This window comes from Pinus tabuliformis, chromosome 2_2 (genome assembly GCF_031772625.1).
Source record: "Pinus tabuliformis cultivar Carrire ecotype Pingquan chromosome 2_2, CPIR1, whole genome shotgun sequence".
NCBI classification, from domain to species: Eukaryota; Viridiplantae; Streptophyta; class Pinopsida; order Pinales; family Pinaceae; genus Pinus; species Pinus tabuliformis.
The window spans coordinates 488870391-488942479 of record NC_142300.1 but is presented as its reverse complement, the minus strand read 5'-3'; the positions used below and the strand labels follow the sequence as shown (position 1 = coordinate 488942479).

At 33.7% G+C, this 72089-nt stretch overlaps 1 protein-coding gene and 2 long non-coding RNA genes across 3 annotated transcripts; 1 reads left to right on the top strand and 2 right to left on the bottom strand.

Moving 5' to 3' along the window:
• Positions 1 to 26821: 26821 nt before the first annotated feature.
• On the top strand, positions 26822 to 27450 carry LOC149193494 (uncharacterized). The gene is made up of 3 exons (XR_016254957.1): positions 26822 to 26918; positions 27023 to 27098; positions 27199 to 27450. It is a non-coding gene; the product is annotated as an uncharacterized LOC149193494 (long non-coding RNA).
• Positions 27451 to 36365: 8915 nt separating this feature from the next.
• LOC149193493 (putative UPF0481 protein At3g02645) lies at positions 36366 to 38078 on the bottom strand. The gene has a single exon (XM_089407331.1). It carries the CDS (start codon positions 38076 to 38078, stop codon positions 36366 to 36368), a length of 1713 nt encoding a protein of 570 aa, XP_089263457.1.
• Positions 38079 to 67465: 29387 nt separating this feature from the next.
• Positions 67466 to 68333, bottom strand: LOC149193492 (uncharacterized). The gene is made up of 3 exons (XR_016254956.1): positions 68198 to 68333; positions 67895 to 68059; positions 67466 to 67498 (listed from the first exon to the last, which is right to left on the bottom strand). It is a non-coding gene; the product is annotated as an uncharacterized LOC149193492 (long non-coding RNA).
• Positions 68334 to 72089: the final 3756 nt, after the last annotated feature.

Sequence of the window (72089 nt, the reverse complement as noted above, 5' to 3'; positions counted from 1 at the left end):
GAAAAACTAAATATAAATTTTATAAATTTAGGAATCTTTTAATAAAATTAAATATTTAATAATATTATATTAAATAAAATTAAAGTTACTAAAATTTAGTATTTTTGGAATTTTCAAATAAAATTATTGAAGTATAATTATGTTTAAAATAATATAAATAAATTCGAACATCATATTTGGTCAAAAGAAAATAGTAACTATCTCTCTTTTTCAGGATGGGCTTTTAGTTCTTATAAGAAAAAATTACAAGGTAAAAATATTTTAAAACTTGTTCTTTTGATATTTTTAGAATGATGGTTTTTTAGTTTTCACAAGAAAAAGCTTCAACGTAAAACCTTTTAAAACTTGTTCTTTTGATATTTTTAGAAAAAAGTTCTTGAGAACTATTATATTTACAATTTTTGGATAAACTTCAATTTATTTTTACTCAAAATTTTGAAGAAGGCTAGTATGGATCTATCTTAATCATAGATTTATCAAGTGCCTAAAGGAATCAAATCTTTGTTATGATGGATTTGTAATGATATTTGTGTAGTCTTAATATCCTATGGAGGACAAGGTATGTGACTACATAACTTAAACATATAATTCCAATGAATCTTTGTATAATTTTGCACAAAAACAACTTAAAAATATACATGAAAATAAAATAAATAAATAATCTAGAGAATGTCTTACAATAAGATTTTTTTAACAAAACATTTTCTTTTCATTTTTTCTGGTCACTAGTTAATGTGAGTCTCTAGTTAATGTGAGTATATTGGCATGCTTAGCATATGGCTTGAGTAGCTTGGCCTCACCCAAGGATCATACCCATCTTGGGCTACATCAACCGCTCGGATTTTTTCCATGGGGCTTTGAACTTGTGTCCTTTTCACCACAAAGTGTCTTAACAAAACAAGATGTCACCATCTATTATAGCCTTCAGGCCTGGAATTTCAAATTCTTTTTGTCTGTCAAATTAAAATTTGATGACTTTTTTGTATTTTTTTTACCCTTCATTTTATGTTTTAACTAAATATGTGAGTGTCACGGAAAACTCTGTTTTAACAATTTTTGTAAATTTATTCCACAGCACACAATAAGTCATCAAATGGAGGTTGATAATCACTATTGTTTATAATGATTCTTGTTAGATTTAAATTGCTGATTTGCAGTCTATCAGATTTATAGCTCAGATTTATGGTGGGGCCATTTAAACAATAAAATCTTTGCAAAAAACTTACAATCCATGGACTATAAATAAATTATCTAGTGAGATTATAAATAAATCTTGGACTATAAATAAATCATCTAGAGAAAATACAAAAAAGTTTGGCAATAATAAACAGTTATTATACTTCATTAAAAGTCAAACTTTCTGGAGAAACTACAAATTTTTTTATCAATAGGAATACTTCAATACATAGATCCTCCATTAAACATAAACTAGAAGAATTTTCAAAGCTCAAGAATCCTTCTTGACTTTGTATCTATCCATATCTCATACTCTGCATGCCCATCAACATTAGATGATTCAGGTCCATTCAAAGATACTCTCATTAGAGCATCTAGTGTATCCAACCCAAGGCTCGATTTTCTAATGTCCTTGATGATGTTTTGCTTGGAAAATCCCCTTTCACAATCCACTGTACTTGCAGGAATAGTGAGGACAGCTTGCCATAATTTCATCATATTAGGATAGGTTTTGTGCCACTATTTTGTGTTACGAAAGACTTTCCATGCTTCTTTCATAGAAAACCCCTCACAAGCCAGATTTAATGAATCAACAAAAGGGTGCAACTCTCTTTTACAAGCTTTAACATCAAATAAAGCTACAAATCCAACATCACTTGATACGGTATGTTGCAAATGTTGAAAAAGCTTTAAAAACCAACGCTCTGAATTTTTCTCACGACTACGATGCTCTTCTGAATAGTAACAAGGGCTGAACAATTTCGCTGCATTAAAAAGATGAAGGTCTGGAAATCTTTCATTCAAAGAGTCTATGAGAGTCTCTATATAACCTTCAGTGAGTTGCTGACAACTCTCTTGTGTACCTTCAATACAAGGTTTCATAGATTGTTTCCGTGCTTCATTGGATTCAATATCCATGGCTGAGATAGAGATGTATTGTAACTCATGTCTATCTACAACTTTCCCTTCATCTTTAATATCAATGTATCCATTTTGAGAATCATTTAAAAACTTTGAAAGATAAGTTGTGCCTTTTGCAAATGTCTCTTTTCTCAAAAACCATCTAGATAATGTGCTTATAGTTGCTTCAAGAGCCAACCCAATAGTTGTAATGTCTACATTTTCTTCTTGAAAAGTCACATTCAACTTGTTCAATTCCCCTAGCACATCAGCAAGAATATGTAAACAAAACTGGACAAAATATATTCTCGTCTTATCATACCAAGATGCGTTTTTTTTTTCATTTTTCCACAAAGTTAAAATTGTTGGCATAAGCTTCACAAGCCTTATAATAACTTCCCCCCTGGATAACCATCTCACTGAATGTATTTGTAGAACATCAAGAACATCAATTTGCATGACTCTAAGCAAATCATTAAGTTCACTATTTCTCTTTGGAGAGTTTTGAACCCATGAATACACTTTGTTTGCAAATTTTTCAACAAATAATAACTCAGGGAATTTCTTAGGAGCATCTTCTGCTGCTAAAGACCCACGATGAGCCACACAATGAACTGTAATAAGGTTTGGATTGTTCTTTTTCAAAAATGAAACAAAGCCATTTTCATGTCCAATCATTGTTGAAGCTCCATATGTAGAAGCAACTATCAAATCTTTATATTGAAGGCCTCTAACATCTATTAATTGATTGACACTATCATATATTGTTTTTCCTTTTCCATCTACTACATCTTTGAGCTTCATAAACTGCGAGATAGGTGGCCCGAGACCCTTTGAGTCTAAATATGTTGCATAAATAACAAGGTGTTGCTCTAAGGTTCGATTAGTGCTTTCATCAACCATCAATGAGAAGAAAGGACTTTCCAACATATTTTTTATCTGAATCTGTTCAAGATGTTTTGATATGCAATATATAAAATCATTTGCAGACTTACGATTAGTGTATGAAGAGTACTCTTGAGACTTTGGCATATTTGGATTTTTTGCATCCATTAGAAATTTGCAAAGCTTCTCATACTTTGATAGAGATAAATCTTCTTGACAAGTGAAATATGATATTTTCATTGTAGAAATCACTCTTTCCTTATTGGCATCTCTCATCTGTCTAATATGATTTGGAATTAGTTTCATATTTCCTTCTAATGCATTAATCCATATTTCCTTAGCATCTTTATGCACCTGTGATTTTTCATGAGTAACAAGAGCATCATGTTGTAATATGGTGCAACCATTCCCTAAACCCCATGGTCCATTCATCATTTACTTCTCACAATAGTTACACTTCATAGTTATTTTATCATCAAACCTCACATAATTCAACCAAACAAACTTATTTAACCATTCCATGCGAAATTGTCTTTTTGTTTGCACTTTCATTTCTGAATTATCACCAACCTCTTCTTCAACTTCATTTGTTTCTTCATCTACATCATGTTCATAAGAACTTCCAAAAATTTCATGTAATTGTTGTTCCACATGAGCATTATGGGTTTCTTCAAGTGTTTCTGAATTCTGTTGAGTCTTAGAAGTTTTCCCTTTTGTCCATCCATACATTTCCCCAATTGTAACTTGTATCTTTCTCTTTTGAGACATTTGTAGGTTTATGACCACCTGTATAAAATATATATATATATATATATATATATATAATATATATAAACTAAAATTCATTAAATCAAAAATGAATATAACAATGGACAACATTCTAGAATAAATAAGCAGAACATAAATATATCTGAAAATAAACTTCAGCCTGCTAAAATTTGCATCCCAAATATGCAACACACCAAACAGAGACTCCAGCACTATCAATTTATATATTAAACAACATAAAATTTATATATTAAATAGAATAAAATTTATATATTAAACCGTATAAAGTTTAAACAGTAATTTAAAAAGATTCAGAAAGATCTTAGGGGGTAATATGTGTCAAAGGACCCCAAAGGGAGTAGTTTTTTTTGCTGGTGGTAATATTATATATTGGAGTGAAATAAATTAATTTTGTAAAAAGTTATATGAAAAACATGATGAAAGAAATTATTCCATTGTTTTATTTTTAAATTTATTTTATTTATTAATAAAATGTTATAAATTGAAATACACAAGTTTACCTGTAGATTGATTTTTTTTGTTACGAAAATAAATCACCTTAAATAATTCGAAAAGTAAACCAAATCTCACTAATGTAATTAATTTGAAAAATATTTTCGTTCACACAAAATCTAAGATCTAACGCACAAATTTATTCACAATTCAATAAATATAGAAGGATTTATAAATAAAATGTGGATCACGGACCAATGATACGTGACTGGGGGCACTCATAAATCTTAACCGCAAAATTTATTACGCTTGCAAATTTTATAGTTACCTCAGTGAAGATCACCAAATTCAATGTCACCAGAGACTCCTATCTCAGGTAAGAATTCGTCCTACGAATGGACGTTGGAAATCCCAACAAGGTGACCTTTTATTACAATACATTTTATGTACAAGTTTTAACAGACGACCTAGCTCTGTTCCTGGTTTCTTCCACAGGACGAAGAACATCACGAACCTGAAAGCCGATCTGAAGAGTGAAAACCTGGCACTTGACACCTGAAATTGGCACAATCAAAGGGGAAAATCATGTTCGATGTGGATTTGCAGACTCGCATGTGAGTGAAGATAGGGAATTGGAATTCCCATAAAGTCAGGATGGGTAAGCTAATTTATGCAGCCCCTGAGAAACTTTTAAAAGAAGCAAATTTATGCAACGCCTTCGAATAACTTTAGAAAAGGCAAATTTAATGAGAATTTACAACACAAATTTTAACTTTCTCCCTTGGGTTGACTGTTGAATTTGTTAATGCGGGGCTGCAATGCAACACCAAACTGCTGATTGAGGAAAAATACCATTTGTCGTGGCTCTGAGAGGGAACCTGCTTCAGATCAGAGATAGGAGGTGCAGATCTCTCTACTAATAACAGAAGGAGAAAGAGGCGAGTGACCATAATATTAGGAGATGATAGATCTGACGATAAAAATTTCAGATATCACAAAACAGGTGAAGCATCGAAACCGACAGCCTCAATGTTCTGGAATGCAATATGGAAAACGTTGACAATTTTACAGTGGCTAACAAGCAAAGAATCAAAAAATTATTCCATAACGCACAACGCACAACGCTTCCTACAAAACCTTACAGAAAAGCCATGTCGCAGAAGGTATTCAACCCAAGCCCAAACACACGCAAATTTGGCAAATCAAAACCAACGGTGATACATAGATTATGTGTTGTATAGCTTTACGTAGCAAATTTGGACTTGAGAAAACTTTCAAAGGATAGAGCCATTTTTATGGAACTTTAACTTGAATATAATGATAAATGGTCTCTTTCGTTTCTTAATTAATATTGTGTTTCGTTTTAGTTTAGTTAATATTGTATTTTCGCTGTGACTATCAGAGAATATGAAACGCGAACTCTCCAACATTACATAAGTATTTAGAACTGGTAGAAATAAATCTTAACCTCAAAATCTATTAAGCGTGAAGTGGATATATGAACTTTGTCAAGGGATCCTATGAACTTTTCTAAATACAACTAAAAGCACTACAAATACATCAATTCAAATTCTTGTTATTAAAAGAATATCAACCTGGATATATCCTTTTCACTATTTTAAAAACCAAGGGACATTACTTTTAGACCGTAGCTGTCGTTACATGTGATATTGTGAAAAAATGAAAAAATTGCTTTCCGTACTTACCCTGTTTGCTGGTTCTTTGTTTATAGCTTGACATCCATGATCCACGTCTGAACTCCAGTGAACCCTCCGAGATTAGAACCTGAGCTTCACCAGAGCCTGGAGGAATACGCACTACAGAGCCTGGAAGAATACGCACTGCAGTCTGCGGCAACGGCACTAGTGACTAGCAGTAGAAGATTGCAATTTGCAAGTCTCGTTTTAATTTTGAGCGGCTATGAGCGGCGTCGGGCAGATGGTAGTTGGATTATTCAATGGTAAGTACCCTGTAGTACGCAGTCGGATGGTGATGCAGTTAAAGCCTTTTATTTTAAATTGTGTGCAGATGCCAGCGTAACGCGTTGTGTACCAGGGCTACTGCAGCACTACTGGTTTGGTGGTGACGTGGTCCCAGACTCCCATACTCCCATTACAGATATTATAGATTTTTACGTTTTCTTTATGAAACTAGACGTCAAAATGACGGGTTGGAAAAGTATATCGCACGTCTAGCCTGACGTGGAAGATTTTTTCCCTACCGTCAAATACGTTCTGAAATAAAAAATACGTCCTATGGGACGTCAAATTCCAGGCCTGATAGCCTTTGTGTGCATGTATAGAGAAAGGGAAAACGTGCAATGTATACTAAAATATTATTATTAATAATAATATCTTTTAAATAAAATATAATTTTTTTTTCAACAATTGAATTAAGTGTACAACTTCCTTTTATGTAGCTCTTTTATTATAATAGTTGGTTTCATGGCCAAAACCATTTACATGCTTTTACACTTGTATTATAATGGTTGATTGGATGGCCCAAACCATTTACATGCTTTTTTGATTTCAAAGGCTTCAATATTCCAGTATATCTACATCATAATTTTCTTGCATGTGAAATATTTTTCGACTACAATTTTACATTGATATCCACCATTTATTCTTTGAAAAGATCCCCAGAATAATACATATTTACAATATATAAGGACATTCAAAAACCTTTGGAGAACCCAAATTTTACAGCAATTACCAAATTCCCTTCCATGGCACATAATGTATATTCTCCACACACATTATCTTCACGAGCCTCAGTCCACATTTTTATGCTTAACACCGAAATTACCAACTAATAGGATTAACAATTAAGCCTCCAAACGGAGCAACTTTTTATCTATTTTTATTGTAACCATTCACATCGTTTCTCTAGTAGTTGAAATATGAAATATAGCTTCCATTTTTTCTCTCCACCAAACTCTAACTTTTTTTGGATAGCTCAATTATTCCTTTTAATGCCTTGAACAAATTTTTCGTTAACTACTTCGAGTGATTCACATATTTCACCACAAAAACCTCCTCTAAGTAGCCATTCCTTCCCTTTCCATACTTCTCTTGCAGAACCACAAGACAACCAAAAAAAATGGTGATAATTGTGCTCAAATGGTTGGTGAAATGATCCAATTCACAACCTATTTATAACTAATCATGTTCCCCAACTTACTTTTAATTCGACACATAATTGTTAACCGTGGACAAAGAATGTTGTAAACACCCCTCCATGCAATGGACATGAGTACCACCTATGACATAAGTCAAAGTCTCCAGGATAATTTCTCCGCTTGTGACTAGTATTTCAAATAAATTAAATTCCCCACATTTCAAGGAATGGTCTACATGGACAACTAATTCATTTTCTAACAAATGAGTGAGTCTCTTGGAATAGGATAGATAATCCTCTCGACTTGATTTGTTTCCAATATTCCTAGCCTCAACATTGTCTTTTGATGGGAAATTTTATCATCATCTAGATGCCCATATGTGATGAAAAATGATTCTCTTAAATTTCTCTAGTTGCAAAGCAATTCTATTCAGTATAGGAAAATTAGAAGGGTCTTTTTCAGTCATTATTTTATAAACTTGTCTTAAGACAAGCATTGGCTCTTCTAAAATCGTCATTTTCCTTATTTCTTTTATTGATGGGAAGATTTAGTCTTTTCCAAAGAGTCAAATATTTGACCTAGTTATTAGATGAAATTCTCAATCTTTAAGCATAACCAATCTCTAATTGTTCATCTCGGAAAAAATTACCCCAACCACACCCGTTTCCCCTTATTAAGATCACTTTTATTAAAAAGCACTTGATTTTTTTTCAATTACTTCTTCTCTCTGAGCATTGGAATATTTTACTCTATTCAACAAAAAAATATTATTTTTTAATCCCTTTTTTTATAAATACATATACAGGAAGTATACATATTCTTCATACGTGATAGTAATAATATAAGATTTCTTTCACATTGAATTACTTTATCACTTTGAAGTTGAAATAAAATTATGTTAGTGAATATGGGTATCCAATTATTTTATTTATAGCTGAAAGTTATACTAAAATATTTTTCCCACTTTCCCTCCATACTAGTTGCAATGTAAATGATAAACCAAGTGAGGATAGTCAAAATAAGATTATTAATGTTTCAAAATTCAAACAAAATTTTTATATTCATTTTTTTAATGTAGCCTACATTGTTTGCTTTATTTAGAGAATATTTTATTTTTATTTTAAAGGAGACAAATGTCGACTTGGAATTGAGCATGGAAATAATTACACATAACTCTCATACTAAATTATAAAATAGTTCTCTTGATAGAATTAATAAATTGAAAATTTTTAACTAAATTTAAAATTATTAGTTTTTAATTTTATAATAAAATAACTAAAATTAAATTATATTCAAAACAATTGAAATAAACTTGGCCAATACAATTATTTTGGATACTTTTCAAATTAATTTGCAAATTTTATATATATCTACTTTACATATATTGTAATTTCCAAAAAAAACATTTTTTAACATTTTAACGTGCTAAGTAAAATCAAAACTCTAAAATTTGATATTTTTTGAGATTATTAGAATAAGATTAAAATGTTTTCGGAACATTTTGAGTAACTTTTTTTCTTGAGAAGAACAAGATAGTTGTATTAATGAAAATTTTAGTTGAGGTAAAAAATTACATTATAAGTGGGGCTATTTCTATTAATTAATTTACAATTTTATTTTTCTAACAAATGCATACTACGTAAAAAGATTTCGGTTCTTTAAGATCAAAGCTAATACTTTTATAAGTATATTTATGCCGACAAAAACATTTGAAATAACATGGAATTTACAAACTAAGTTCCTTAGTATCTGTACGAGGGATGGCATAACCAGGCCTAAATCACCTCATTTGAGGGGACAAACTTTTATTAAGATTGAGAAAATTTTGTGCTCCATTATTGGTGATATTTATTGAGGAAAAGGGTTTCAATCATTTCTTGTTGATAGTAGAATGACGATATTCTAATTATGGATGAAGACTAGAGAGCTCACACTTGTTTATGCACATCAAGGTTTGGTGTCCAACAAACAAATCCATAGTTGTGCTCATACTAGAGAACAATTTCTTATTTCATAGCTACATGGAGATAATTTATTCTTAAATATATATAATTTGCACCATTATCTACTTATATTCCTCATTCAATAACCTTTGCATGGTTCCATGTATCCACTTATTCACTCTATATCATCTAATTAGATTGAGTGTGAATATGAGAGATTATATACTCCAAATATAATCTCTAGCCAATATTTTAGTGTGTCCTTGTGTATTTTATGTTTCTAATCACTCAGAGCATTTCATGTTAGTGATTGTCCCAGGGTGATGGTCATTAATGGTAATAATTTCTTCAGTGTTGTAGTTCCTAAGCAAGATCGACAAAGTACACACCACTGTATTTATTCCTAGAGGATTGAAAGACATCAACATTAAACAAGGTTTTGTAGTTTGACTAATGAGGAGTCAAGGGTGGTCCTTGATTTTCTATGAGTCACCCCCCAATCAAAGCATCAAGGATGAGAGGTTGTGATGCTTGAGTAAATAACCATGAACACTCCCAATTCTCCTAGGCATGACTTATACTAACCAGATTTGACTACTGAATACATACCCATATGTGCAGAGAAGGAGAAAATTCCAAAAATAGATGTCTAACATAACATCGCTTACCCCACAAAGAGAAAATTAAGTTTCTCTTCTTTGCCTCAAACCCTATGAGATGTCAACTCTCCCTTCTTCCTATATTGTTTGTCATATTGATCAAGAATACATTGGTAAGATGGAAGTGACACTCCCTTATACTAACAATTTGGTTTACTGTATTGTAACAACTGAGATCTTTGTTTGTAACTTACATGTGCACAATAAATAGATATACAATTTTAAAAGTATATCTATATTAGGTTGTATTTTTACCATTCTATGCCATTTTTAAATTTTTTTGGCCCTTTGAGTCCAAAGCACTCTTGTCCATAGAGAGAAAAATGTAAAGCACAACATTAGACACCAAAAAAACTAACTCACAAAAAAATTGATCTATGCGCTCTATTTCATGAGGATTGAATTGGAAATGTGGCAAAGAGCTCATAATTATAGACAGTAGGATTTTTTAAACTAATGATATGCCCACTACAAGATTTCCACAATGCATCAAGTATCATATTTGATAAAGAAAATAAAATTAGATGTAAACTCCAAGTTGAATAATCCATGTAGAGTTTGAATGTAAATGTACATTAAGATAGATACATAATATTTAATAAGTTGTAACAAGGTATTTCATAGATAGTCTCATCAAATGAAATAGTCACATTTTCCAACAACATTTCAACTAAAGTGTTTGAATTGTTTAATCCTTGCAATGATAAAAGAGAGGCCAAGGCACAATATTGTCTAGTAGACAAGCAATGGGAAAAATTGCTAGTTCCCATTCTCCTTCCCCACATAAATTATGCTACACTCGTAATAAACATAAACATTTAAAATTTCTTAGAGATTCACAAATAAACCATCCATCAAGCATCATAACCATGATGATTTTTCAATGTTAGTTTCTAGTCAAAGAGGAAAGAACATAAGGGCTTCAACACCAATTTTATGTGTTTCCTGTGTTAGATGCATGGTGTTGCCATTGATGTCAGCCTAGGATGTCTTCCTAAGGAGTCAATCATGGAGTTAATTTTGTTTTCATTTATATAAAAAAATAGACAAAAAAATATAAATAAATAAAAGAAAAGAAAAAAAAAACAAAACAATAAAAGTTCCTCATTTACTAAAGGAGGTGATTGATTAAACTTGAAATTTTTTCTCATTTATTGTAGAAGGTGACTGATTAAGTTTGAAAACATCTTTCTCATTTATTGAAGAAGGTCATTTATTAATGTGGAAAAGGTATCGTATTTATTGAAGAAGGTGATTAGTTTAGTTTGAAAATATCTATCATTCAATCAAGATGATGGTGGATCGAGTTAAGGAGGAAATTTCTATGAGTTGGAGCAAATTATTTTAATCACTCCAAAGAATTATTTATAGGAGAAAGATATTTGAAAGTGAGTTGGCTCCTTTGATAAGGAGAGATATTGTGGAGCATTGAGAACCAATAGTTAAGGAGTGATATAGCCATGGTAGATTGCTGAAGGAAATTGATTTTATTTCAGAGTTTTGTGTGCACACTTCAAAAAATGTTTTATTAAGGAATTTGATTAAGGAGATTGTTCCTATAGTGGAGATTGTATATTAGCATGTTTTCTATGACACATTTGTATTTATAACATCATGTATGCAGGGAATCATAGTCAGGAATATTTTGTTTTCTTATTGCAAAAAATTTATATGGCTATAACATTGCAGTTTATATCTTGTATGTTTGTTATGGTTGAGACATGGATGATTTTTCTGATCATATTTTTTATGTTGATGATGGATTTTTGTTGAAAGTATATATGTTAGGGGTTTTATTGTCTTTGATTTATTCCATCATGTGTTTTTCTTATGCAAAATACATTTGTATTGCAAATGTCATTTTTGCCAAGATTCTTGAGTATTTGATTGTATCGCAGAGAGATATTGTGTTTGAAGAGATTGTATTTAGTTTTAGCACATGCATATTGTGAGTCTAGTATGAAAATGGATGAGATGTGGCTCACTAATGTTTGATGTCAGAGAATAATGGATCTAGTTTGAAAATTGTGAAATGTGGTTCATAGAGGAGTTTGAAGGTTGGGTCATTTAGTGAAGCAAGTAGAGGCTTGTTGTGATAGGGTGTATTGGCATCCTTCAGGTAGAGGAAATAGAACTTAGGAATGGTGGCTTCCATCCAATATTTCCTAGAAGGACTTGGGTGTTGGGGCATCTAGTAGGTGGTGTCCTACAATGTCATGGATGTGGTGGCTTTTAGTAGGTGATGGCAGACAGAGTTCATACATGTAGTGGCTAGAGCGATTTGTGGCTCACAGGATTGTCAAGTTTTGGACTAAACACTGGTGGTCGCCAGTAACTATATATAAACTTATATTTTTATGATATTAATATAACCAAAAGAAGGCATAATTAGTGGTGGTTTTTCCCAATTGGGTTTTATACATTAAATTTTGTGTCCCTTTTGTATGATGGATTTTATGTTTTCATCATTCATGATCGCATGGTTTATATGTTTATGTCTTTTTGATGTTTATATGCTCATTTGTATTGTTGCACATATGTTTCACATTCTTATGGTGTTTGTTGGCGTAATGTTATGTTAATCGATAAATGACGTATTAATGTGAAATGGAAGTAAAAAAGAGCTTAAAAGTGATTCATTTCTACACTATTCATTCACTACACCCCTCTCAATAGTGTCAACTTTCCAATGAGTGATATTAGAGTGAGGGACCTTGGTTGTAGCTAAATTCTAGAAATTCGATCAGGGGAGTGTTTGTAAAAGAATTTGAATTTTCTTTAGAATGAAGCCTCGACGAGTATTTTTGCTCACTACTGAAAGTTTCAAGGTATGGCATGAAAATGTTAAATCTCAATTGTTAGCTCATGGATATAAAACTTGGAAGCTAGTATGTAAAGGATGTGGCAAGGATCCATTTTCACCTAAAGTGATGTAGTAGAATGCTCAAGGGAGATTTATTATTTATGAGTGTCTCGATAATGAAAATTGGAGAAATTAGTAGATCTGAAATATGCTAAGGATATTTAGGAAAGACTGGAAGAGTTTTTTGGAGGTGATAGTAAAAGTAATGGATCACGAAAAGGTCAAAAAGAAAAGTAAGAAGAAAATAAAGAAGAAGGACCCCTAGAAGAAATATTCTCAAGTAGAAGAGTCTCATTCCTCTTTTGTGAATAGTTCAATAGATTATGAGAAGAGATCATAAAGGGAAGAACCGAGTGTGCTCCAATGCAATAGATCTAAAAGTATAATTTTAGATGAATTATTTTTGAGTTATGATGTAGATAGATTTGATGTTAGTTTTGTTGATTCAGACACTCATGTTGACGAATGTGATAAATTGATACTTCTTCAAGTTGAATATGACTCAACTATCAATGAAATAGAGAAATTATTTGTTGAAGTTAGTAGACTAACAATTGCATGTTGAGACCATGATAATTTGACATATGTTTTTGATGATAAATAAAATGAGCTTTAATGAGGGGTTCTTATCATGAAGATTCAACTTCAAGAAGCCAAAATGATTGTGGATGTTATGGCTAGTCAAAAAAAAGAGAGTCTCATTGAATAGCTTGAAGGTGAAATTATCAAGTTGAGAAAGAAACTTGAATAAAAGGACAACTAATTGAAGAAAGAAATGAGTACAAAGGCAATAGACAATTTTTTTGAGAGATAAGGCTCTACCATTATTAGATCTAGTATTGGTTTTTAAAAGGGAGAGTCCAACTCATATGCAGGTAGGAACAACAATACAGAACCAAAAAGGCATGTAGAAAACAGTAGCAAAAACAAGAGTAGAAAAGGAGGAATGAAGTAGAAGACCCAAAAATAGCCAAGAAGAAAACCTTAAGGAGCATATACCATTAGAATACTACTCGCTCCTGGGTTTAAATATTGTGACAAATCTGTTGAATTTCAAAGGAATCAAAACCACATTGTCCCTTTGACAGATGAGGTAGATTGTTTTTCTTGTCAAAATTATGGACATGTGGTAGTGCACTGTAGGCACATTGCAGAGGCATAAATTTTAGATCTAATCAATAGCTTGGTAAGCCAAGAAGATCACCCATCAAGTATACTTATACATTTAATTGTTTTTGTTTCTCATGTAACCTATTTGGGAACAAGGCGGTTGATTGCATATTTAGCCCATGTAGAAGAGGCATGTCTTATGTGAGGTGTAGAAATTCCTTGTAGATTCAAACTGCTAATTATAATTTATTAAAACAATAGACATGAAATACTCTACTCATCAACAGAAACAATTAAAAAATCATGAAATCCCAAAGCATACAAGAGAAAGAATTCAATCAACACATTACACAATGATTTCCTCAGGAAAGCCACAGCTAAAAACCCCTGTTATCTATACATTGCGTTAGTCAAAAAATATGAGAAGATTACAATGCTTTTCTCAATCCCGAGCAACCTCTGCACTATCTCTATCTATCTCATTGCTTCCTAGACAAGCCCAAGACAATAATTAACCAAATTTTGGCTTGCCCAAATCCCTCCTTCCTAGTGTTTTTTTGTTAGGAATTGGTCCCCTATTACTTAGAGAAATTCCTCAATATCAACAGCATAATGCTGATAGGCATTCCTCTAACAACATGCACCACCTGTATAATTCAGATGATTATACAATTTATAGTACATTGTCTTGGAACTCCAATCGAAACTGGGTAACTCTCATGTCTTTCATGCATGAGTTATTTATGAGTGCGTCATTCGTTAGCCGGTTAAACACATGAAGAAACACCCCACTGTCTGACCCCTACTAGTTCCTCCATCAGTTGGAACTAGTTTAACTAACTTTAACTCAATTGGACTAAATTAATTAATTACAAATCAAAATAAACTCAACTAGGGCTCCTATAATGTAGGAGACGCTCTACATGACACTAGTTAGACCCTCAACTCGAATTAACTGAACCAGCTAAGTCAATTTATTTGAGTTAACTCATACAATTTGTCCGGTGATGTGGAACTACACTTTTATTTATTTCAATCAGGCTTTCCTCCAACCCAAAAGTTTAACGGGTAATCGATATTCTAGTAGATGATATCATTGAATTCTATGGTTTAATTTTACGTAGGGATTGGTCTGAAAAGTTACAAGGATACTTTACAACTGATTGGTCTCATATGTGGTTTCCATATAATGGTAAGCCTAATCAAATCAGAGTAGATCGTGAGAAATTCATGAAGTACACAGTCACTGATCTGGAGGGGAGCAATGAGCCAGTAGCTTTCACCAATAATATCATCGGAAACTACTCAACTGAGTCATTCTTGGGATCCTTTAACGCACAAAGATATCCCTTTCTGGATAATTCTATAGTACCTCAGATAGAAATTTTTTCGCAAACAGACACTTCCAAATGTATAGATGTAATCGATAAACTTGTAGATAATTCATTATTCTGGACCCTTTATTTTGATGGTTTCAATTCTGAAGATGGTGCAGGTGCTAGATGTATCTTAATCAGCCCGCAAGGAGGAAAACCATGTTAGCATGCAAGCTTGAATTTCAATGCACTAACAATACTGTGGAATATGAGGCATTAATTCAAGGGCTATACAAAGCCATTGGCCTTGATGTCAAGTATTTGCAAGTATATGGAGACACTGAGATAGTTACTAAAGAGGTAAGAAACACAATCCATTGTGTGTCTAGGCATCTCAAACATTATCAATCCCTAGCCAGAATCTTACTTCTTACTTCACTGCTTTTAACATTTCTTTAGTCCCCAGATTACAAAATACAAGTGTTGATTTACTTGCCAATGTAGCATCTAAGATTATACCTTCAGAGGAATTTAGTCTAGATAGATTTTCTATAGAGTTAATTTTTAGACCATCCATCCCTGATAATGTAACAAATTGGAGAGTGTCTAATAATGATGTTGATATAATTGATTTCCTCACATGAGAAGGATCTTATGAGGAAAAAATCATAGATGAACATGAACATGACTTGCAAATCAGCCATAAAAAAGATCAAAATTCAATTCCCAAATATGTAGTCAAAATGGAAGATCTCTGTGATTTGAAAGACAAATTTAAAAAGATTACCAACTCCAAGACTCAGAGTTCTACTTTGAGATTTGAAGTGGTAAACCTAGGCACATCTGAAAAGCCTCAGAACATCAACCTCGTTCTTTTTTTGTCATCTGAAGAAATGACATCATTCATCAAACTATTGAAAACATATAAAGGTGTCTTTGCCTGGGATTATTCAAATCTCAAAACCTATGATACCTATGTAATTCAACATACTGTACCAATGACCTCTAATGAGAAGCCAATTATTATAAATATTCATCGAAACCTTGAAAGCCAAATCAAATCTGAATTAAACAAACTTTTGAAAGAAAAGATAATCTTTCCCGTTAGACACTCAAAATGGGTATGAAATATGGTTCCTGTTGGGAAAAGGAATGGAGATGTTAGGATTTGTATTGACTTTAGGAACTTAAATAGATCTTATCAAAAGGATAACTTTCCTTTGCCTACCATGGAGAAAATATTGCAATTAGTTGCAGGCTCTGAGTTAATGTCTTTTCTAGATGGATTTTCAGGATATAATCAGATTCTTGTACATCCAGATGACAAACTAAAGAAAACATTCAAGACCAAGTGGGGAACATACACTTATCAGAAGATTCCTTTTGGACTTATCAATGCAGGTGCTACATTTAAACGCACCATGGATATTTCTTTTAAAGGTTTGATTAACAAATCCATTGTTATTTACCTAGATGACATTACAGTCTACTCTAGGAACAAAAACAATCATTTGAATGACCTAAAGCATATTTTGGAAAGATGTAAGAATTATGGCATTTCTCTAAATCCCAAAAAATCATACTTTGCATTAGCAGAAGGAAAACTTCTCGGGTTCATAGTGTCCAAGAAAGGAATTTATATTGATCTTGATAGAATCCAATAAATTGAAAAGATTCCTCTCCCACATAACAAAAATACCATGCAATCATTCCTAGGCTAGATTAATTTTGTAAACATATTTGTCCCCAATTTTTCAAAGATTGTTTTACCCCTTCAATCAGTGATAAGAAAGAATATAGTATTCAAATGGGGTAAAAATTAAAGAGTCATTTGAGTTAATAAAAATTTTTATTATCAATGCTACTTCTTTAACAAGTCCAAACTTTCTTAAACCTTTTGTATTATACACATTTTCATCTGATACATCATATGCAACAATTTTGACATATCTAAACGATCAAAACATTGAGGCACCTATCTCCTTTTTTAGTTCCAATTTACAGGGTGCCGAGCTAAACTACTCAGTTGTTGAGAAACAAGATTTTGTTGTCTTTAAAACCTTCAAACAATTCAGACCTTTTCTCCTCAAAACACATAAACAAATAGTAGTACCTTACCCTGCAATAAGGAAATTATTGACTCAAAGAGAAGTACAGGAGAAAAGAGCAAATTGGGTCACTGCACTTCAAGAGTACAATGTAGAAATCTGACCAACTAAAATTTTTAGGGGCCAAGGTTTTTACAAAATGCTAAGTGGAGCTTCCCATTTATCAACAAAATAAGACCAAGGTAATGAAGTGAAAATATCAAAGGTAAGCCTCAATGATGCACAATCACAGTATGCTGATTTGAAGTTTCATTTAAAGAATGGATATGCTCCTATGCATCTCAGTTACCAAACAAAGTGTGCTTTAAGGTTGAAATCAAATCAATATGAATTAATTGATGATGCAGTATTTAGAAAAAAATATGATTCAGTATTATTAATATCCCTAGAAAAACCTAAAGCTGAAAAGGTTATGCAAGGGTTACATGATGGACGAGCTGGAGGTCCTTTCAGAGGAAATACCACACCTCAAAAAATCCTGCATGCAAGTTATTATTGGCCAACACTATTCAAGGATGCACATGACTATGCAAGAAGATGCAAAATTTTTCAAACTGCAGCTGGAAGAGAAAAGAAACCAGCATTCCCATTACAATCAATAAATATCCAACAACCATTTGAACAATGGGGATTATATATAATTCGTGAGATTGTTCCTAACTCTTCCAAGCAGCATAAGAACATCTTTAAAGCTACTGATTATTTCACGAAATGGGTAGAAGCTATCCCACTAAAGGTAGCTAACATAGAAAGTATTATAGACTTTATTGATTAGTACATAATCACTAGGTTTGGCTTATCTACAACTTTAATGTTTGATAATGCATCTTATTTTTCTGGAAATACTATGGTAGAATTTTCATTAAGAAGAGGTTTCAAATTGAAGTATTCAACCAACTATTATCCAAAAGGTAATGAATTAATCGAATAAACAAACAAAAACCTTATCATAATCATCAAGCAGACTATATGCCAAAATCATAGGAATTGGCACAAGGCATTGACATTTTCTCTTTGGGCAGATAGAATAACACAAAAGGCCTCAATCAATTCTTCTCCTTTTGATTTAGTTTATGGAAAAGAAGAAGTTCTCCCCACAAACATAAAATCTCATCTCTCGCCCTAGTGCACTTTATTAATGAAAATCCTTCATCTTCTCCTCAAGAAAGACAATTTCAAATCCTTAAGCTTGAAGAAGAAAGAGAAAAAGCTAAAGCCATCAATTTCCATAATCAATAGTTAGTCAAAGCCTCTTTTGATACAACCTCTGCCAGTGATAAAACCTTTGAAGTAGGTGATCTGGTTTGGAAATGGCACAAAGCACATGAGGAAAAGGGGAAACACACCAAATTCCGAAGATTGTGGCTTGGACCATTCCAAATAATTGAGAAAATTGGTCCATCAACATTTATTTTACAAGACTTGTCAGGTAGAATAGATTCTTTTCCCATTAATGGGAAAATTTTGAAAAAATATTTCTCCTAGAAAATAACCTCTTATAATTTTGTATCATATTGTCTTTAAGATTCTCAGGGGAAATAAAGGTTAAATAGTATCCACTTTTGGCTTCTCAAAATAAAGTCTCTTAAAGAAATAATTATAGCATTTCAGTATCAAAATGAACCCTATTTATTTGAAAAAACTTGACCTTGCTAAAAATACTTATTCTATGAACAAGCTCGTATGTTTATAAAGTATAGATGTTTTGTTATCAGTCAAGAAAAGAATCTTTAACCTAGTAAGGACTCTCTACAGATGATTATCTCAAAACTCTATTATTATCATCCAAAAACTCTTAAAAAGAGCTAATGATTCACCCCATCTGATAGAATTTTATTTTTTCAGAGTGTAATTCAAAAATATGCAAAACTTAAAAGATAATAAGTCTCATTACGAGCTTATTTACCATGATCATAGGGGAATAATTAAACTGATATTACCAATACTGCATATCAAAACAGGGTAATGGCCAATGATCTAATCAATCAAAGGACAAGGGGTCTCATCAAGAGACATATTCTTCAATATAATTACAACTAGTGAATGTCATTGTCATTATTGGGTTACCAAGCCTAGACAATGTCTTTTAAGAAACTTAAAAATAAAAATTACATAAAAGGAATAAACAAAATCCAAATGAGAAATAAAGCAAATGAATATCTTTTTGAATTCTAAAAATTTCTTCAGATGGGACAATGAATCATTGTTGGTTAAAAGATAACCCTGCTGAGGCTATGAACGCCTGCTCGCAACGGAGGCTATATCTATGATAAATGAGTAAACCATAAAAACTAATCCGTAGAAGACACCTACCATATATCTTTAAATCTTAGTATAGACTGATGCAAACATTTGTATTTTTATCATTACAAGAGTAAAGTAGTTGAATAATTAAATTAAGTGAGTGATTATGATTTCAAAGAAATGTTGTTTGGTTTGTAAATCATGTAATTATTATTCCTATAACTCTTCTAATTTTGAAAGTTTTAGATATTTCAAAAGAGCAATCAGAGATAGTTGGTTCTCCCAAGTGAATTGCCAATTGTTGTACTATGTAGCAACACCGCCATTTATAGGGATTAATAGTTAGTTTTGACATATAAATGGGGACCCTTTCAAATTTTTAGCTTTCGAAAATAAGTGCTAACTCTAAAATTTTCCTTAAACCTTTAGAATAGAACCCAGACTTAAAATTTTATCATCGCAAATCCCATCTCTCAGTTTTCCATGGGACAACTATTAACATCCTAAAGAAAATCCCGAAATGTGATATGCGAAGTATCCACTACCATTTTCTGATCACGACACTCTAAGAATATGCGATCGCATTTTGCAGATCGCAATTTACCAAGGCATGCCACTATGTTATCCCTTAAAAATTGTGAAATGCGATATTGTGATGTTTCGCAATCACCTTTCACATTATCTACAAACAACACTATGTTCAGCGTTTGAAAGTAGCGATGCGGAAAATTAGAAGTAAAGTGTGGGAAGTTATTGAGTTTTTAATGAAATATCAAGTAGGTTGACAGGGCAATTATTGCTTAGCAGCTCGAGGAGAGAAGTTAATATTTTCAAGTCATGGCTAGTTAATATAGGGATTATGTTAAAATCTTCCCATGATTCAAGTCATTTCAAAGAGCTCTTTAGCCTTAATTTCCCTCTACTATTTACTCTGACATATCTCTCTTTCATTTTAGGAAAGCTTTAAAAGATATGTCCTTACAGAAAGTAATGCAAAAACAGAAGAAACAAAGTGTTTCAGAATCTGAGGTTACAAAAATGCCACCCATATTTTCTGAACCGTTTTGTGGTGCTGATGGAGGAGCAATGACATGGGAAGTTATCTATAATAGACTTGAAAATGAGCAGCCTGAAGTTACATTTACCAAGGCAACAATAGGTTCAATACTACCATCGGCAGCTCAATTCAGAGATGCTGCTTTCTCTTTTCTTCATAGAATAGGAGCAAAAGCCAAGATACTACGATACACAGATATGGTTAGATGGGTAGTGGAGAATTTCAATATTGAAGATAAACAATTCAAGAATTCAAAGATGGATCTGATGGGATCATTTAAAACCGAAGATTTAAAACAAATGTATCATCTTCTTGACCCTTAGGATATATATGATAGATCATTTTTTTCCAAGTTCGTGAAAGAGAATGAAGAACCCTTTAAGATGATTCAGGGGTGGAGAGTCTTAGAAAACAAATTCAAATATGTCAAGATGGGTATGTACCCCATAGCTTCTTTAGAAAATCCCCATAACTATGCAGCCTCAATGTTATGTAGATTGTATGGAATGCCTAATAATACCAATTTCTCTATAGAATGGGTCCCTTTAATCGATGCATGTATCAATTCTCATATAATTAATTGGGCTACTATCCTATCCGACAACTTAGATACAACTATTTATGAATATCTTCAAAAGAGATCCACATCCATCGAAATCTTTCCTCCATTTTTACGAGTGCTTATATCATGGACACTATATGTTTCTGTACTAAGTTTCTAATTATGGTTTGGAAATGGACCTTGCAAGACCCATACCCCATCCATCTCAGTCACAAACAAATGTGGAAATATCGTTTTATACCCCACTTTTACAAGATATGCAATGGTGTTATGCTACCATTACATCAAATTATTTATGATAAAAAGGTCTCAATACTTTCTAAGGAAACCACTACAGACCTTCTTGTAGTAGGCAAGCACTTTGCTGAGCAATGGTTCACATATACTAGAGTTTATGGTAGTACAGCAGAACCACATGTACTTCCTTTGTATGTCCCCAACAAGCTATTAGCTAGAGAAATAGCTCACCAAACTGTTGGAAAAGGCTTAACCAAGACATTGAAAGATATGAAAAAATCACTATGGCCACCCTTTCCCATCCAGTGTGGTGTTTTTTCATTGGAAAAATTCAACCATGCAAACAAAGAATTACAGAACTTAGAGAGGCTCATGCTGGCTACTCTGCCAAAGAGGCAATTTGATTGAGAGAAAGTAGCACACAGTTTTACTATATTAGTAAAGGTCAAACCCTTTATCCATGAAGTTCATGAATTTGAATATTTATTACAATCAGCTAAGTCATTTGAACAAGCATTCAATTGGGCAAAGGTGAATTTGAATCCTAACAACTTCGAAAGGTTTTAGAAATTTAGAAGTCATAGGCTTGAAACAATCCCTTTGGATTTGTTAAGAACTGATGACAAACCTACACCTAGTGTGACCATTAACAATGAGCAACCAAATTCTCGAACAAAATCTCAGAAGAATGTAGCCCAGAACACAGGGAAGACATAGGAAATAGAGGCTACAATAGAATCTAACAAAAGATCAGCTGAGAAACAAGTCAAAACTGACCTAACTCAGGATATTGATCCCAAAGGCGAAAGCAATGATATGGAGCAGGAATGGGACCAGTTTAATAAAAAACTCCAAGATACTTCCAAAGGAACAGATGTCCAAGAAAATATATGATATCATACTCCACAGAAAACTCAGAAAGTTTCAGAGTCCGAGCCAATGAAGGAACAAGGGACAAATTCACAGAATGCAGAAATCATACCTACATTTCCGACATCTGAGATTATCCTAAAGGCTACAGAAATACCTCCTTTATATGTATTCTACAACCCACTGCATAAGGTTGTAGTAGGAAGACAGAGGAAGAGAAGGAGAGTTGAAAGACCTGAAATCCCACTAGGGAATGAACCAATGGATAAAGTTTGGAAGGATATTCCTTCAAATCCAACTGAAAATTTAACCAGGATATCACAATTTACAGGGGCATATGCTACTGCCACCATTGATAAGGCCACTGAAGTATGTGTTTTGTTAAAAGAAAGAGAAGAAAGGATAACACAACTTTAATAACAACTGGAAAGTGAGAAAACAAATGTGAACAATCAAGCCACCAAACAAATTGTCCAATTGCAGCAAAATATGGAAGTACTTAGGATAAGCCACGAAGAAGATATCTTAGCAAAGAATATGCAAATCCAAGAGATACAAGAGACTATGGCGAAATATAAATATGTCCCCACTATTGATGAGTTCATTAAAGAGGCATTGGAGCTAAACTCCGTTATGTCAAAACTACAAGATCTATTCTGCCAGAAAATGTCCAATATCACCCATTATTTGAATACCAATGGTCAATTAACAGTTAAGGCAATTGATCAGAGAACTGAGTTTAATGACTTAAATACTAAGATCTCTGACTATATTGAATGGGAAGAATCTGAAGAAGGAAGAAGCGCTAATATGCCAGAGATTAAAGAAACACACAAAGACATATTATTCACATATTGGGATGCACAGATTAAGTAGGCAGAATTAGCAGTAGCAAGAGAAACAGGAGTGGCGAAGAATATAATAAAGGCAATCAATCAGACTTTTCACACCACCAACTTAATAAAGGAAGGTGATCCAAAGTCACTGCCAGATATGAAAGACTTGGATAAAAACTGGAAAGCAAAGATGAAAACCCAAAGAGAGGCAATCAAAAAATTATCAAAGACCGACTGGGAGGCATATTGGCAATTTCTTGTCAAACCCCTCAGCCAAATTATGACACTGAATATTTCACTCAATTCAATGAAAAGAATGTTGCCACCTCTTACATATGCCATCTTTATAAGAAAGGTAAAAACATAATTCGGAGCACCTCCTCAAGTAAAACTCATGTCTGACATGCGATCTCAAGGAAAAGCTGGTAGAGAGCAAGACATTTTCGTAACCTTAAGTCATCAAATCGATTTTATTTTTAGAGTTAGTTACTAGTTAAGAGGAAGGTTGTTTTAAATCTCCTCAGATATTTTGTATAATATATTTTTAAACTTTAGTTGGATAGTATTTATACCCTTCTCATGCATTTAGAGAAAGGTCAACAATTTTATCAAAAAACATTTGTAAAGAATGAACTTTTGTAATTTTATAGATGCCTTGATGAAATTATGGAACATGGTCATTACTTTTGAATATCAAACTATTGTCTATTGTTGATGCAATTCTGTATGCTTGGAGAATAATTTGATTGAAAAAAGGAGTTGATCTATGTCACTAGTCAAATGAGCAGAACCTCACACATATGGTACTTTTATCTTGTATGATCAGTTTTGTTTTATTAAATTAGTGATAACATTTCGTTTTATGAATTATATATGGACTATGTTCCTTCTGTTATGTGTTAATGCAAAATTGTATAATACTTAGCTGAAAGCGTTTATTTTCGTATATGATCATTAAATATATGCGATATAATTTTCACATGTCTTTGACTAACTATTTAGTCAAAGAAATTATCTTTACATGTTATCATCTCTGTTTAACACGTGAATGATCTTTATTACCATGTACCAAATATATATCTTTTTCAGATCGCATATGACACAGAATACCCCGGGTTTATATTAGATTAAGTTAATTACAGATTTTCATACTAGAATAGATCATTTAGTTATCATTATTCTTATTGCAATCACTTGAAAACCACCCATCATCATTTTCAAACCTAGATTGGGAAACTAGTCCCATCATCCCCAGCCGAAGCCACCATACCAAACGGAAAAGGCACTGCTTTCTAAGGTTCGAACCAAGTGGTTATCCCCCATGTTGGAGCAGAAGAATTATGAGGCTTCAGCAGTGTCTAATGCATTATAATTTCTATTTTTTCAGTGCCTCTCAATATTTCCATTTTTTATGTTAAGTTTATATTAATATTTGTTTCAATTATATATATATATATATATATATATATATATATATATATATATATATATATATGCATACCACTTTTATTTATTTATAGTATAACATTTTTTTCCTTAACGATTTTAATAAAAATTTATATCAATCATTTGTACAATCATACCCACAATTTGATTAAAAATTTTGTTTGTGGATTTCAAGGATATAATTATTTTCATAATTTTAAAAGGATATAAACTTAAGATTCTAGTGATTTAAAAATAGTTGTGCATAAGAACAATTTCATCTCAACAATTTTAAAAAAATTCCTAGTGAAGTTCCCTCATTTACGTATTCAAACTAAGCAATAATGTAAAGATATGTCTTATATTTCATTTTCCTTCATTTCATCTTTTTATATCTATTCAAATTTATGGTGGAAGCACCTTGAACAATCTCTCTAAGTTAAAAAGTTATTAGTTTTCCATGGTTACTTTAGAACCCATATGTTATTAGTGACCATCATTAACTTCCACCCACGCATATTTTTTTTGTTACTAACAACTATGTTCCAATTTTAAAATCAACAAAAAAATTGTCCGCAAATCTTGTTTCAAAATATTTAGGCCCCACACACATTTTTTTTTGGTTATTAAAAAGTTATTTTCCAATTCTAGAATCAAAAAAATGGTCAGCAAATCTTGTTTCAAAATATTTAGGCCCCCATAATTTTTATTCATAAACATCCTATAATCATCAAACATTTTAGCCTTGTAATTCTATGATAATTGGTCTAGGACATTTGCATTACTTTTAAAACTAAGAATGGTATCCAATCATGTGGCTACTAAGATGCTTGAGTCATCTGTGGCATTTCTTAAAATATTATATGAGGGCCGAGGGTCTTTCGTACCTATATCCTCTAGGTCTAGTGAAATAGTTCTTCCATTTGCGCGATGAACATAAAAATGTAGAGCATTGAGATTGCAAATTCAAGAATATGTTCACATTTTTAATACGGTAAATATCACAAGGTTTGTAGAATTTTAATTTTTAAGCTTTTTATTTGAATTTTGGTTCATTAAAAAAAATTAAAGTTTGATTTTATAGTCATTGATAAAGTTGATAAATAAAATTCATAATTTTATATTGTAATTTAAACTTATAATTTATATTCATGATAATATATTTTTTATTATTTTAACTTATAATTCATTATATATAAATAAACATCATCCCAATTTCATTAAAAAAATTCAAACTCAAACTAAACCTAATTATTATTAACCCAACTTCAAATCCAAACCATATATAACGTTAAACCTAATTATTATTAACCCAAATTCAAATCCAAACCATATATAACGTTATTTATACTTAGTTATCATTTCCTCCCTCGTCAATTTTATATAAACATTCATTTATTTATTATATATAATTTAGGAAGAAATTTCCATTATTGCATAATACTTTTCATGTTTAATTAGATGATACTTTCAAAACTCGTTCGATAAAATTATAAAATTATGCTAAAGATCACGGCATACGATCTTCAATCGTTTCAATCGTTTGAGAACTGTCATAATATTTTCGCAAATTTTGAAATTCCTTTGGTTTCAATCGTTTCAGCTTTTTCCTTTATTTAAAAATTCTATTCAAATCATATCGGGCGACGTACTTTTTTATTTTTATTTTTAAGTACTCATGGTGAATTACATCACCAATATTATATAGTTTAGATCATTTTTAATTTTCTGAACAAATTATAATTAGAATTCGGTAACAATGAAATACATATTGTCACGATCTCCTTTTTATCCAAGAAATACAGTAAATAAAAAAAAAAATTATATATACATTTACAGTTGGAAACTCTCTATCATCAACCCCTAACCTACGGTACCCACCTATTAACCCTAAACACATGTAGACCAAACGCATAAAATGATTGTCATAAGGTTTTGGTTAATATAACTATCGGTTATATATATATCACTCCATATTTACTTAACCTTTATTGTATCGACATTTGATAAGTTATATGACAAGACATAAGTGTTGATTGCTGGTTATCCGTTTGAACGTTTGCTGCCAAATGGCAGAGCGAGTACGCCAGCTCACCAACCTCCGTAGCCATATGGCCCATCTTCACGTGCTGGCCATGTGATCTGAGAGAGTTTGACCTGCTCTGGGGTTCACGCTAGGCCTCCCGCCTAATCCAACGATGGTGATTACTTACCTTCATCGGACGGTCCAGCCTCACTTAGGGTTTGACCCTGCATAAATAAGTCTTATTGGATTCGTTTTTGGTTCATTTGCTCATCTCTCAGTAGCCGAGCTCCTTCGACGGTTTGGACTGCAAGTCCTCTGGTTCATTGCACTCTTCTGGTTCATCGCTCCTCTGCCTTACTCAGGTTTGGCCGCGCCTCTTACATTACTTCTCACAGCTAGTTTCATAACTTATTGTTTTTCGCTTCTGCTGTTTATGCTCTAATCATTTCCAGGGTTGGCTTGACAGTTTTGGAGGGTTCCGGTGCTGACCATAGCTTACCTTCACCGAACGCCGGAGGGATTAGCTGCTATGCCACTTCCAGGTAAGTCGGAATTCGTTATCATTCTTGTTGACTGTGTTTGATTGCATTACGAGGGTTTGATTTACAGCTGAGACGACCTGTACTCTACCTGTTGTCTCAGGTTAAATACCGGGTCCAAACCCTTGTGCGATTTATGTTTGGCGGCCTCACTTTGGCGGCCTGTCCAGCTGAACCCTAGATTATGGCCTCGGTGCCTTAGTTATCTATTCTATATTTGAACTTGGCTAAGGACTCTATCTTGTTTAACATTACCTGATTTAGGAAAAGCTCTTTTGAGTTTTCGGCGGTTATGTAAGGTCTGCATAGTTAAATAAACTGCTGTAATATTTGTCATCTGCGGATTATCGCTGTTTTGGTTCGGCCTGGATTTCCTTATGGTCAATGGTATACTATCAGCGTTTCATAATGATTTCTTTTCTTCCTTTCCTGTATATTAAATGCCGTCACCGGTTAATGGATATTTAAACCTTCGTTCTGATATATACAAAGTTTAATATACAGAGTTTTGTAGCTACTGCTTCTGTTTACGTTTGGTATCATACATAGTTACGGCAATGGTTATGCATTAGGGTTACTCCGTTTACCTTTGATATTTGGTGCATTTCTCCGTCGCTACTTCTAATTCTGGATAGCATCTATGGATATAACATTTCCAATGCCATAGAGTTTCTAAGATTAAATTTGATATTCAGTATATTTGCTGCCGTTTTCTATTATTCATTAGCATTACAGTTATGACATTCTATTGCTTTAGGGTTTCAATGCTATGAAATCGAAAAGTTTCTTCAACAATTGGTTCCCACAGCACGGCTCTCGTTCTTATATACTATTTGTACAGCGACAAGGGTAGACTTGCATTCGTTTCGTGAATGTAGTGTCTATCCTCCTGCGCACAGGCTTGACCCTAATGCAGCCAGCAGGTTTACGGCGGTCACTCGCCTGTAACAATACTTATTATCTAGTTCAAAGCTTATTCTTATTTCTGTACTGTGTTTCATTGCTTGATTTGTAGCCTATGAATGATATCGTTCCAACCCCTGAAGTTAGGGTTTGATGTACATCATTATTTATGTTAAAAAAACACTTCGCTTTCCGTCACTGTTGCCTTTCAATGTTTACTATACAGACGTTACTCGGAAAGATAATGTAAGTTCTGAGTTTTCAATTTCATGTGTTATTCCATATTTGCACAGTACCCGTTAAGACTGTATAAAACATGCACCAACCCCTTACACATTATCTCGTCTTTCAACTTACACTGTTTATTCTGTTGAGTGAATGCATGCAGAGTAAGTTTATATCTTCAGACTGACCTTTATAATGAATTCTTTATCAGTTTTCAGAGTCAATCTACGGTTAAATAGCCAGCTCGGCTTCTCTTATCTTCTCAGGTCTTTACGCTGTAGAATCGAGTACTATTATGGACTCGGTTTATCTCAGGAATCAGTCTCTCCTACTATTACTGGGTACTGATGCTTCCTATCTTTCAGCAGTTCCTAGTTGTTACTGGCTGTACACAAATTAGCTGTGTAAGCTTAGGTGAATACATTCTACCCATGTGACACAGTCACACCCCCATTCCATTTTTCTCTGGTAGAACCGTAATCTTATTCTAGTTATCTTACCACAACAACTTTTTAAAAAAAATGATACAACCGGGTACTTTTCAATACCTGAGCTTTCCTTAACTAATTTAGAAGAAGCGTACCTGGTATTCTGTCACTGAAGTTCTTACTTTCAGAAGTCACCTGTAGTGTTTTAGCTCTTAACCTCCCAACCTTGAGATCCACTGCACTGGATTCTCCCCCCGAGCCGTCTTGCAGGCCTGCAGCCCTCAACAAGACTCATGCACCACGGTGCTGGGTTATCTGATCACAACCAGACTTAACCCCCTTCTTTCACTCTGCTTCTCTCTTTTTGGAATCTCTCCTCTGCCTGTTCCTCAACAGCCCAGAGGTTTTTCCTCCCAAGCCTTTTCCTTGGGTGAGAGGCAGTTGTCTTTCTTTTCAGTTTCATAACTGATTAATTTCTTTTAATAGAAAATCCTCCTTTTGGAGGCTGCCAGCATTTCATTCAACACATGTGCAAAATAGTTCATTATATTTACTTTCAAAAATAATAATGTCTTTTAATAAAACAAGTTGTCACCCATATTGTTTTTACCACAGCAATTACCGGGAATTACAAGTTACCGAGGTTATTACACATATATATAATTTTAAATAAAAATGATTTATTAATGTATTTAATATAAATTAAATAGTTAACCAATATTAATAAATATGAAATTATTTTTTTATAATATATTTTAAATCAAAAAATTTAAATTTAATTTAATCTTAAATTAGAATTTTAATTTTAATTATTTTTATTTTTAATATTTATATAAAAGAGCATGTAACAATTTTTTTTACTCATAATGATTCAACCCATTTTATTATTAGACATTCTTAATCTATAAATGATTTATGTTGCAATACTATGGGTAAATATCATGACTTATTTTTATTTTATGTCTAGAAAACCATAGCCCATATTTTATCTAAAATTTTCATGTATTTTTTTTAATTAATCAATTTTATTAAAATAATAAAAATAACATAACTATTTTTGAAATAAATCTCAAATTTTAATATATAATTATTAAAAAAATCTAAAATATTCTCTAAAAATTATATATGTACTATTCACCTACTAATTACCAACTAGTACTTAGTAATTAAATTAAAATTTTAAAATGTCTATTAAAAATAGACATACCATTTTTAAAAATTATAAACAAATTTTACTTTTATGTCCATAATAATTTATACATTTTTATCAGTAAATAAATAACTTATGAAAATAAATTTTATAATAATTCATTTTGTTATTAACTTCATAATTTTATTTTAATTATAAATCATCTCTATTTACTCTTAGATTCATAATTTTATTTTAATTATAAATATCTCTATTAAAATAAGTATACACTTTGACTTGGAGATTTTAAGCTGTAAATCTTTTATATATGCTTACATTGATAAGTGTAGCGTATTTGGGTAATCAGTTTAGACCTAATAATTTGAAAATATTTATTTATTTATTAAAAATTATATATTTATTTATTTATTTTTCTTTTAAAAAATAATTATTTTTAATTATTTTTCCATTTTAAAAAAATTGATTATAAATATTTATTAACCATTTTATATTAAATGTAATACTGAATATTTTAAAATATATTAATGTGCGGCTAAATATAAAAATAAAATATAAAAAAACTATAATACCACACTTCAGAGATTGCAAGTTAAAAACTTATTTGATTACGGATTGTTACATCTCCTTTAAACTGAACGAATTACAGATGGGATGTTTCTGACACGCTACAGTGCAGCGATGCCCAAATCAATCCACAATCACACATAGAACAGACCTAACAGAAATATTAGAAACAACACTCTTCCATATCGCTGCTGCGAGGTTCGTTCTCAACAGCGGGCAAGATTCTGGTGCGTAACTCTATTGCTTTACCCAGCTTTTGCAGTTATAGACAGAGCAGTACGCTTGCAAACAAGTAGTGATCAAAAGTATCGCTGCAGCTGCCAGAGAGGAATTTCCACGAGCTGAAAATATGATTATTCACAAACTTTCACCCACTAACGGGACTAACAATTAAACCTCTAAACATCAACTTTCACCAACTAACGGGATTAACAATTAAATCTCTAAACATACCAACTTTTTATCCATTTTTATTGCAACCATTCACATCGTTTCTCTAGTAGTTGAAACGCTTGGACAAACCAACTTTTGCAGAAATTGCCAAATTCGTTTCAATGCCACACCATGTATATTCTCCACACGCATTATCTTCACGAGCCTCAGTCTACACTTTTATGCTTAACACCGAAATTACCAACTAACAGGATTAACAATTAAGCCTCCAAACGGAGCAACTTTTTATCTATTTTTATTGTAACCATTCACATCGTTTCTCTAGTAGTTGAAATCTAGCTTCCATGTTTTCTCTCCACCAAACTCTAATTTTTTTTTGGATAACTCAATTATTACTTTCAATGCCCGAACAAATTTTTCGTCAATTGCTTCGAGTGATTCACATATTTCACCACAAGAAACTCCACAAAAATCTCCTCATAGGTAGCCATTCCTTCCCTTTCCATACTTCTCTCGCAGAACCACAACGATAACCAAAAAAAAAAAAAATGGTGATAATTGTGCTCAAATGGTTGGTAAATGATCCAATTCACAACCTATTTATAACTAATCATGTTCCCCAACTTACTTTTAATTCGACACATACTTGTTAACCTTGGACAAAGAATGTTGTAAACCCTCCTCCATGCAATGGACATGAGTACCACCTATGACATAAGTCAAGGTCTCCAGGATAATTTCTCCGCCTGGGACTAGTATTTCAAACAAATTAAATTCCCCACATTTCAAGGAATGGTCTACATGGACAACTAATTCATTTTTTAACAAATGAATGAGTCTCTTGGAATAGGAGAGATAATCCTCTCGACTTGATTTGTTTCCAGTATTCCCAGCCTTAACATTGTCTTTTGATGGGAAATTTTATCATCTAGATGCCCATATGTGATGAAAAATGATTCTCTTAAATTTCTCCAGTTGCAAAGCAATTCGATTCGGTATTCAGTATTGGAGAATTAGAAGGGTCTTTTTCGGTCTTTATTTTATAAATTTGTCTTGAGACCAGCCTTGGCTCTTCTAAAATCATCATTTTCCTTATTTATTTTTATTGATAGGAAGATTTAGTCTTTTCCAAAGAGTCAAATATTCAACCTAGTTATTAGATGAAATTCTCAATCCTTAAGCATAACCGATCTCTAATTGTTCATCTGGGAAAAAATTACCCTAACCACACCTGTTTCTCATTATTAAGATCGCTTTTATTAAGAAGCACTTGATTTTTTTGTCAATTACTTCTTCTCTCTAAGCATTGGAATATTTTACTCCATTCAACAAAAAAATATTATTTTTTAATACCTTTTTTTATAAATACATATACAAGAATTATACATATTCTTCATATGTGAAAGTAATAATATAAAATTTCTTTCACATTGAATTACTTTATCACTTTGAAGATGATATAAAATTATGTTAGTGAATATGGATATCCAATTATTTTATTTAAAGCTGAAAGTCATACTAAAATATTTTTCCCACTTTCCCTCCATACTAGTTGCAATGTAAATGATAAACCAAATGAGGATAGTCAAAATAAGATTATTAATGTTTTAAAATTCAAACAAAATTTGTATATTCATTTTTTTAACGTAGCCTACATTGTTTTCTTTATTTAGAGGATATTTTATTTTTATTTTAAAGGAGACAAATGTCAACTTCGAATTGAGCATAGAAAGAATTACACATAACTCTCATACTGAATTATAAAATAGATCTCTTGATAGAATTAATAAATTTTGAAAAATTTTAACTAAATTCAAAATTATTAGTTTTTATCTTTTTATTTTTAATAAAATAAGTAAAATTAAATTATATTCAAAACCATTGAAATAAACTCGGCCAATACAATTATTTTGGATACTTTTCAAATTAATTTGAAAATTTTATATATATATATATATATATATATATATATATATATATATATATATGTCTACTTTACATATATTGTAATTTCCAAAAAAACATTTTTTAACATTTTAACGTGCTAAGTAAAACCAAAACTCTTAAAATTTGTTATTTTTTGAGATTATTAGAATAAGATTAAAATGTTTTCAGAACATTTTGAGATAGAGTTGAGTTTTCCAATTATGACCTAATCTAATAATCCTATCCATAAGACCATTAGATTAAGTTAATTAGAGATTTTCATAGTAGAATAGATCATTTATTTATCATTATTCTTATTGCAATCACTTGAAAACCACCCAACATCATTTTCAAATCCAGATTGGGAAATTTGTCCTATCGTCCCCAGTCGAAGCCACCATACCAAATGGAAAAGGAATTGCTTTCTAAGTTTCAAACCGGGTGGTTATCCTCCATGTTGGAGCAGCAGAATTCTAAGGCTTCAATAGTGTCTAATGCATTATAATTTCTTTTTCTTTTTCAGTGCCTCTCAATATTTCCATTTCTTATGTTAGGTTTATATTAATATTTGTTTCAATTATATATATATATGCATGCCACTTTTATTTATTTATAGTATAATATTTTTTTTCCTTAACGATTTTAATAAAAATTCATATCAATCATTTGTAAAATCATACCCACAATTCGATTAAAAAAATTGTTTGTGGATTTCAAGGATATAATTATTTTCATAATTTTAAAAGGATATAAACTTAAGATTCTAGTGATTTAAAAATAGTTATGCATAAGAACAATTTCATCTCAACAATTTTAAAAAAATTCCTAGTGAAGTTCCCAAAAAAATTCCTAGTGAAGTTCCCTCACTTTCATATTCAAACTAAGCAATAATGTAAAGATGTGTCTTATATTTCATTTTCCTTCATTTCATCCTTTTATATTATATTCAAATTTATGGTGGAAGCACCTTGAACAACCTCTCTAAATTAACAAATTATTAGTTTTCCATGTTTACTTTAGAACCAATGTGTCATTAGTGACCATCATTAACTTCACCCACCCATATTTTTTTGTTACTAAAAACTATGTTCCAATTTTAAAATCAACAAAAATTGTCTGCAAATCTTGTTTCAAAATATTTAGGTCCCACAAATCTTTTTTGTTATTAAAAAGTGATTTTCCAATTCTAGAGTTAAAAATGGTCAGCAAATCTTGTTTCAAAATATTTAGGCCCCCCTTAATTTTTATTCATAAACATCCCATAATCATCAAATATTTTAGCCTTGTAATTCTGGTCTCGGACATCTGCACTACTTTTAAAACTAAGAATGGTATCCAATCATGTGGCTACTAAGAGGCTTGAGTCATCTATGGCATTTCTTAAAATATTATACGAGGGCCGAAGGTCTTTCGAACATACATCCTCTGGGTCTAGTGAAATAGTTTTTCCATTTGCGCGATGAACATAAAAATGTATCGCTTAGTATGTTCGGCTAAAATAGAATATTTTTCTAATAAAGCATTATAAGAACAGGTTTCATAGAGCATTGAGATTGCGAATTCAAAAATATGTTCACATTTTTAATATGGTAAATATCGCAAGGTTTGTAGAATTTTAATTTTTAAGTTTTTTTATTTTGGTCAATTTAAAAAAAAATAAAAAATTGAGGTTTGATTTTATAACAATTGATAAAGTTGATAAATAAAATTCATAATTTTATGTTGTAATTTAATCTTATAATTTATATTCAAGATAACATTTTTATGTTTATTAATATTGAATTTTTATTATTTTAACTTTTAATTTATTATATATATAAATAAAGATCATCTCAATCTGATTAAAAAATTCAAACTCAAACCAAACCAAATTATTATTAACCCAATTTCAAATCCAACCCATATATAACGTTATTTATACTTAGTTATCATTTCCTCATCATCAATTTTATATAAACATACATTTATTTATTATAAATTTTATATATAATTTAAGAACAAATTTCCATTATTGCGTAATACTTCTCATGTTTAATGAGATGATACTTTCAAAACCCATTCGATAAAATTATAAAATTATGCTAAAGATCACGGCATACTTTCAAACGTTTCAATCGTTTGAGAACTGTCATAATATTTTCGAAAATTTTGAATGGTCCAACCTATTTTATTCAGCTTTTTCCTTTGGTTAAAAATTCTATTCAAATCATATCGGGCAACGTACCTTTTTTTATTTTTAAGTACTCATGGTGAATTACATCACCAATATTATATGGTTTAAATCATTTTTAATTTTCTGAATAAATTATAATTAGAATTAGGTAACAATGAAATACATATATATAATTTTAAATAAAAATGATTTATTAATGTAGTAATATAAATTAAATAGTTAACAAATATTAATAAATATGAAATTATTTTTTTATAATATATTTTAAGTCGAAAAATTTAAATTTAATTTAATTTTAAATTAGAATTTTAATTTTAATTACTTTTATATATATATATATATATCAGAGCATGAAACAAATTTTTTAATCATAAAGATTCAACCTATTTTATTACCAGAGATTCTTAATCTATAAATGATTTATGTTGCAATATCATTGGTCAATATCATGATTTATTTTTATTTTATGTCTAGAAAACCATAATCCATATTTTATCTAAAATTTTCATGTATTTTTTTAATTAATCAATTTTATTAAAATAATAAAAATAACATAACTATTTTTGAAATAAATCTCAAATTTTAATATATAATTATTAAAAAAATATAAAATATTCTCTAAAAATTATATATCTACCATTCACCTACTAATTACCAACTAGTAATTAGTAATTAAATTAAAATTTTAAAATGTCTATTAAAAATAGACATACCATTTTTAAAAATTATAAACAAATTTTACTTTTATCTCCATAATAATTTATACATTTTTATCAATAAATAAATAACTTATGAAAATAAATTTTATAATGATTTATTTTCTTATTAAATTTATAATTTTATTTTAATTATAAATCATCTCTATTTGTTATTAAATTCATAATTTTATTTTAATTATAAATATCTCTATTAAAATAAGTATACACTTTGAATTAGAGATTTTAAGCTGTAAATCTTTTATATATATGCTTACATTGATAAGCGTAGCGTATTTGGGAATCGGGATTTAAAATTTTCTTTTTAAAAAATAACAATATATAAGCAGTTTACACATAATAATTTGAGAATATTTATTTATTTATTAATTTTTTTTTTCCATAAAAAATATTTTTTTAAATTATTTTTCCATTTTAAAAAATTTGATTATAAATATTTATTAACCATTTTATATTAAATGTAATACTGAATATTTTAAAATATATTAATGTGCGGCTAAATATAAAAATAAAATATAAAAAAACTATAATACCACACTTCAGAGATTGCAAGTTAAAAACTTATTTAATTGCGGATTGTTACATCTCCTTTAAACTGAACGAATTACAGATGGGATGTTTCTGACACGCTACATGATAAAAACACCTGCCCTTCTCAGGATTGCAGCGATGCCAAAATCAATCCACAATCACACATAGAAGAGACCAACAGAAATATTAGAAACAAAACTCTTCCATATCGCTGCTGCGAGGTTTCATTCTCAACAGCGGGCAAGATTCTGGTGCGTAACTCTATTGCTTTACCCAGTTTTTGCAGTTATAGACAGAGCAGTACGCTTGCAAACAAGTAGTGATCAAAAGTATCGCTGCAGCTGCCAGAGAGAGGAATTTCCACGAGCTGAAAATATGATTATTCACAAACTTTACCGCCAGAACCTTCCATTTTCTGCTATAATATCCATTTAAATCTTTGATTACTTTGTCCAAATATCCAGCTTCTTTTGGACGAACGCACTTACCCATGCTATTCCATAGGCTGGCAACTTCTCCGTCACTTTGGAGGTGGTTACAAATAATCCCGCTCTCTCTCAGCAATTTCACATCTTTTACTCCGTCGATCATACCATTCATGAAATCAGTATATCGCCGCAAAACAAGCGCACCAGGCGCAGCAGAAGCTTCGAATGCCACCAGATTTCTCAGGATTACCTCTGTGTTACTGTCTAACTTTACTCTGGGGAGGTAAAGCGTGGCCATTTTCTCGTCAAATTGTATTGTGCCGAGATCGCCATCAGTAGGAGAGAATTTGACTCCCGCAAAATGTAAATCAGCCACAGAAGGAATATTCAGTTCTTGTGGAGAGGGCTGTATGAGCTTAACAGACGATTCTTCCCCGGTTGTGACTGCATCTTTTTCGAGCCTTTTAATCGTACTCAGAATAAGAAGAAAGGGCAACTTCATCACAAATTGCGAAGGCTTCGAGTTCAGCGCTCGCCGAAGTAACATCGTGAGAAATCGAGCGACGCCAACGTTCATAGAAGAGAGAGTTTGCCAGAGCATACTGAAGGCTCCTTTAACGGTTGAACTGTCAGCTAGATCAGGCGAATCATCTTTTTCCTCAATTAGAGTTGGATTAACGGCTGACATGTCCGCTGGATAAGGAGCATCCTTTCCTTCATCAAATCCAATTGGAATTTGATTGTCGGAAGGCACAATACAGTAGTACAGCACCTCCAACAAGTGCCGCCTTTCTTTGATACGGAGATTTCCACTCTCTGGCAACTTGTAACTGAACGGCGATAGTTCTTGGACCATTAGACACAACAGTCTGGAGAGCCTCTGCTCTGCCTTGGCTTCACAACCCAACTCCAACTCCAAAAGCTTTAACATTAGGAAAAGTGGCATCTGATTTTCGAGCATCATCAAATCTCTGAGAATAGAGTTGTAGAAGGCACTGGTGCCAGTCAGATCTAAGACACGCCCCAGCGATTTTACTTCCAAGTGGAAGCTTTGGTCGGCGTGTCTAACATAAAACTGCAAACACTGAAAAAGGAAGACGGCGTCCAGAGCCATGATCCACGCCAAGGTCTCTTCCTTATAGTCGATGAACTTGTGGTAGCAGCTCCGAACATGCCAATCATATTTTTTAAATTCCTCCACAATGACCGACTGAAACTTCTCTAGACCCTTCATTTTTTTCTGAAATCTGCAAGCAGTTGCCAATTTGTAGTGGTCCATATCATGGAGCTCAGATCTCCAGTGGTGAGAGGGACCGATGGAAACCATTTGAGGAATGTAGGCTTCTGGCTTGTCTGCCAATAACTCTTTTGGCACATTAAACACCGAGACACAGAACCCCTTCACATTCTCCTCCTCTTCTTCTTGTAGAGCGTCGAGAGATTCCTTAATTTGAATCACCCAACTATCCTCATCGATCTTCGTTTTCTGAATAACCCAACTATCCTCATCTATCTTCATTTGAGCAGCATCAGTGTTGGATTCCATTTTTTCGGGTCGGAGAAAAGGAGCCACAGGCAAAATAGTGGAGCAAAATCTCGAAATGTATCTGCCAGAGTTGAGAGACTTTGCAGCCTTATATCGAATTCAGTGGGCTGATGTCGTGGGTCCTAAGCCATTCCTATCCACAGGTTTTTGAATTTCGTACATTACAATCCGTTGTTTCATTCAGACAAATAAACGCCAGCGTTGTGTTATTTCACATTTGTTTCTCCAGCTTACCATTCTGGTAAAGAATTCACTTAAAACAAATAAAATTCACTTAAATTTGTTAGGATTTTCTGAAGGTTGGATTCACTTACTAAAAAAATGACCTTTTTTAAATAACAAAACTGAAACAAACTGTCACTATAAATTATTTTTCCAAATTCCATCCAAAATCACCGAAAGTAGATTTTGTAATAAGTTTATGTACTAAATTTCCCCTCTCATGGACACGTAGTAGATTTGACTGTTTTCGTCTAATGGACACGTAGTAAATTTGACTGTTTTTGCGCGTTCACTACAGTGGATAAACGGTACGTTGGAGACCGTGACTCTACGTTGTGGTCAAAGTCATATGGTGCGTTAGTGTGTCGTCTACGGCAATATGTGCACGCAGAAACTAACAAATTTGTTGTGCTTATTTGCGTACCTAATTACCGTGTAGTTGTCTTCGTTATCTCATTACGTTGGCTCAACATTAGCAACGTAGAATTTGTGCACCTTCCGTGACGAGCCATGTGATTATTGTGTTTTATTAAACATTATAAATATGACATTGACTTTTGGATTTTCTCATTTATTTGATACATCAAATAACACCCTTTCTATTTGCCAATCAGCATAATCGGTATTTAATCATTAATTATTAATTAGATTATATCAATTAACTAAATTAAAACGTTATATAATGTGACGAATTTAAATAAAATATCTTAGGATATTATCTAAATTATTAAATTAAAATTATTATATTTAATCATATTATTATTATTATTTTATTTAATTGCTAAATTTATGAAGGCATACATGTTCTAATCTTTTTTTATTTTGAACATGTGACTTTTTAGGAGGAAACACATGCTCTTAATGATCAGGCCCACTCAAGGTGTGTCATTATCCAATTGCGTAATTTTTTCTTTTGTCGGTCAAAAACACTCATTATATTATCATAGCATAAGTGTCAACAAAATACATCATCACTGCAACAAAATATAGTGTCATAGACTTAAGATTTGGCACAAGCCTTGCTCTAAACAGTAGGAAACCTAAAGAGAAGCCAAGACCGCTGGTGTCTTTGGTTATTGCCGACACAAAAATAGCAAAATTACATGTCTCAGAATTACAGATTAAGGGGGGAATTGGGAAGAAATATGGGAGGTGCAACAAAAAGAGCAGTACGTTCAAGTATATGGTAATCAATGTGTTCCACCTGATTCTCCAGGGCGCAAAGATGGTCATTTGTGCATCAAAGCTAATGCTGGAGAGCTTCCACGAAGTCCAAGGTCTAATTCTGCATATGTTGGAGGTCATTGATATAAGCAATCAATTCATTCCTGTCCTTGTACCTTTGCTCCCTCATTGTATCAATGTTGAGTTGTATGTTATTCAATTGGGCCGCGGTGGACTCCAAGGTTACCAGAACTTCTACGTGATATGGGGAGCGGGCTAGAGATAGGGTCATATCCACAACAGAATAACAGCTCTTAATCGACTCAGATTCTGAGCTAGGCTTTCCATGTTGTTGTTGTTCATCCATAGATGGGCTCACACCCCCCTGCAAGCATGCCCTCGCTATTGAGGCATGCTACCAACACCACCACCACTGGTCGTAACACCACGGGAAGCATACTATCTAACCAGAGAAACACACCACGAAATACAAAATTCACAATACTGAAATAAAACTCCATTGGACAATGTTATCCAATTAGGAAAGAGCCCAAAGCCCTGAGCACGAGCATCGTAACCACAGGTAGCCAAGAAGTATGAAGGAACACCACGAGTCCCAGAGTCAGCAGAGTTCATACAGTCGCAGAGTCAGTAGAGTTCATACAGCCCCAAAGATGGCACATGAAGTCGCTCTCCTCAACAAATTGACAATCCAGTGAAGCTTCCTCGAACCAAAGATAGAGTCGGACTAAGGAAAAATTAGTGTTTGCTCCCAACCCACGCAATCTAGGCCTGAAACCAAATAAATCATCACGCCAGACAAAGAAATCTTCCCCCATATCCCATGGTTGTACTTGATGCAGGTGCCAATTCCCCTCCCAACTGCATTTAACGGTCTCGTCCTGTTTTGCTGCCCCAAGCCACACCCTGAGCCGGGACGCAAACAAGCCACACCTCGTTCTCTCTCGGCACTCTCTCGTCATCGCCCAATGTCTTCGAATGACCTCCTGCATGTCCCTTTGCGGTATTAAACTCATCTCGCAGGGAGCGGGGTATGAGTTCAAAAGGCTATTCATTGCATATATGTGGCGCATGTAAGCCGCTTTGGCTCCATGATCCAAGGCACTGCCAACTGACCCCCTAAATGATCATCCCCAAAGATATCCAATTACATAATTATACATGTAAAAGACTTTAAATTAAATCTCTTTCTAATCAATCTAATAATAATTTTACCATTGAATTTAAATTCTAAAACAATACTACTTAATTTATAAAAAAAATAATTAACTTTATAAAAGAAGATATCGATAAATAATTTTGAAAATTATTAATATATTTAAAATTATAATTTTAAAACAATTATAATTTACAAACTGTAATTAAAAACACAATTTTTTAAATAATAATATTATAACATTATAATATAATAAATAAAATTATATCATAAATATTTAATAAATTATTATATATCTTTAAAATTAAATAAAATAATATTAATTTATATTTAAATATTTATATAATGTGCTATCTGAAAATTTATTTGATTTAGATAAACAAAAATATATAACATGTAAAGAATTCCTTCGACCTTTATTCTATTCCCAAATGCAATAGCATTATACCTTCATTTGGACTCTTTTACCCAAATGCATATATAATAGTACAGCGACATGCAATAACATTATACTTCAATTTAAATTTCCCTGCACAAATGAATATTATCCGTGGGTATTTATTTTTTTTCAAACAATTATATATATGAACAAATATTTCTTTAGTTAATTAAGATTTAAAAATATAATATATTATTAAAATTTTAAATACAAATTAATTTTGTTTGTGCAAAGATGCCATTTGATCAACCATGGCCTCTTTCCAAAGTTTTCCATCCTCTCAATCTACTGCTTCCTTCATAGTTCTAGGATTATCATCAATAATAGATAAAGAAAAATTTGAACAGAAAGCATATGGACTATACCTTTCTCATTGCTTTCTTTCTCGAACTGATCTTCTCACACCCGGAGTTTGTGGCTCTTCATCTTCTGATTCTTCCTCCTTTAGCTCAAACTCTATCTTCTCAGGTTCCTTTGGTTAGACTTCATGTTTAATAACATATTTCACCTCTCTGAACACCACATCTCGGTTGTACACAACCTTCCTTGTTACTAGGTTCCAAAGCTTATAACCCTTTAAACCATCCTTATACCCAATAAAGATACACCTTTCAGATTTACTATCCAACTTGGTTCGTTTCTCCTTTGTAACATGTACATATGCATCGCATCCCAATACCCTAAGATGTGAAAGAGAGGGTTTCTTACTAGTCCATACCACTTATGGAGTCTTATCCTCCAACGCTGATGAAGGTGATCTAATGACCAGGTAACATGCTATCTCAACTACCTCTGCCCATAATTCTTGTCCTAACCCGACACCACTGAACATGCTTCTTGCCCTTTCCATCAACGTCTTGTTCATTCTTTCTTCAACTCCATTTTGTTGAGGTGTATATGGAGTAGTCTTATCTCATGCTATTCCACACTTCTTACAGAATTCTTCAAATTCCTTACTGCAAAAATCTCCACAGTTATCTGTCCTCAGCACCTCTATCTTCTTCTCTGTCTGGTTTTCCGTCAGAGCCTTAAATTCTTTTAACCTGTCAAAGACTTCAAATTTATTCTTAAGGAAATATATCCATGTATTCCTTGAGAAGTCATCTATAAATGATACATAGTACATAGACTTACCTAGTGATGGAACCTTCACAGGTCTAAACACATCATTGTGCACAAGCTCTAATATTTGTTTCGCCCTCTTACCACCACATTGGAAACTCACCCCATTCTGCTTTGCATATACATAATTTTAACAGAAATCAAAATCCAGAGAGCTATTACTCATACCTTCTACCATACCTTTACCATGAAGTATTCGAAGGCTCTTCTCTCCAATATGTCCAAGCCTTTGATGCCACAGCATGGTCTTCTCTCCAGAGACCACTAGATTTTCTGCTCCACTTTCAAGAACCATGGGACTGTTGCACCCATCAGCAACAGTGCTACCTTGCAGCTTGTACAGAGTTCCAATTCGAACTCCCCACATCAATACTAGTTCCCCCCGAACCATCTTGAAGGTATCCTTCTCGAACACTATTTTTACACCTGCATCATCAAGCTTGCTTACAGAAATCATGTTTCTGGCTAATGTTGGAATATGGAGAACACTCGGAAGTGTTCTAACCCTTCCACCTTGCAACTTCAACTTTACTTTTCCACAACCAATGATTCTAGCCTTCCTGTCATCCCCCAGGAAGACATCACCACCATCATATTTCTCATACTCGCAGAACCACTCTCTATGGGAAGTGAAGTGAAAGGATGCACCTGAGTCAATCAACCATGCCTCATGATCTACATGTGTACTTAAAGAAGCCAAGTACACCCACCTTCATTCAAGGTGGTTTTCACCTCTGTAGAAGGAGCATCATCACATCCCTTTACTTTATCAGGAGATTTAGATTTACAATCCCTTTTGTAGTGCCCTTCCTTTCCGTATTTCCAGCACACCACCTTTATAGGTTTTCCTAGAGATTTAGATCTACCTCTAGATTTAGATCTCCCACTCGATGACTTATTTTTGTTTCTATTCTGGGACCGTCCTCGTACAGACAAGGCATCACCATTTTGGCTCTCCATAATTTTCCGTCTCATCTCCTCCATCAGCAAGGATGAGACTATTTCATCAAACTGTGACGCAGTTGCATTGCTACCTATTGCAATAACTAGACTATACCACGAATCTGGTAGAGAACACAACATGATGCACTTATCTTCATTTGAAATTTTAATATTTGACTTACCACAGTATTAAATGCGTTTAGATGTTCTGTCACCGAGTCTCCATCTTTCATCCTTAGGTTATACAGTTTTTTCCATAGGAACAATTTATTCACCAGAGACATAGATTGGTACAAAGTCCCTAACTTGTCTCATAAAGCCTTCGTCGTAGCTTTCCTTGATACATTCAGCAATACTGAATCTAAGACACACAATCCTATTGTGCTCTTAGCCTTCCGATCCAACTTCTTCCATTCTTCATCGGACACTCATATTGGTTTAGTACCCGGATCTACCACGATCCACTAATCTTTATCAACCAACAAATCATCCATCTTGAGTTTCCATAACTCAAAACTCTGACCATTAAATTTCTCGTTCTCTATCTTTCCACTGCTCGCCATCTTCTTTCACCACCAGAATCGATCCCGCAGATCTCCCACTGAATAGGGTCTACCACAGGCCCAAGCAAAAACCCTCAGCAATAAAGGCATCCCCTTGAAGCCAAAACAACTCTCATACCAAATGTAGGTTTTAACCCCATACAGAAATTACCTGCATACGAATTCTAAAACACAAAAAATAAAGAATGCGAGAGCATAACACATATACACAGACACCTTCCCCTAGATCCCAAAGCCGGGACTACCAGCTTGGTTTTTCATTATGTTCCTTTCAATGCTACAATATATATTTATACATGCCAAAGCATCCAATACCATGGACTGAAAACCATCGCATCCAAAACCATGGACCGAAAACCATCGCATCCAAAACCATGTGTGAAAAATCATGCACAAAACCATAGGTAGGTCCACCCAACCTAATATAGGGTCCAAAAACAAACTTTTCTGGGGCACTGCCCCATACGCCATAGGGTGGGGTTACCTGCACCCCTCAAACCCCCTGTGACTCACCCCACTACACAATTGGTGCAACAAAGGGGGTGCTCCACCCCCCTTCTAACCCCCCAGTTAACTACACGAGTTAGTTGTGGAAAGAATATAACACAACCCAACATAATATTTGTTAGAGTTTCCCTCGTCTTCAGTTCATAAGGTTCTTCATGTATATTGTTTAAAATGGATTTAAAAAAAAAAAAAACTAGGCCAACAAATAAAACTTCTAGAATTAAATGAGAATGGAAGTTGATTCTTGAATTACAAAAGATATAGATCAACATTATCTATATATTTGGATTAGAATGAGAACAAAATACCTTATAAAGTGGAATAATATGCCTCTAGAGTAAGCTTCATCAGGAAATGAGATGCTTTGAAGAAACATCCTGAATTCAAAGCTTTGAGGAAAATATTTTTTAAAAGATAGAGGTTATGTTAAGGCCCTATTAGCATTCATTATAAATTTATTTGTTATATTAGTAGGGCACCCAGAACATTTTATTTTACCATTTCATTATAGTTATACCCTTTATCTCTTATATATACCATGGAGCCTCGGTCTTTGGATGAGCATATCTTCTCTTCTAGACTGCATTAATATATATTAATTGAATTTATCATTTTCAAGGTGCTTTGATGAGAGAGTGTGAAAGAGAGAACAAGTGAGTGAGTGTGATATGGGTGGGAAGAAATGGGATAAGAAGGTATGGAGAAATAAAGAAAGGGAGGAAGGTAGGGAGAGAGAGGGAGTTGCATGATGGGGAGAAAGAGAAGGGATGAGGGTGGTATAGAGAGGGGGTGGTGAGGGAGTGGTGCATATATGAAAATACATAAAGGGAGAGATATAGAGGAAGATAAAAGGTGTGGAAAGAGAAGGACACAATGGGAGAGAGAGTGGTCAAGTGTAAAGAGGGAGAGGGTGGGAGAGAGACAAGGTGAGAGAGAGAGAGAGTGAGAGTGAAGGGGGGGGGGGGGAATTAGGTAGAAGGGAAGAGATAAAGGGAGTGAAGAAGGGAGGGAGAGTGGTAGAGTGTGAGAGAGGGAAGTAGGAAAAATGGGAGAATGTGAGACAAAATATAGTTAGGATATAGAGAGTGATGGGGGTTTGAGTGATAAATGGAGTGATAGGGAGAGAAAGGGGGAGAAAAATAGAGAGAGGTTAAGGGCGTTGTGGGATATAGTGGGTGATAAGGAGAGAGAGAGAGAACAAAGGGAGAGGGGGGTGAGGGGTATAAAGAGAGACATAAATTGAAGGAAGGAGAGATAAAGGGAGGTAGAGATAGTGTGACATTTGGGTATGGAGTGAGGAAGATATTGAGGGAGGGAGAGAGAGGGAGAAAGAAACAAAGGGAGGGGGAGTAATAATTATGGAAAGAGTGAATGGGATTGAGAGATACAAATATGGACAGAGAGGGAGAGGTAAATAGAAATAGAAGGGGAGATAACATGGGAGTGAGGTAAAGAGAGATAGAAGGCTTGAGAGATGGAAAGTGTGGAGATGGAAAGCAAGTGAGAAAGCACACACCAGGGAGAGAGGAGGGGTAGAAGGAAAGAGGGGAGAGAGAGTTAGGGTTTTCCCACTAGGAATGTTTATGCATTCCTATATGGAAAAATATTTTTTTCACAATAGGAACACGCACATGTTCTTATTGGGTAAATGTTTTTCTCAATAGGAACATGAAAAAGTGATTTTTTACCTAGAAAAAAATGCACACATTACTAAAGCACAAAAATTATTATAATTTTTTTTTTTGGGGGCATAAGTGAAAAACTTAATATACATATTTGTTGAGTTAGTTTCTTCAAATACAGAATCAATATGACAAAATTGGTGATTTAGACAACAAATGCATTAGAATTTTTATTTTCCATTTTTATGTTATCTTTATATTAATATTGTTTATATATATAAACATATGAGGAAGCTTAAATTGCATACCTCTTTTATTAATAGAATAAAAAAAAATCCCTTAAAAGCATACCCACAATCTGATTAAAAATATGTTTGATAATTTCAAGGATATCATTTTTTCTCAGTTCTAAAACGATATAAAATTAAGATTCTAATGATTTAAAAATAATTGTGCACAAGAACCATTTTACATTTACAATTTTATAAGTTTTTCTGGTAAAGTTTTGTCATTTACATATTGGAAGTTCTATCATTTACATATTGGGAGTAAGCAATAATGTAATATATGCCTTCTATTCTTTTTTTCTTCATTTCATATTTTTATATTTATATTATAATATATGCATTCTTTTCATTTTTTCTTCATTTAATATTTTTATATTATATTCAAATTTATCATAGAAACCCCTTGAATCATCTCTCTGATTTTTCAAATTGTTGGTTTTCCATGTTTGCTGGGATTAATGTGTCCTTAGAGACCATTATTAACTTCCATTTACCCATGTGTTTATTTTTTGTGACTAGTGGCTACGTTCCATTTCTAAACTCAATAAACGCTTTCAGCAAATCTTGTTTCAAAATGTTGAGGCCTCCCAAGTGGTTTTCTATTTTCAAAAATCCTATAATCATGAAATAGTTTAATTTTATAGTCATGTGGTAATTAGTCTTAGACATTTTCAATAGAACTAAGAATGGTATCTAATGATGTGGCTACTAAAAGGCTTGAGTGGTCTGTCGTATTTCATAAATAATATATGAGGACCAAGGTTTTTTTCTACTTATATCCTCAAGTTCTTGGGAAATAGTTCCTCCCTTTGCTCAATGAACATCAGAATGTATCACTTAGTTTGTTGGTTAACAATAGAATATTTTCCTAATAAAGCACGTTCCATACATCATTGAGATTGCAAATTCAAGAAACATCTTCATATTTCTAATATTATAAACGCATTATTATATATACATTCCTTTGTACCTATTTATCATTTCTTCAATTTTATAAATATTTTATTTATATTTCAAGGATCAATTTCCAGTATTACTCAACACTTGTAATGTTTATTTAGATAATACTTTCAAAACTCGTTCCATAAAATTATAAAGTTATACTGAATACTGCGGCATACGATCTTCATTTGTTTTACTAGCTTTGAGAAACGGTGATTGTAATCATATTCTCACAAATTTTGAATTTTCCAATTCATTTCGTTTAGTTTCGATCATAAATTCCATCCAAATACTTGCTTTTTATTTTTATGTACTCCTGGTGAATTACATAACCAATACAATGGCTAAATCATATTTAATTTTTATTTTATTTAAATTTTTATGAATAAATTATAATTATAATTTGAGAATAATTATAATTAAAATTATACATATTATTTATTAATTCAATTATATTAATTAAATGGTTAATAGATATTAAGAGATATGAAATCACTTGTTTTATAATACATTTTTTATAATACAAAATTAAAGATTAAATAAATTAATTTTTATTTTAAAATATTATGATCAGTTATCTATATATAAAACTAAGTAACAAAAGTTTTAATTATAGAAATTTATTTTCATTTTATTATAGATATTTTTAATGTATAAATAATGTTTGTTGCAAAATATCATGGGTCAATTATTATATCTCTAAAAATATATAACCATTATTTATATTTAACATTTTTATATAATTTTTTTAAATAATAAATTTTATTAAAATAACAAAAAAGCATAATTATTTTTAAAATAAATCTCAATTTTTAATATATAAATATTATAAAAAATATTCTATATAAATTATATATGTCCTATTCAATTAACAATTATTAATAATTAAATTAAAATTTTAAAATATTTATTTCAAAATATAAATGCTTATCTTGAAAAATTATAAATAACTTTAATCTAATAACTTTAATATATAAATAAATAAAATTTATAATTATTTATTTTGCTATGGAATCATAATTTTATTTTAATTATAAATTGTCTCTAATAAAAATAAGTATACGCTTTGAATTAAAAGTATAATTCTTGAATTCTATATATGTTTATATCAAAATGGTTTTCAGAATATCTATTTAAAAAAATATATAGATAATTTAGATTTAATAATTAAAAATCATTTTTAAAATCATTTTACACTATATTTACCCATGAATCTAATTTCACTTTACAATTTCAAGTTTATATAAATAACATATAAACATTATATATGTTTATATCAAAATGGTTTTGAAAATTTCTATTTAAAAAAATATATAGATAATTTAGATTTAATAATTAAAAATATTTTTTAAAAATCATTATGATGATGATGATGGTTAAGGTCCGTTGAAACCAAACATTGGTCTATCGGACCTAAAGAAACAAATTATTTATTTTGATTTAAGATTTTATTCCTATGCTCAAAAAGCTTGGAGAGAAGCCTTCCCAGCTCACTATAATTTTGACATTGTAAAAGGCTAGGAAGGTCAGTATTGTAACAAAGATTGTGACACTGAGATCTAATGTGGTTGTACGCCGAGCAGTGTAAAAGTAAGTGGTTTTCATCCTCCTCGATGTTCCTATTCTCACATATATAGCAGATCCTTTCCTATTATACACTATGTTTACCCATGAATCTAATTTCACTTTACAATTTCACCCTTATAAAAATAACATATAAGCATTATTAATCATTTAATTTATATAAATAACATATAATCATTATTTATCAATTTAATTTATATAAATATATATAAACATGTATTAATCATTTAATTCATATAAATATAATACTGAATGTTTACTACTAAATTAAAAATATATAAATAAACGATAAAACGACACTTGAGGGATTGCAAATTAAAAACTTATTTAATTACGGATTTTTACATTTTCTCTAAACTGAACGAATTACAAATGGGATGTTTCTCACACGGTACATAATAAAAACACCTGCCCTTCTCAGGGTTGCAGCGATGCCGAAATCAATCCACAATCACACATAGAAGAGACCAACAGAAATATTAGAAACGCCACTCTTCCATTTCGCTGCTGCGGGGTTTCATTCTCAAGTACAGCGGCCAAGATTCGTTTGTAACTCTATTGTTTTACCCAGTTTTTGCAGTTATAGACAGAGCAGTACGCTTGCAAACAAGTAGTGATCAAAAGTATCGCTGCAGCTACAAGAGAGAGGAATTTCCACGAGCTGAAAATATGATTATTCACAAACTCTACCGCCAGAACCTTCCATTTTCTACTATAATATTCATTTAAATCTTTTATTACTTATCTGTCTTCGTTATCTCATTATCTGTCTTCGTTATCTCATTATGTTGGCTCAACACTAGCAATGTACAATTTGTACACCTTCCGTGACGAGCCACGTGATTACTGTTTTTTATTAAACATTATAAATATGAGATAGACTTTTGGATTTGCTCATTTTTTTATACATAAAATAACACCCTTTCTATTTGCCAATCAGAATACTGGGTCTTTAATCATTAATTAGATTATCTCAATTAACTAAATTAAAATTAAAACGTTATATAAAGGGAGGAATTTAAATAAAATATCTTATGATATTATTTAAATTATTAAATTAAAATTATTATATTTAATTATATTATTATTATTATTTTATTTAATTGCTAAATTTATGAAGGCATACATGTTCTAACCCCTTTTCATTTTGAACATGTGACTTCTTAGGAGGAAACACATGCTCTTAATCATTAGGCCCACTCAAGGTGTATCCTTATCCAATTGCATAATTTTTCCTTTTGTTGGTAAAAAACACTCATTATATTATCATAGCATAAGTGTCAACAAAATACATCATCACTGCAACAAAATATAGCGTCACAGACTTAAGAGTTGGCACAAGCCTTGCTCTAAACAGTAGGAAGCCTGAAGAGAAGCCAAGACAGCTGGTGTCTTTGGTTATTGCCGACACAAAAATAACAAAATTACATTTCTCAGAATTACAGATTAAGGAAGGGGATTGGGAAGAAATGTAGGAGGTGCAACAAAGAGAGCAACACGTTCAAGTATATGGTAATCAATGTGTTCCACCTGTTTCTCCAGGGTGCAGAGATGGTCATTTGTGCATCAGAGCCGATGTCGGAGAGCTTCCACGGAGTCCAAGGTCTAATTCTACATATGTTGGAGGTCATTGATATAAGCAACCAATTTGTTCATGTCCTCATACCTTTGCTCCCTCATTGTATCAATGTTGAGTTGTATGTTATTCAGTTGGGCCGTGATGGACTCCAAGGTTACCAAAGCTTCTACGTGATACAAGGAGCAGGCTAGAGACAGGGCCATATCCGCAGCAGAGTGGCGGCTCTCAGTCGACTCAGAGTTTGAGCTAGGCTCTCCATGTTGTTGGCGTTCATCCATACATGGGCCAACACCCCCTAGCAAGCATGCCCTCGCTGTTGAGGCATGCTACCAACACCACCACCACTGATCGTACCGCCACGGGAAGCGTACTACCTGACCAGAGAAACACACCGCGAAATACTGAATTGAAAATACTGAAATAAAACTCCGTTGGACAATGTTATCCAATTAGGAAAGAGCCCGTAGTCCTGAGCACCAACAACGTAACCACAGGTAGCCAAGAAGTATGAAGAAACGCCACGAGTCCTAGAGTCAGTAGAGTTCATACAACCCCAAAGATGGCACATGAAGTCACTCTCCTCAACATATTGACGATCTAGTGAAGCTTCCTTGAACCAAAGATAGAGTCGGACTAAGGGAAAATCGGTGTCCGCTCCCAACCCACGCAATCCAGGCCCGAAACCAAATAACTCATCACACCGGACAATGAAATCTTCCCCCAAATCCCATGGCCATACTTGATGCAGGTGCCAATTCCCCTCCCAACTGCATTTAATGGTCTCGTCCTGTTCTGCTACCCCAAGCCACACCCTGAGCCACGACGCAAACAAACCACACCTCGTTCTCTCTCGGCACTCTCTCCTCATCGCCCAACGTCTTGAAATGACCTCCTGCATGTCCCTCTGTGGTATTAAACTCATCTCGCGGGGAGCGGGGTATGAGTTCCAAAGGCTATTCATTGCATATGTGTGGCGCATGTAGGCCACTCTGGCTCCATGATCCAAGGCACCGCCAACTGACCCTAAATGATCATCCCCAAAGATATGCAATTACGTAATTATACATGTAAAAGACTTTAAATTAAATCTTTTTCTAATCAATATAATAATAATTTTCCCATTAAATTTAAATTCTAAAAAAATACTACTTGATTTATAAAAAAAAAATATTCAAGATATTAATAAATAATTTTGAAAATTATTAATATATTTAAAATTATAATTTTAAAACAATTATAATTTACACACTGTAATTAAAAACACAATTTTTTAAATAATAATATTATAACATTATAATATAATAAATAAAATTATATCAAAAAATATTTAATAAATTATTATATATCTTTAAAATTAAATTAAATTAAATTAAATAATATTAATTTAAATTTAAATATCTATATATAATGTGCTATCTTAAAATTTATTTGATTTAGATAAACAAAAATATATAACATGTAAAGAATTCCTTCGACCCTTTCAATGAATAAATAATTTTATTCCCGAATGCAGTGGCATTATACCTTCATTTGAACTCTTTTACCCAAATGCATCTATAATAGTATAGCGACATGCAATAACATTATACTTCAATTTAAATTTCCCTGCACAAATGAATATTATTTTCTTTCGAACAATTATATATATGAACAAATATTTCTTTAGTTAATTAAGATTTAAAAAATCTAATATATTATTAAAATTTTAAATACAAATTAATTTTGAAAAAGCGTATTCATATTGAGAAAGTTCAGGACTTTTTCTCTACTAAACACGGCTAAACCCAGAACGACTCGAGAGAAAAACTCTGAACGTGCCATGGATTTCAAATACTCTAATGAACTTGGTATTCAGATTCGATATTATTGATGGCTTCACTCTCGTTAACAATGTAGCGGAAGCAAATAAGACCAAATAATGGCTATGCTTGGGAGAGAAAGACCCCAAACGCTCCATGTATTTCAAATTCGCTAGTAAACTTGGTATTAAGACTAAGTTTCATTGACAATGTTGGGGAGGAAATATTTTAAGGTAAGTGGCATTAGTATTCTGGTTTTTCTTTTTCCTCAAATAATTACCCTTGTGAAAGTTTATTTATATTTTTTTTAACATGTTATGGTAATGATAATAAATTAATGGTTAACCTTACAAATTAATAAAATTTTATATTTTTAGTTTATGAAAATTAAACATAAATTTTAATATAATTATGAAAATTTCTAACTCAATGGAATATAAAAAATTATTTTAATTTTAATATAATTATGAAAATTTCTAACTCAATGGAATATAAAAAATTATTTTAAAGATAGTAATTTTGGTGAATTTAATTAGTTTATTATAAAATATTTTTATTTTTATTTTTTTAATATTTATATTTTCAGAGATTTTGCATTCTTTTTATAAATATTTGGCCTTTTATAAAGTGAAATAATTTTAAGTTATAAAATTTTAGTAAATTATTTTTAGAAAATTAGAAACTGATTTTTTTTTTTTTGGAAAAATACACGAAAAGTAAGTCTATTTGCTAAATTTAACCCTTGCAATTTTCTCTACCCTAAAGAAATACCTCAACATCTATGAATCAAAATAATAAACCGTAATACTACGGATTCGGAAAGAGAACCCTTCTCCTTCCCCTTCTTTGCTTTGGCAGCCAAAACGCAATTTTCTTCATCAGATGCCTTTGATGAAGATCCGTCCCTGGTATTCTGCCTGATCTCGTCTTGCACAAGATCCGACCAAAGTCTCTCCCATCCTGGCAATTTCTCCCGACCATTGACAGAGTCCTGATAGGAATGCCAACTCTTCGAAGGACCAAGGAGAGCCAAGCTCACCAAGTCCTCATCATCGACAGTCACCCCCACACTTCCCAGCTCATCCTGGCATTGGGTGAACTTCATGAGATACTTTGGCATACTATCTCCGTTCTCAGACTTAATGTTTCTGAGTTTATCCTTGAGTGCCAACTTCCTCTGGTCGCTCTTGCTTTGGAATAGATCTGTCAACGCTTTCCACATCAAGTATGGAGAAGCCTTTCCATGCAGGCTGGATACAATGTGATCCTTCACGCCCTCCAACAGAATCCTTCGACACTTTGTTGTCTTCTTTTGACAAACCTCAATGTGAGCAACATCAGTAGGCTTTGGGACATCAGCCTCTATGAACTCCTTCAACCCATTGTCATCTAAAACCGCCTCCATCCTGTCTCTCCATGCAATATAATTCGAGCTGCCCTCAAGAGCATACTCCAATCGCAATCTGTTGAAAGACATTTCAACTTTGACACCAAGAAAACACTGCTGCAAATTCGAATTCCGCCAGCTCAAAACTCAACCGCTTCTGATCTAAAATTCGTGAGAACAAAGTATTTCTCATACAGAGATTGACTGTATGGGCTTTTACTCGATATCTCACCTTCCAAAAGAAGGATGAATCCAGAGGCTACCTGGCCCAATTACAAACTCTGCCTGAAGAAATAAAATGTAATCCCTTTCTGAATAATAGATCTGATGATCAACTTTGCTCTGATACCATGTAGAAATTTTGAATAATATGACACTTATTCACAGAGATTATCTTGATTGCACACTATTGCGGAATGCATGCATAATACATAACCTCCTCTACGTTGATCATCAATTTTGCAGAATTAAAAACAATAAAACATCAATCGCATGCGCACATTAACACAGTATGTAGCCGGGGAAATCATACAGGTGAAAACCCCCAACTATCTGTATATTATATTGATTCAGAACATGTAACAATACATAGTACAATACTCCTCGCAAGTACTCAGTACTATCTCCACCTGTTACACACAAAACTAGCTCAGATCTGAATCAATCACAGGTTCAAATCTCCTCCGCTGCTTGCCTGCCTCCACTGTGCAATCCTGCATGCTAATGGATGAGAATGGCTGATCCAAACTCGTATTTCCCTTGGCTGAACCACGCAATCCTCATTGGCAATACTCAATCCATTGATTGTGCAAATCTCATGCACAACTATAGTCACAACTGACAACTGTCTTGCCCTTTCACTCACCTCTAACACTTGTCTCCACTGAATTGTCCATGCACTGAGTTAACTGATGTATTCTTTAGTTGATTTATGAGTTAATAATTAGTGAATTAATTAATAATTAATTCACATCACTCATCACTAGTGTATTCTGCTGTTAGACTAAATACAACTAGTTCAACTAAGTCAAACTGAACACAACTCCATCAACTCCACAATCAACTCCAACAAACTCAATCACTTGAGTTCTAACTTAAGTCCATCATGCAATAGCTCAACTGACCCATAAGAAAAGTGTATTTCCTTCTGGCAGTTGCATGTGCCACATCCGTAGCTTGAACTGAAGTGCTCCAAGAGGATAAGTTAATGTTTATAGTCCAAATATTATTAAGAGCTAATAATATTCGACTGTTCTATTTTTAGCCTCGTAGTCTAAAAATAGACTCCGCCCATATGTCTAAAAATAGAAGTCCATCTATTTTTACCAACATGACCAATCATCCATAAACAACATCCTACAACTCATAGACCATGATCCCTATGTATAAAAATAGACATAGTCTAAAAATAGACTTTGCGCAAAATATAGCCTATGGGCCCACTTAGTGAAGATGACTCCTTTCCATTAAGCTCCATCATCTTGTTGCATTTTCAACACCCTTCTCTCCAATATGTCCAAGCCTTTGATGCCACAACATCGTCTTCTCTCCAGAGACCACTAGATTTTTTGCTCCACTTTCAAGAACCATGGAACTGTTGCACCCATCAACAACAGTGCTACCTTGCAGCTTGTACAGAGTTCCAATTCGAACTCCCCACATCAATACCAGTTCCCCCCGAACCATCTTGAAGGTATCCTTCTCGAACACTGTTTTTACACCTGCATCATCAAGCTTGCTTACAGAAATCAGGTTTCTGGCTAATGTTAGAATATGGAGAACACTCGGAAGTGTTCTAACCCTTCCACCTTGCAACTTCAACTTTACTTTTCCGCAACCAATGATTCTAGCCTTCCTGTCATCCCCCAAGAAGACATCACCACCTTCATATTTCTCATACTCGCAGAACCACTCTCTATGGGAAGTGAAGTGAAAGGATGCACCTAAGTCAATCAACCATGCCTCATGATCTACATGTGTACTTGAAGAAGCCAAGTACACATGCCCACCTTCATTTGAGGTGGTTTTCGCCTCTGTAGAAGCAACATTATCAGATCCCTTTCCTTTATCAGGAGATTTAGATTTACAATCCCTTTTGTAGTTCCCTTCCTTTCCGTATTTCCAGAACACCACCTTTATAGCTTTTCCTAGAGATTTAGATCTACCTCTAGATTTAGATCTCCCACTCGATGACTTATTTTTGTTTCTATTCTGGGACCGTCTTTGTACAGACAATGAATCACCATTTTGGCTCTCCATATTTTTCCGTCTCATCTCCTTCGTCAGCAAGGATGACACTATTTCATCAAACTGCGACACAGTTGCATTGCTACCTATTGCAATAACTAGACTATACCACGAATCTGGTAGAGAACACAACATGATGCACTTATCTTCATCTGAAATTTTAATATCAACAAATAATAATTGACTTACCACAGTATTAAATGTGTTCAGATGTTCTGTCACCGAGTCTCCATATTTCATCCTTAGGTTATACAACTTTTTCCATAGGAACAATTTATTCACCAGAGACATAGATTGGTACAAAGTCCCTAACTTGTCCCATAAAGCCTTCGTCGTAGCTTTCCTTGATACATTCACCAATACTGAATCCAAGACACACAATCCTATTGTGCTCTTAGCCTTCCGATCCAACACCTTCCATTCTTCATCGGACAATCATATTGGTTTAGTACCTGGATCTACCACAATCCACTAATCTTTATCAACCAACAAATCATCCATCTTGAGTTTCCATAACTCAAAACTCTAACCATTAAATTTCTCGATCTCTATCTTTCCATTGCTCACCATCTTCTTTCACCACCAGAATCGATCCCGCAGATCTCCCACTGAATAGGGTCTACCACAGGCCCAAGCGAAAACCCTCAGCAACAAAGGAGTCCCCTTGAAGCCAAAACAACTCTGATACCAAATGTAGGTTTTAACCCCATACAGAAATTACCTGCATACGAATTCTAAAACACAAAAAATAAACAATGCGAGAGCATAACACATAAACACATATACACAGAGACCTTCCCCTAGATCCCAAAGCCGAGACTACCAGCTTGGTTTTTCATTATGTTCCTTTCAATGTTACAATATATATTTATACATGACGAAGCATCCAATACCATGGACCGAAAACCATCGCGTCCAAAACCATGGACCGAAAACCATCGTATCCAAAACCATGTGTGAAAAATCATGCACAAAATCATAGGTAGGTCCACCCAACCTAATATAGGGTCGAAAAACAAAATTTTTCGGGGCGCTGCCCCATACCCCATAGGGTGGGGTTACCTGCACCCCTCAAACCCCCTGTGACTCACCCAACTACACAATCGGTGCAAAAAATGGGGTGCTCCGCCCCCCTTTTAACCCCCCAGTTAACTACGTGGGTTAGTTGTGGAAAGAATATAACACAACCCAACATAATATTTGTTAGAGTTTCCCTCGTCTTCAGTTCATAAGGTTCTTCATTTATATTGTTTAAAATGGATTTAAAAAAAAACTAGGCCAACAAATAAAACTTCTAGAATTAAATGAGAATGGAAGTTGATTCTTGAATTACAAAAGATATAGATCAACATTATCTATATATTTGGATTAGAATGAGAACAAAATACCTTATAAATTGGAATAATATGCCTCTAGAGTAAGCTTCATCAGAAAATGAGATGTTTTGAAGAAACATCCTTAATTCAAAGCTTTGAGGAAAATATTTTTTAAAAGATAGAGGTTATGTTAAGGCCCTATCAGCATTCATTATAAATTTGTTTGTTATATTAGTAGGGCACCCAGAACATTTTATTTTACCATTTCATTATAGTTATACCCTTTATCTCTTATATATACCATGGAGCCTCGGTCTTTGGATGAGCATATCTTCTCTTCTAGACTGCATTAATATATATTAATTGAATTTATCATTTTCAAGGTGCTTTGATGAGAGAGTGTGAAAGAGAGAACAAGTGAGTGAGTGTGATATGGGTGGGAAGAAATGGGATAAGAAGGTATGGAGAAATAAAGAAAGGGAGGAAGGTAGGGAGAGAGAGGGAGTTGCACGATGGGGGGAGAGAGAAAGGGATGAGGGTGGTATAGAGAGGGGGTGGTGAGGGAGTGTGGCATATATGAAAATACATAAAGGGAGAGATATAGAGGAAGATAAAAGGTGTGGAAAGAGAAGGACATGAGGGGAGAGAGAGTGGTCGAGTGTAAAGAGGGAAAGGGTGGGAGAGAAACAAGAAATATGGGGAGAGAGACAAGGTGAGAGAGAGAGAGAGAGAGAGAGAGAGAGAGAGAGAGTGAGTGAAGGGGTGGGGAAGGAATTAGGTAGAAGGGAAGAGATAAAGGGAGTGAAGAAGGGAGGGAGAGTGGTAGAGTGTGAGAGAGGGAAGTAGGAAAAATGGGAGAAGGTGAGACAAAATATAGTTAGGATAGAGAGAGTGATGGGGTTTTGAGTGATAAATGGAGTGATAGGGAGAGAAAGGGGGAGAAAAATAGAGAGAGGTTAAGGGCGTTGTGGGATATAGTGGGTGATAAGGAGAGAGAGAGAGAACAAAGGGAGAGGGGGGTGAGGGGTATAAAGAGAGACATAAATTGAAGGAAGGAGAGATAAAGGGAGGTAGAGATAGTGTGACATTTGGGTATGGAGTGAGGAAGATATTGAGGGAGGGAGGGAGAGGGAGAAAGAAACAAAGGGAGGGGGAGTAATAATTATGGACAGAGTGAATGGGATTGAGAGATACAAATATGGACAGAGAGGGAGAGGTAAATAGAAATAGAAGGGGAGATAACATGGGAGTGGGGTAGGGCGATATAAAGAGAGAGAAAGAGAGAGAGAGGTAAAGAGATATAGAAGGGTTGAGAGATGGAAAGTTTGGAGATGGAAAGCAAGTGAGAAAGCACACACCAGGGAGAGAGGAGGGGTAGAAGGAAAGAGGGGAGAGAGAGTTAGGGTTTTCCCATTAGGAATGTGTATGCATTCCTATATGGAAAAATATTTTTTTCACAACAGGAACACACACATGTTCTTATTGGGTAAATGTTTTTCTTAATAGGAACATGAAAAAGCGATTTTTTACCTAGAAAAAAAATGCACACATAACTAAAGCACAAAAATTATTATAATTTTTTTTTTTGGGGGCATAAATGAAAAATTTAATATACATATTTGTTGAGTTAGTTTCTTCAAATATAGAATCAATATGACAAAATTGGTGATTTAGGCAGCAAATGCATTAGAATTTTTATTTTTCTCGTATTTCCATTTTTATGTTATCTTTATGTTAATATTGTTTATATATATAGACATATGAGGAAGCTTAAATTGCATACCTCTTTTATTAATAGAATAAAAAAAATCCCTTAAAAGAATAACCACAATCTGATTAAAAATATGTTTGATAATTTCAAGGATATCATTTCTTCTCAGTTCTAAAATGATATAAAATTAAGATTCTAATGATTTAAAAATAATTGTGCACAAAAACCATTTTACGTTTACAATTTTTTAAATTTCCTGGTAAAGTTTTGTCATTTACATATTGGAAGTTCTGTCATTTACATATTGGGAGTAAGCAATAATGTAAATATATGCCTTCTATTCCTTTTTTCTTCATTTCATATTTTTATATTATAATATATGCCTTCTATTCATTTTTTCTTCATTTCATATTTTTATATTATATTCAAATTTATCATAGAAACCCCTTGAATCATCTCTCTAATTTTTCAAATTATTGGTTTTCCATGTTTGCGGGGATTAATGTGTCCTTAGAGACCATTATTAACTTCCATTTACCCATGTGTTTATTTTTTGTGACTAGTGGCTACGTTCCATTTCTAAACTCAACAAGGGAGGCTGCGAGGTAGCAAGTCCCTACATTGAGAACCGAACTAGATGCTGAGAAAGTGCCACTCCTGCATGCTAGCTTTCTTCTGACTCAGTGTATATTAGATATCTTAGATCTTGGATAACCATCAAATGGATCAGCCTTAGATACTGTTCCATTGATCATCCTGCAAAACCTAGCTGGCCTTGCCACAGTTGCTTCCTGAGCAGATTTAAGTGCCTGGATTGAGTAGGTTCAGCCTAAGAATGCACTTGAGAACACACCTGCATTGAGTAGGTTCAGCCTGAGAATGCAAATAATACAAGTCACGAAAAAAATATATTCTGTCAAACTGAATTGGGAACACTTTTGCAGAGAAAGTGAAGGTTGACCGAACTAGATGCTGAGAAGGTGCCACTCCTGCATGCTAGCTTCTAACTCAGTGTATATTAGATATCTTAGATCTTGGACCTATTGACTAAGGAGGCAATGCATGTTTTTTGGGACCTATTGGACAGAGGAGGGTGATATGCAACGGAGCTTGTAGAGCCACAATCAACAAGAAAGTCATCAAAAGGCAAAAGCCAATGCACAGTTTTTGTTATGAAACCAACTCAAGAAAAGATAGATCAACGCCTTAGAATTCAGCCTCTTCGAGGGGGCAACCTCCTTTACATTACATAAATGAACAATTCTTGGATGATACAAATGACAAAACCTCCTTTCTATATATAGGAGTCTAAGGAGTCACAATATAATCCAGCCGACCTAACAATAATAATATAAAGCCACAAAAATAACAATAGAGGGATTCTATGGGGCACAATAATAACAATATGGGGCAATAGGGGCACAACAATATTAATAAGGGGTATAACTACAATAGTAATGGGGTAATCACTAGTATTATAGGGACCCAACATGCCCCTCTCCTTCAAAAAAGTGTTGTCCTCAACGCTTGAGTAGTTCTGGATACTTCTGCATAAAATTCTCATCCTCCCATGTGGAATCTTCAGCGGATAAGTTCTTCCACTTGATAAGATACTCTGAAATTGAACGATTTCGTAGCTGTCGAGTTCTTGTTTTTGTGACTGCTTCCGGTTCCAATATAATTTTTCCTTCCTCGTCAAGTTCTGGCAATATTGTTTGAACTGGGAGCTTGTCGCCTATAACCTTCTTTAAACATGAAACATGGAAAACTGGGTGCAATCGAGAAGCTGCAGGAAGCTCCAATTTGTATGCCATAGTACCAATCTTTTGCAACACCTTGTACGGACCATAATACTTTGGTGATAATTTATTATCCTTCTTAGCTTGCTTGAGGGACATTTGCTTATATGGTTGTAGCCGTAGGAATACCCAATCACCTACATCAAAACTTCTTTCACTGCGATGTTGATCTGCCTGTTGTTTCATTCTATTCTGTGCCAACATGAGGTTATCCTTTAAGAGTTGGAGGACTTGTTGTTGATGTTCGATGTGATGTTCCACTGCCTGAACCTTAGAATTTTCTCTTAAATATGATGTGATGGATGGTGGTTGATACCCATAAAGTGCCATAAATGGGGTCATTTTTGTTGTGGTATGGAAGGAAGTGTTATACCACCATTCAGCCAGAGGCAACCATTTGACCCATTGTGTCTGTTTATCAGATACAAAGCAACGAAGATATCCTTCCAAACATTTGTTTACTATCTCAGTTTGCCCATCAGATTGAGGATGATAAGACTAGCTATGAGCTAACTGAGTACCAAGACAAGAAAATAATTCTGTCCAAAAATTTCCAGTGAAAATGGGATCTCTGTCACTTACAATAATCTTTGGGTTTCCATGTAGCTTTTGAATTGTTTCCATAAATGCAGTAGAAACTGTACTGGCTTTAAATGGATGTGATAATGCACAAAAGTGTGCATACTTGGTAAGTCTGTCAACTACCACCATGATGACACTCTTTCCCTCAGACTTGGGTAAACCTGTGATAAAATCCATTGAAACCTCCTCCCAACGTTGGCTTGGAATGGATAAAGGTTGTAATAGACCCGGTGTCTTAATTGTTTCAACTTTATTTTGTTGGCAAACCAAACATTCAGCCACAAACTTTTGAATATCTGATTTAAGGCCATCCAAAAAAAATTCCTTCTTAACCCTGTGGTAAGTTTTTAAAAATCCTGAGTGCCCTCCTAAGGGAGAAGTGTGCAATTCCATAAGAATCTTTTGTTTTAGCTGGGAATTCTTACAGAGGTATAAGCGATCTTTGTACCATAACGAATCATTTTGCCAGCTAAATGTACCAGACGTACTGGAATCTTGTTGTAACTTTCGAATAAGTGCCCACACTTCTTCGTCATTCTTCCATTCCTCCCTTGCTTCGTTTATCCAATCTGGTTGGATAATAGAAATGGCGCACAACAATGCTTCCACATCCTCATCCTTTTTGAGAGTGCATCTGCCACCACATTTTGCTTCCCTTTTTTGTAGATGATTTCAAAGTCATAACCCAACATCTTTGTGACCCACTTTTGTTGCTCTTCAGAGGATAATATTTGTTCTAAAAAGTATTTAAGGCTATCATGATCTGTTTTTACCTTGAAGTGTCTACCCATTAGGTAGGGTCGCCATTTCTTAAGTGCATGGAGTATTGCCAACATTTCCTTCTCATAAATAGCTTTTCTTAAAAACTTTCCCTTGATTGGACGACTTTCAAAAGCAATGGGTCTTTCATCTTGCATTAGAACAACACCAATTCCATTTCCTGAAGCATCACATTCCACAATAAAGGTTTTTGTGAAGTCCGGTGTAGCTAAGACCGGTGCTTGGCACATTGCCTCTTTAAGATGTTCAAAGGCCTTTGTTGCTTTCGGAGTCCATGAAAATGCATCTTTCTTCAATAATGTTGTTAGAGGTGCTGCTATTCTCCCATAATTCTTAACAAACTTGCGATAATACCCTGTCAACCCGAGAAATCCTCGCAGATGCTTTATGGATGTGGGGATTTTCCATTCCTTAATGGCTTTAATTTTGCTAGGGTCTACCTTAACTCCTTCATGAGATACAATATGACCCAAATATTCCACCTCCTGGACTCCAAAGAAACATTTGGATCTTTTTGCATATAATTGTTTCTCCTTCAATAGTTGTAGCACCTTGTCAACATGTTCAACATGATCCTTCCAAGACTTGCTGTAGATTAGTATATCATCAAAAAATACTAACACAAATTTTCTAAGGAATGGTTTGAAAATTGAATTCATCAAACCTTGAAATGTTGAAGGTGCATTGGTAAGGCCAAAAGGCATGACCAAAAATTCATAATGACCCTCATGAGTTCTAAATGCTGTTTTCGGAATGTCTTCAGTCTTCATTCTGATTTGATGATATCCTGAACGAAGATCCAACCATGCAATTCATCCAGTAATTCATCAATGACAGGAATGGGGAACTTATCTTTAATAGTGAGCTTGTTGAGCTCCCTATAATCTAGACACATGCACCATGATCCATCCTTCTTGTGCACCAATACTACTGGAGCAGAGAAAGAACTTTGACTCGGTTGAATTATACCAGCCTCTAGCATTTCTGCGACCATACGTTCAATTTCACTCTTTTGGACATAGGGATATCTGTATAGCCTGATGTTTGGAGGAACACTTCCTGGAATCAGATGAATAGCATGATCATGATCACGCATAGGTGGGAGACCTTTGGGAGTCTCAAATACCTTGGAATGATTGTCCAGGACTTTTTGGAGATCTGGAGAAATAGATGATTCCGATGTGGACACATCTAGCGAGCATAATTGTGCAATTACACCTCTTTGCTCCTTTTTTAGAAGCTTTGTCATACTATTAGAGCTGATTATCTTTCCTGGTTTCCCTGCAATACCCCTTAATTCAACTTCCTTTCCTTCCGTAGAAAATTTGATGAAAAGTTCTTGAAAATTAAAAGCTATTGTACCCAGGGATTGTAGCCATTGGACTCCTAGTACAACATCAGCACCTCCCATTGGAATGGAAAGCATTGGGCTAGTCAATACATATTCTCCCATGGATAGATTGATATTATGGCACTTTCCAGAGCAATTTATTGTTCCTCCATTTGCAATCATCACTTGACACTCTGGTGCTGGATATAGGAAGCAATTCAATTCTTTTGCTACCTTACAATGAATAAAATTGTGGGTGCTTCCTGAATCAATCAACACTATTACCTTTTTCTTCTTGATTTGTCCTTCTATCTTGATGGTTTGAGGAGTGGTAATTCCCACCAATGCATTACAAGATATGGTCGGATTTATTTGTTCTTCATCTAGGCTTTGTTCCTGGAGTATATCCTCTTCTTTTGACCTTTCTTCTCCTTTTCTTCTTCCTCTTCACAATCTATGTAGAATAATTTCTTCTCAGCACACTTATGACCTTTAGTGTATTTGCTATCACAACTGTAACAAAGCCCTTTTGCTCTTTTTTCTTCCAATTGTTGTGGTGTCAACCTTATAGGTTGTGGAAGACTAGGGGCAACAACACTTCCGTCTTTATAGTTGTGAGTGGTATGCTTCCTGGTTGCCATAATTTTGCTTTCCATTTTTCTTGCTAACCTGAATGCCTTCTCTAATGAATCAGGTTCCCAAAGGCGAACATCATGTTGGATATTATCCTTTAAAGACCCTATGAACACATCAATCCTATGCTCCTCTGGAATATCTTTTACCCTTATGTTCAATTTTTGGAACTCCTCAATGTGCTCCATTATTGAACCCTTTTGTTTGAGACTTATCAATTGGCTAAAAAAAGTGTTGCTTTTTGTATCCTCATAATGTGCTATCAATTCTTCCGTAAAAATTACCCAAGTGATAAATGGTTTACGAGAGCAAAGCCATTGATACCATACAAACTGATTTGGTTCCAAATATAAAGTTGCCATACGTACCTTTTGTGTGTTTTGCACATTATTGAGATCGAAGAATTGCTCCATCTGTAATATCCATGTGGCAGGATCCTTGCCATCAAACTTCCTCATATCGATTTTTGGAATATGGTGAGTCTTCGATCCAACATTAGCGTCTATGGAATCATGATTAACATTTCTTTTGTTCTAATCATGAGTTTCCTTTAGTACCCTTTCACCCTTAGGGACCATTTCTTGTAGCAACTTATTCATATTTATCTTCAATTCGTCCATGTCTGTCTTCAAATCTATCTTCAAATCATCCATCTTAGCTTCCACGTCAATCATCTTAGCTTCTACGCCTTTCTTTAAACAGTCCATCTTAGCTTCTACACCTTTCTTTAAACCATCCATCTTAGCTTCTACATCTTTCTTTAAACCATCCATCTATTCCTTTTTGTGCAAGGGACAGTTGTTGCACTTGGTCTTGTAATTTTGATATATCATGTTGCATTTCTTCCTCTTCTTCATGAGTCATGCTAGAGCTTTTAGGTTCCTTACTAGGTGTTTTCATTATCTTTCCTCGGGGAATCAGTTACCGATAATAATGCTCTACTATGCCCTTTGAATTCCTTCAAAATAAATTTTCAAACCAAGCTTAAGCAAAAATTTAAGAAAATCTACACACCTTTTTTCACTTTGTAGGAGCTCGATATTGCGTCTGATGTATCTCTGTACTTTCCAATCATCTAGTTCTGAATTTGTGAGCTGTAGTATCCCTCTGTGTCCTCTTTCCAACGCCACAAGTCTGACCCAAATTGGATTCTCCAAGGAAGAGTTATGTGAAATCTCCCACAGTGACTTTCTTATAAACTAGTTCAGTAGAGCGAACTTGTACGACCTGCCACGAGTCACTGTTTCAACCTTTGGATCTGAAACATGTATACAAGAAACTACAGTCCGTCCTCTTTCTGTACCTTCTTACGAAATTTCAATCCGATCCCTAGAGAGAAAGTTATGACGATTTTCCCCAGGTCACCTGTTTTGAATGTAATTCAGGAGTCTGCAAAAAGACCAACTTCCTCAGATCATATCTCCTCAAATATCGCTAGAAAAGCTATGAAATTCAGACCCAAGGTTCAAAGCGATTTCTTCTCAAATGGGTTTTTTTGCGACTTCTGAAACGTCACAGAAAAAAGTTATAGAGAAAATGCCACGATGACCTATTTGGAGCAGCGAAACCCTAGAATCCAAAGCTCTGATACCAAATGTTATGAAACTAGCTCAAGAAAAGATAGAAAAGATAGATCAGCGCCTTAGAATTCAGCCTCTTCGAGGGGGTAACCTCCTTTACATTACATAAATGAACAATTCTTGGATGATACAAATGACAAAACCTCCTTTCTATATATAGGAGTCTAAGGAGTCACAATATAATCTAGCCGACCTAATAATAATAATATAAAGCCACAAAAATAACAATAGAGGGATTCTATGGGGCACAGTAATAACAATATGGGGGCAATAGGGGCACAACAATATTAATAAGGGGTATAACTACAATAGTAATGGGGTAATCACTAGTATTATAGGGACCCAACAGTTTTGATACCATACTTCAAAATACCACTGCCAAGCAGAGAATGCCTTTATGGTTATCCGCAGTGGATTGAAGGTTGACTGAACGAGATACCGTTTAAACAATTTTTTGTCTCCAGGTGTTCTTATTGTTTGAGGATCCAAGGAGATTCCTATAAATTGTATTATGAAGTCATAGTTAGAATATGATCATATATAAATGATATATTGAAACAGAGCATGTCATTTGAAACAGAGACTTAGTGTTTGTAATCATCTGAAGATTTAGAGTTATTGTGAAACAGAGAATGTGCTTGACTTTGTAGACTTTGTAAAATTAGTTCAATATGTGCATTAATCTGCAATGTTGTATTACCTCAAGGTGTTGCCTCAACTCACTGCTGAGAAAGTGCCACTCTTGCATGCTAGGTTATATCAATGAACGGTTCCAGCTTTAATCTACCTACAAATTCTCCGACATTGATATACACATTGAAGGCCATTAAAAAGGAGAGAAATATACTTATAGTTGTGCAAGATGCTAAAAGCAGTAAGAAGAAAGAATAAACAGTCTCCAATTAGATATGAGAAATTGTCCACACGAAATAAGTGATGCTTTTGCAATGCAATATTATGTTTAGTGATGCAATGCAATTACAAGTCACAGAATCGTAATAGCAAGTTGAACAATGAAAATGGATATAGAACAAGAAGTGATTGTGTGTACCTTTGGGACTGCAAATGTCTACTGAGATGAGCTGTCAGTTAACATCCAATGCACAATTTTGATACCAGAGTTCAAAATACGACTGCCAAGATAAAAAGGAATTTCTCAGACATAGGAGACATGATGACGACTAAGTGTTCGATGCAATATTATGTTTAGTGATGCAATGCAATTACAAGTCACAAAATCATAATAGCAAGTTGAGCAATGGAAATGGATATAGAACAGGAAGTGATTGTGTGTACCTTTGGGACTGCAAATGTCTACTGAGCTACTCAAACTGCTTATGTCAATTAACATCCAATGCACAGTTTTGATACCAGAGTTTAAAATACCACTGCCAAGATAAAAAGGAACTTGCTATAAGTTAGGATCAATCATTGTAAATGTATATCAATCCACTGACCAGCCAAAGACAGCTTAAAATTAATAAGTGAAAACAATAAATTAGATACTTGTATGAGTTTTCTTGTTATTATGTGTGACAACTTTAGTGCACCCAGGCTTGTTATTATGATATTAAGTATGGCTAGGTTCTGCAATCAAAATGCCCAACACTGCATAATCAAACTAATGAAAGAAATGCACCAAACCTTAGAGAAAATTAAAAAATACCACTATCAAGAAAATCAGTCCACTGTCACAGACAACTTAAAATTAATCACTGAAATCAACAGATTAGATACTTGTATTAGTTTTCTTGTTATTATGTGTAACAAATTTAGTGCACTCAGGCTTGTTATTATGATTTTAAGTGTGACTAGGTTCTGCAATCCAAATGGCCAATACTGCATAATCAAACTAATGAGAGGAATGCACCAGACCTCAGAGAGAATAAAAAAAATACCACTGTAGCTAACTAAGTGCTAGGTCTTGGAGTTTTTTGCTGCCATTGCCTTCTTGGACTCTAAAGACTCAATAAAATAGAGCTGTACTTTTCTTAGTCAAGTGGGACTATATATTTTACTGAGCGAAGGGCGGGCAAGATAGTGATGTGGGAGCTGCTGGGACTGGTTCTGAAATTTGCATACAACCATCAGCAAGTTGATTGCACCCTGACAGAAATTGTTGCATCTTTATTTTAGAACTAGACAAAAAATTATCTCAACTTACACCAAGAGTAGATTTAAATTTAATTTTGCCACAACTAGAGTTTTGAATTAATTTCTGGTCATTCACTGCATCCTATTTAATACAATACAACCACACTAGCACTTTCTATAAAATTCATTGAGGAGAAAGTTTCCTACTAAAAACATCATCATTATATTCTCTGCTTACATAATAGGTAAGGGCAAAATGATTCATAACAAGGAATATAATTTCCCAATCAAATAATGATGACCAGTAAAAGGGAAAACACCAGTATAACAAAGCCACTAGTAAAGGCTTTTTTGTGATTTGTCAATAAAAGAAAATCACTACATGAATGCCAAAAATCATGTACAAACCTCACGAATTTCTAATGTAGGCATGTGCGGAAGGAAATCATTCCCCACAAAAAAGCACATAAAGACAAAATCATCCACAAGCCGTTCAAAGTCCACCTTAAATGGAGGATTTGGTATCTTCATGTCACACTCCAAGTACTCTCGCAAGGTCCAGATGTTGAGAAACTGCTCAACTATTAGCATAATGGCATATGGTAGTGGACTTGCTGTAATGAAATCCCTATCATATGGGTGAAAGAATGTCTACTGTTCAAAATATATAGTAAATATAGCAATTTCTAAGTTTCAATCTTTCTAGCAAACCTGATAGGGTTTTTTAGGAGCAGGACTTTGTTCATTGCCCTCCTCATCGAATTCTCCTGGATTTCCTTCACAATTAGCTACCAAATGACCAATATGACCACAAAGGTAGCATTTTTCTTGCTGACCAGGGAAAGTGATGACCTGTATCATCACCATAGGTATATACTCAGAGGCAGAGCTATCTCTTACATAGTAATCCTAGAATATCTGGAAACAAAATATCAGTGTTTATGTTGCAAATAAGTCAACAACCTCTCTTAAAATTGAGAAGTGGATTTCATGAGTTGCCAATGCCAGCATAATTAAATCTGCATCCTGGAGTTGCAAAAGCAGCCTTTAAAATCATACAAATTATCTTCATGTCACACTCCAAGTACTCTCGCAAGGTCCAGATGTTGAGAAACTGCTCAATTATTAACATAATGGCATATGGCGGTAGACTTATTGTAATGAAATCCCTATCCTATGGGTGAAAGAATGTCTACTGTTCAAAATATATAGTAAATATATCAATTTCTAAGTTTCAATATTTCTAGCAAACCTGATAGGGTTTTCTAGGAACAGGACTCTGTTCATTGCCCTCCTCATCCAATTCTCCTGGATTTCCTTCACAATTAGCTGCCAAATGACCAACCTGACCACAAAGGTAGAATTTTTCTTGCTGACCAGGGAAAGTGATGACCTGTATCATCACCACAGGTATATACTCAGAGGTAGAGATATCTCTTACTTAGTAATCCCAGAATATCTGGAAACAAAATATCAGTGTTTATGTTGCAAATAAGTCAATAACCTCTCTTAAAATTGAGAAGTGGATTTCATGAGTTGCCAATGCCAGCATAATTAAATCTGCATCCTGCAGTTGCAAAAGCAACATTTAAAATCATACAAATTATACACAAAAGTAAATGTATGTTATCAAATAAAATCATCATTAGCTAAATGAAGAGATACCATAAGTCTTAGTAAAATATCAAGCAATTAACCTAAAATACCACATGTCATCTTCAAGCGACGCCATTCTTTTTAGAAATCAGAGCACTTACTAATCCATACAAGCAGTGACGCATATTTGGATTGAAACCAGGGAGGTTTCTTTGGAGACGTATATTGGACATAACTTTGTGTTCCCCCTCACCAGGAACATTTGCATTAGACAATATAACCTTCAAGATTGAATTAAAAATAGCAGTTCAGCACACATCAGAGGTGAAATGTAGAAACGAATCGCAATTATATGAATTAGTCATGAAAGGCAAACAAGATTACAAGACATCAGCAATTCTAGCTTCCTAAAAAAGATGAAAGTTACTTTTAAGATTTTGCGGTAACCTATCAATACTGCCTTGGGAAATGAAGGATAATGCAAACCTTTATTTTCTACCATCCCAGGTCATTGTTTAATCCTAAATGTACATAGTACTACATAGCTACAGACAGTGTGGCCATAAATTTTGTCCTAGGGGTAATGACATTTGAGTCATGGACATCTGATTTCTCTTTTAAGGCCATAACTTTACCTTCTTCCTCAAACTCTTTTCTCAATCTTTCTTCTTCTGTACTCTGAAAAATGCACAATGTAAATCAGAAATGTTGAATTTCTACTTGAATCTTATTTAAAACAAATCCCTTTGAAGGGGTATGAAGTAGTTCTTCAATAACAGACAAACTTATTGCTTCAGCTACATGTTTTGCAGCACAAAAACATTGTGAACGTTGTTGATTCATCTTAGCCCTTGGTGCAACACCATCTACAGTTACAAGAAGTCAGTGCTCAGTAAAAGTTTACCAAAAGATGTGAACATTAAATATTTAATGTCAAATATTAAAGGTGGATTTTTTAAGGTAACTAACTCAATTACCAATTGCCATGTACAAAAGCTTCCTTGGCCTCACTACTAAAAATAAGTGGTCTATTTAGTCAAACATGTTCTTAAAAGCTTCATCATATGTTGATGGAGCAGGCTACCAGTAACACGGACAAGATATAAGTGTTTTTCAGATATAAGAGAGCTTTGATCTTGCATTGAAACAATTTCAAAAAGGTAACGTGGCTATCTAAGCTATGAAAAGGGCTACTGGTTCATATACCCTTGCTTCTCCTGCCTTTTTCTCGAATCAATTAATTAACTACTAAGTCATTCAACCAAATGATGATTATATGACTGTGATTTCTTGTTTACCTATCCCTTATGGTTTTAGCTACAGAAACCAAAACAAAAAATAGGGAACTTGGAGAGAGTTAAAACCATACCTCTTGGCTCGTTTTGGATCAATAAGTGCTAAGTCTTGGAGTTTTTTTTGCTACCATTGCCTTCCTGGACTCTAAAGACTCTGACAACAATAGATAGTATTTGTATAAACATGGTACCTTATCTCCATAAGATTCACATGCCAGTAATCAAGAGGTATATTTCCCTAACCGAGCCTTCCAGTAGCTGCCGAGGGACAGTTGAAATGCCAAGGATAGGGAGCAACTACGTGATTTTACTCCTGCCTTTTTCTTAAATCAATTAATTAACTACTAAGTCATTCAACCAAATGATGATTAAATGCCTGTGATTTCTTGTTTACCTATCCCTTATGGTTTCAGCTACAGGAATCAAAATGAAAATTGGGGAACTTGGAGAGAGTTAAAACCGTACCTCTTGGCTTGTTTTGGATCAATAATTGCTAGGTCTTGGAGTTTTTTTTGCTACCATTGCCTTCTTGGACCTTAAAGACTTTGACGATGGTAGATAGTATATGTATAAACATGGTACCTTATCTCCATAAGATTCACATGCCAGTAATCAAGAGGTAAATTTCCCTGACTGAGCCTTCCAGCGGCTGCCCAAGGGACAGTTGAAATGCCAAGGACACAGGGAGCAACCACGTGATTTTACATGAGTACCTAAATTCAGGGTCTACACCATTGAAAAGAAACTATTCTACCATTGTTTCTCTCGTATCTCTAACACTAAGAACTTCAAACCAACTCTGCAACAATAAGAATTAGTTGAAAGTTAAGGTTCACAAAGTCATTAAAGTGCTTAAAAAAAAAAAAAAGACCTCCATGTGGGCCCTCCCATGAGCGCCACATGCCTAACCTCCTTCTCCATAAAATAGCATGCACAATGTAATCCATGCCACTTAACATTGTATCATGGTAATATGTCTGCTAATATGTCAATACAGGAGGTAGGTCACTGAAGGCAGGCAAGGTCGATGAAGTTCTCAGGGGGAAGGGAGGAAGGGAGCGAGGCCGCTTAAAGCATGATCCTGCTGAAGTTCTAAGGGGAAGGGAGTGAGGCCGTTGAAGGCGTGCTCCTGCTCGCTTAGGTGCTACCCCTCTCCTCTGGAGAGGCAAGTGAGGATCTGCTACCCTGTTCCCATCACAAATAGTTGTTCCCAAATAAGCTCTGTTCTACTCACGAGTCTCTATCTGCTCCCTGCTGCTAGCATTAATGCTGCTACCTCTATCTTTCGTGGTTCCTTTACCTCTGCTGGGGCCTTAAAGGCTTGTAAGGGGGCAATCCTAGGCCTTATACAAAATCTCGCCTTACCTAAAAGGATGTATGTACTTTGGACTTCTGCGCTTTGTCTCATAGAGCCTTAAAGATCTGCCTGGTGGAGTAGGTGACCCATGGCTAGAGCTTGAGGCAAGAAAAGACAACCCTGCCCTCACACTAGATTCCAATTTCCACATACTATTAACCTACAGTCCGCGGTTGTTGGAATGTAGGGTTTCATCAATGGCGGATGCCCAAGTCTTCACCACTGTTGTTTCTCAGTCTTCACCTGTGTGTTGTTCCTCAATCTTCACCTTTGTTTTTTAATGAGGAAACTCCCATTAATGTCGGTGAAATTAGTTACAGTGGAGAATGGAGGACTTCCATTGAGGAAGCACAAT

What these genes read in the sequence shown, in the direction of transcription:
- LOC149193493 (XM_089407331.1), bottom strand. Translation starts at nt 38,078, where the DNA reads ATGGAATCCAACACTGATGCTGCTCAAATGAAGATAGATGAGGATAGT.